This window comes from Miniopterus natalensis, chromosome 3 (assembly GCF_054644295.1).
Source record: "Miniopterus natalensis isolate mMinNat1 chromosome 3, mMinNat1.hap1, whole genome shotgun sequence".
In the NCBI taxonomy this organism is placed as follows: domain Eukaryota; kingdom Metazoa; phylum Chordata; class Mammalia; order Chiroptera; family Miniopteridae; genus Miniopterus; species Miniopterus natalensis.
The window spans coordinates 86,771,581-86,842,697 of NC_142083.1; the positions used below are offsets into that span (position 1 = coordinate 86,771,581).

General features: G+C 50.0%; 1 protein-coding gene across 1 annotated transcript; it reads left to right on the forward strand.

Annotated features, from left to right (window-relative positions):
* Positions 1–680: 680 nt before the first annotated feature.
* On the forward strand, positions 681–33,254 carry TEKT5 (tektin 5). The gene is made up of 7 exons (XM_016197620.2): positions 681–1,259; positions 4,423–4,506; positions 5,117–5,187; positions 9,761–9,904; positions 13,909–14,131; positions 30,218–30,372; positions 33,038–33,254. The coding sequence occupies exons 1-7, from the start codon at positions 681–683 to the stop codon at positions 33,252–33,254; spliced, it is 1,473 nt and encodes a 490-aa protein (XP_016053106.1).
* The last annotated feature ends 37,863 nt before the right edge of the window (positions 33,255–71,117 follow it).

Here is a 71,117-nt window from a genome sequence, read left to right on the forward strand (position 1 = left end):
TTTGTCAAGATATAGAGCAGTACTATCAACATCCCCAAATTTTCGTGTCCTCCTACCCCCAGCTCCTAGTAACAGATCTGTCTTCTGCCCATATGGATCTGCCTTCTCCAGATTGTCATCTAAACGGAGTCACACAGGATGTGACCTTTTGAGTCTAGCTGCTTCCACTTAGCCGAATATATTTGAGATTTACTCGTGTTGTTCCGTGTACCAAGAGTTCATTCCTTTTGGCTGCTGAGTAGTATTCTGTGCAGTGGACATACCACTTTGGTGCCACCTTGGGGGGAAAAGACAGAAGGAAAAAAGTAACCTTGACCAAACTGGCCCTGACTGAGTGGGTTTACTGGCTCAGACTATGTTAAATTTTCTCCCGCAGGCAGTTAGGTCTGAAAAGGCAGATTCCATTGTTATGGAAAACTAGACAAACGCCTTTTTTTGCAACTCTAACTCTACGGATTGAGAAACTCATTCCCTTGTTGGTTTTGTGTGTGTGTTAGTTGGGACAATATGGCCCCAGCAGGCCTGAAAGTGAGCAAGGGCCCCAGTGAAGCCCTGTCCCCAGGCTTTATGACAACAGTGCCGAGTCATAGAGGTCCTGCCGGTCTCTAGAGAAGCTCCTTCCCCTGCTGTGTGCCTTGGCTCCCGGGCAGAGTTTTGCCCTTGTGGGCTGATGGGAAAGGATGGAGTTTCTTGGAACCACGCAGAACGCCAGTTACTGTGGCCCCAAGAAAGGCTGTGACTTCGCGGAGCAGTCCCTGACAGCGCCGGCCCCGGTCATCCAGGAATGCTACCAGCCCTACTACCTGCCTGGGTACCGCTTCCTCAACTCATGGAGACCCAGCCTCTTCTACAGGGTCTCCAACGCCCAGACCTGCCCGGAAGGGGGCGTCACCACATGCCACAAGGGTCTCAAGCCACCCACCATCCTGCCCGCGCTCCGCTCAGGGCTCTTCTGCCGCTACAGCCCCCACGACTGGGACCGGTCCAACGAGCTGCAGATGCGCGGGGCCGAGGCCTCGCAGCTGTGGGCCGGCCGGCTGATGGGGGACTCGGTGAGGCTCATGCAGGACAAGGACCAGCTGACGCACCAGATGCAGGAGGGGACCTGCCGGAACCTGGGCCAGAGGCTGTCGGACATCGGCTTCTGGAAATCTGAGCTGAGCTACGAGCTGGACAGGCTGCTCAATGAGAACCGGAGCATGGACATGGTCAGGAGGCGGCTGGAGTGCGCGGCCGACGAGGTGAACTGTCCCTTGCAAGTGAGTGCGGGGCCAGTGAGTGCGGGGCCGGAGAGGGGCGTGGTGGCCCCACTGCTTCCCTGCAGTGCAGATCACGTGACAGGCACCTTGCAGGCTGGTTTGCACTGCATCATCCTCTGAAGTCCGTTTTTAAGATAAAAAATACAACCTTGGCCAATTTAGGACAACCCCAGTCAAATCAAGGTTCCTCACACCGAATGGAATTTCTTTCTCCTTGGGGTTACATGAAAACTAAAGTGTTTATCAAGATATGACAAGCCTGTGTGCGATGGTCTTTAGAGGACATACTTAAAATAGCTGCTTTGTTTTTCTCCGAAGCCCTTAACACCTTCTAACAAACTCTATAATATTCACATTTATTTATTTACTGTTTTTCTCCCTGCACTAGAATATAGGTGCCATGTGGGAAGGGCTTTTGTCTGCTTTGTCACCAATGTGTTCAAGGCCAGCACTCAGCTGTGATGCGCCTGGGTGTCTACGCTGGTCCTTAATGAGCAATGTCTATGCCGACTGCCTGTTGACTAGGCCAGGGGCTGGAATCCTTCCCAGCCTAGCACAGTGTGTGGCACATAGTAGGCTCTCAGTAAGTATTGTTGGATCAATGAGTGAGCATCCCACTGCGGACATTCTCAACACTTCCCTGGTCTCCCAGTCTCCCGTCATGGCCTGCATCAGTAAGGGTGGCTTTTGGCTGCATGTAAACAGACAGATGACCACAGCGACTCAACCAAATGGGAATTTCTTTTTCTGTCATAGTGAGAATTCTAGAGAGAAACAGCTCAGGCATCTGCAGCCTCCATTTGGCGCCAGAAGGTGGTCAGGCCCCTGTCTTTCTGCTTGGCCATCCTTAGCATGTCCTGCTATCCTACCGCTCGCAAGGAGGTTTCAGAGCTCACATTGCAAGCTCCTGCCCACAAGGAGCACTGTGAAGTTCCCATCGAGGCAGGAAGGTAGGGGTATGGCGATGTGCCAACTGTGTCTATCCCTTTTTATGGGGAATATCGGGTTTTTCAGAAGGCCCATCATGTGATTCCATTTTTAGCCCATTTGCCGGAACTCACCTGGGTTCCCTAGCTTCAGAGGAGCCTGGGCGAATGTTTTTCTCTGGGTCCTGGAGTGGACATTGAGTAAGGAACCAGCATTATCTGTCTCATGCTGGGGGAGCTCATCTTGGCCACGTGGATGGTGCTCTGGGGCTCCCTGGAGCCTGTGGGGACTCAGAACCTCCTGCCTGGAAATCTCCTGCAGCCCCTTCTGCTCCATGTCAGGTGTGGGGACTTCAGTAGGAGAGGTCCTGCCTCCAGATCCTCCCAGAGATGTGGCACAGGGCCCATCCACTCTGGTGGGATGGGGGAGTCCTACTGTTTCCCTACACCCCTACTTTTCTCCCCTGGGAGGAGAGTGGGCAAGAATGCTGCTCAGAGGCCCAGGATAGCATCCCAAAGCTGTGCTCAACTCTCCCACTCTCTCCTCACTCCCCAGCCTGTCTGGAAAACCCAGTTGTGCCCAACACATGTGGCCTCTTCAGACAGCCACACAGTGGCACAGGGACCAGAGACATCTCAGTTCTATCCACTTCGTCCATCTCCAGGGTTACCGCCTCATTCCAGGGGCCTCTCACTGGACAGTGGTGACTGCCTCCCTCCTGGCCTCCCCACTCCTGCTCCCTCCAACCCATTTTCCAGACAGCAGCCACGGATGATTTTCAGTATTGAACTGAATCTCCCTACTCCCCCAATAAAACCTCCTGAATGGCTTCCTAATGCACCCTTATTAACATCTAAATTCCTGGTCACAGCTGCCAGCGCTGCACAACCCAGCTTCTGCCCAACGCTCCAGCCTCAGTTTCTCCACTCCAGTCCCAGTGGCTTCCTGTCTGCCCCCCCCCCCCGCCCCTTGGCCTTTGCATCTGCTGCTCCCTCTTCCTGGCACAGTATTCCCATTCGTCTCCGTTGCTTCTCATGACTTAGGTCACGGGTTGTCGCCTCGGAGAAGTCCCCCTGACCGCCCTGACACCCTTACTGCACACCCGCCCCACAGCTGTACCGCAGTCAGAAAGGATTGCGTTTCTTTATGTGTTTACTCGAGTGTGCTCTCACCCCTCTGTGAGAGCCCCATTACAGCTGGGCCGCCTCTTTGGTTTACTGCGGTATCCCCAGTGCCCTGACTGAGGGTGACACAGAGAAGGGGCTCAGGGAATTCTGCGGAATCAATGAGCCCCCCTCCTTCCCGAGTTCCCAGGTGCATTGGCAGCCCAACACCAAGATGTCAGGCTCCCCACTCCCTGCCTCCCCCACTGCTCTTTGTGACATCACAGGCTGCTGGCCCATCTCCATTCTTTCTCAGCCTCATTGCAGGGGCTCCCTCCCTTGAGCTGTTGCCTTCCTGTCTTCTATTCCGCTCTGCTTATGTCTCCATGACAGTTGTAAGATCCATTGCTATGTGGCAGGGCTGACTGGGTCTTGGCCCTGGTCACTTTCCAAAGCTCTCCACCCCATCCCCCCACTTAGAGATCTCCAAAAATCACTTTTCATATTCAATCCAATTGACCCCTGGACCATGATGGGTGAGGGACACCGACTGCCCCGGCAGCCAAAAATCCACATATAACTTTTCACTTCCCCAAAACTTAACTGCTGCTAGGGTACTGTTGACTGGAGGCCTTACTGATAACATAAACCATCAATTAACACATATATTGTATATTCTATGTATAATATACTGTATTCTCACAGTAAAGTAAGCTAGAGAAGATAAAATGTTATTAAAATTATAAGGGAGAGAAAATACATTTGCAGTATTTATTTTTAAAATCTGCATATAAGTGGACCCATGTAGCTGAAACCCGTGTTGTTCCAGAGCCAGCTGTATATTCATAGCGATATTGACGGTATTCTGAGTGCCTTACTCTTGTCGAGCTGACTTAACCTGCACAGCAAACCTGTGAGATAAGCACAAATATTGCACCCATCTGCTGTCGTGGCATCTCACAGCCGTGGCGGGGGAGGCAGAAAGCCACTCAGACGCACAATGTGAGGCTATGTGAAGCAGTAGGTTTCCCTTGGGATAAAACAGATCACTGCCAAGATAGATGGGAGTCCCTCCACTCCAGGTCTGCGTAAGACTGCAGGGAGAACACACCATTTCCCACTGCTTCCTACAGGTGGCACTGGAGTGTCTGTACCATCGAGAGAAAAGGATCGGGATTGATTTGGTCCATGACAACGTGGAGAAAAACCTTATCCAGGTAAGGTGCCTCCTGGGTGTGCCCAGGCCCCAAGGGAGGAGGGAGGGACAGCTGGTCAGAGAACTTTCTGAGTTGCCTGCCAGGAGCAGAAGCCATCTGTGCCAGCCCATGCAGAGTTAGAGCTAAGAAAGCCAGGGTGGGGACCTAGGTTGTGGCTTAGGAACAGAGAGAAAGGTCATTTGGCCCTCAGTCTTTTCATCTCTAAAATGGGCACCATCATCATCATACCAGTAAATAATAATAATAAAAGCCAGCATTTATTGAGCACCTACTATATGTCAAGCACTGTACCACTTTGTATGCATTATTTAATTTAATGATAAAGCAATCTACAATTGAGTAGTTGGCACAGAGTAGGTACTAGATTTTTCGTTTAATCTGGAAGTATATAAAAGAAGAAAGCGGGCAAAGAATGTAGAACCTCCTCAATCAACCCTTATCTGTCTGGCAGGGAATCATGTGGATTGAGGCAGGACGTGGGCTCCACCTTGATGTTTCAGTTTGTGGGGTCAAGGGTGGGCAACGAGAGGTGCGGGATGAGACACTGGCCTGGGAGACAGGATGCTGTGAGTTTCCAAGGGCACGGCTCTTTCTGACATTTTCATTGCAGGAGGTAGATTTGCTGAAATGCTGCCAAGAACAAATGAGAAAATTAGCTCAAAGGATTGATACCCAGATGCGGTAAGGGCTGCTTTCTCTCCCTCTTGGAGTTTGTTTGGGTTCCCCAGGTTTTGGGGGGCAAGCCAGATGGACCTCTAGCTCTCGGTGGTTCTTTTGGTCAGGGTTGTACTAGTAAGTGTTTAACAACCAGCTCCTTAGGAAAGAAAGAAAAAAAAATCCTGATTTGGAGCCCTTGCCAATGTCAGGGTGTAGATGCCACCATGACAGGTGATTTCATCCTACCAATAGGGAGCTATGGAGTGTGCACACTGATTTCCATGAGTCAGCACATCGCTGATTATTCCTGTTTGCAATGAGGGCTCAGCAAAGAAATTGCCCTCATGGTGGCCCCTCTTTACCTGTGGCTTCCCCATGGGAGCTCTGAACCTGGAGAAATGGCAGAGAGTGGGCGGCATTAGGCATCAAGGCAAAGGGCTGGGGAATCTCCAGAGGGGAGCTGGTGGACGCCTGAGCCAAGAGTCTTCAAAAGGAATCAGCTTTTAGTTCTTGGAAGATTATGTAATTGGTGTCATGACAAGCCAGGAGGCTCCCCCATAATTAAAGGGAGGCTTGAGTTTTACGGGGCTTGGGGTCCGTAGCTAAGCTCTTGGCACCCAACTCCTCCAGAGGCGGCCTTCCTGCCTGGTTTTGACCCGGGCACTTGCCTTTAACTCACTCAGGGCATGCTGCTCTGCTAGCTTCCCCTCTCCATTTGCTCAAATATAGATAGGAAGAGGCGGCTGGCAACCTTTCCAGGGCACCCTTCCTGCTGTGTGGGGCACATGGGAGGCCAGATGGGATGCTAAAGGGTCAGGCAGTTTGCAAATAGGCTCTGGGGCTTGGTGCCCTGGCTTGCTGTACCCCCGAAACAGCAGTCACCTCCTTACCCCACACCCCACCAGCAGCCCCTCAGTTCCACTGAGGCACTGAGAACTGGGTGGCAGGGATTAGAGAGAAACAGCCAGGACCAAACACATTCAAGGCAGTGTTGAGAGCTACCAGCAGAACTGAGGACTTGGTCAGGGCAGATCCAGGAGGGTGTCATAGGTGGGGTGTCCGAAATGAGGTGCAAGCACAGCAGTGGCTGAAGGGGAGTTGAATGGGTGAAAACAGGGTTAAATTCTGTCATTTGTGTGCCTCTGTTCTGATTTCTGACAATTCCACCAACTTGGACTACTGCTTGCCTAATGTCTAAAATTAATTCACTTTTTAAAAAACTTTAAATCCTTGGATTTAAACAGGAAAGTTTGGGCAGGTAAATGACTTTGTTGTATTTTTATTGCTCTTATTCTTACAATTACATATTTTGGGCAAGAGAGAATGATTTTCCATTTTTTGTTGACAAAGTTGAGATAGCACTCAATATTGGGGTGACAGGAGGGCTGAAGTTTGGGGAACAGGACCTTTTGAGTTGGCAGAGTAAATGAAAGCCCAGACTTGAAATTGGGAATCTGGACCCTGGAAGAGAAATTCTGAGGCTAGGGTGGGGTGCAAGGGCTTCTTGTGCAACCTCAGGCAATGAAGGGCGAGCTGGGAGAGTTGGGAGAACCAGAGAGACAGAGATAAACCAAGGCAGTCCCATCACCTGGGAGACACAGAATGAGGACTGACATGAGAGACAGAGAGAGACAGAAAAAGAAAGACATGAAGTGATAAACAGTGGTGGTGGTGACACAGATGTGTGCAGACAAAGAGAGAAGTCAGGAGGTGAGTTAGAGACAGAGAAAACAGATGGAGAGGGACAGACACAGAGAAAGAGGGGAAAAGCAGGAGATGTTGGAATAGCCGCTGAGAGATGAAGCAGCTGAGGCGGGGCTGGGGCGGGGGGAACGAGAGCAGGTGCGGGAGACATTCCCTCCTGCAGGACCAGAGGCCAGGCCTCCCTGGACAGAGACTGTTGGATCTCGAGGAGCCGCCCAGTTGTCAGAGGATGCCTGGCATCTTGCAGGGAGGCAGCGCGTGTTGTCAGGCAGCCCGATTGACTTAGTATCGGCCAGAGCTTTATTGTCAGTGTGTGCTGGTCGCCTGTGGGGAAGCTCTGCCGCTGACCCACTCAGGTGGCCAACCTGGCACAGGCAGGCCTGGGCTGGCTGTTGACTTGTGGTTTTCTGGGTGAGGCCTGAGGCGCCCATCTGGGCAGGATCACGATCTCAGCTCACCAGGCTCTTCCTGATGGGGCAGGAGCCAAGTTCCTGCTCTTCCTGGTGGACCAACAGCCACGTGAGCCTTGACACGGGCTGGGCGCTCTATCATGGACCAAGGAAGGGAGATAGGGACTGTCCCATCCTTCCCCAGGCCTCATTAGCAAGGGCCAGCCGTCTGGACCAGCTGACCAGGGATTCTGAGGCCCCAGGTGCCCCTCTAATGCTCTGGCAGGTTTCTTTTCTACATTCTGGTCTTTCTTCACATGCCAGCCAGTTCATTAGACTTGATGGAGCTCTATTTCTCCACTGCTCTGCCCATTCAGAAGGCCCCCAGGGCCCCAGGATGGTTCCTTCTACCCAACATCGCCCCTGAGTATCCTGATAGGTGGGAGCCCACCATCAAGATTTAACTTCCTTTTTCTTTTTTTTAAACATGTTAACAATTTTATTTATTTATTTTAAATTGATTTTTAAAGAGAGAGGAAGGGTGAGGGGGAGAGAGAGAGAGAGACATCAATGCGAGAGGGATACGTCGATCAGCTGCCTCCTGCACACCCCCTACCGGGGATCGAGCCAGCAACCTGGGCACAAGCCTTGACAGGGAATCAAACTGGCAATCTTTCAGTGCACGGTATAGCACCCAACCAACTGAGCCACCCTGACCAGAGCCAGGATTTAATTTTCTTGCTCCTGGCCTGTTTGAAACCCTCACCGGCTCCTAGTATCCACAGCAGAAAAAGAAATTTGCAAAAAGATAGACAGAGACAGACAGGGGAGAAGGAGAGAAAGGGAAGAGAGGGGGAGAGAGACCCCTTAAGACAGAGAGAGGCCAAGAAAGGTGAGGCAGAAACAGATAAAGATGTGAGAAGGGGATAGACAGAGGAAGGGAGAGAAAGAGAGAGAGGGCGAGAGGATGCGGAAGGCGAAAGAGAGAGACAATGTCAGATGCACACCAGTCACTTTAGTTGGCGTCTGGACATGAACTCGCTTGGACAGAGTTATTCCTTAATTCTCTTTGTTTTCCTAAGCACTTCAAGGCGAAAGTCGCAGTCGATGCTTAGGTGCTTTTAACACTGATCTCTTTTTTCAATCAAGAAGGAAACAGGAAAAGCCTCAGGCTTGGGGCCTTCCAGAGACAATGGAGTCTAGCTAGGATTCTGCTAGTGCTTGCTTAGTATTTATGTTTGAGGTGACCCATTACAGAAAGAATTATTGGTTTTCCTTTAAAGACAGTGATTGAGGTTTTCCTTTTAGAATACATTTATTGATACTTTAAAAGTTTCTTAGCAAAAAAACAAGTAGCAAGTAAATGATAATATGTACTTTGGGACTATGACAAGAATCATGAAAGTGATTCTCCAGTGTCTAGAGTTTGGCAAACAGTGGCCTTTATGTCTAAACTTCTCAGCCAAGATAGCAGCCCTCGAGGTTCAAGGCCTGGACCCTCCCTATTGTCTTCTCCTTACCTCTGCTCAGTCCCCGACTCTGCCCGGTCCCTGAGTGCCCAGTCGCTGCCTCCTATTAGTCCCTGACTCAGTCCTGGACTGCCCGGTCCCTGATTCTGACAACCTTTCTGAGCCGCTTATAGGTCCCCAAACACCTGGAGGTCTCTAGCTCCTCTGCTTCTGTACACGTGGTGTCCTCAGCTTGGAATTCTCATCCCCCCACCCAACTTTGTCCATAATGCCGACTCCTACAGCCCAGGTACCTCTCTGGGGAGCCTTCCCTGATCACTCCCTCACCCTGAGTTAATGGCTCCCTCCTGTATGTTACTGCTTATCCTTTACAAACCTGCACGGTTGCCCTTACGATGCTGTGCGGTACGTGGTTTTACTGTATTTATTTACACAAATCGGTGAGCAACGTGAAGGTAAGTGACCGGGCCTTATCCATGTCGTTTCCCTCTGCGCTGGGCATAGGGTGAGACACATGATTTAGAGCGATACCAGGCTTTGTCCAAAGTGTAAATTCCTATCTTCTCAATCAGGTCAGCAAACTACAGCTGAAGGGCCTGATCTGGCCCACCACCCAGTTTTGTGAATAAAATTTTATTGCAATGCAGCCATACCCATCGTTTATATATTATCTATGACTGTTTCTACATAGCTGAGTAGTTGCCACAGGGACCATCTGACACACAAAGCCTAAACGGTATTTGACCCTTTACAGTAAATGTTTGCTCACCCCTGTTCTAATGACAATAGGTCTGCTTGGATTGGGGGGAGGTTGGGGGAGCAGGGGGAGGCCCTGGGTATGTGGTGGGGGCATCAAGGTGGGAAGAGGGCTGAGAAGCTGCTGGGGGTGGACAGAACACCCTCCTGGGAGTCCACAGACTTGACTTTCCACCGTGGTTCTGCACTGACCTCCCGTGTGACCTTGGTGAGGGACTCTGGATGAATGCACGGTCCAGGGATAAATCCTTGACCATCTGTCCTCTCCCCCCCTTCCAGGGATAACCGAGATGCTCAGCACGCTCTGGAGAGGGACCTTGAGGACAAAAGCTCAGCCCAGTTTATTGATGAAAAGTGTTTTAACCTGAGGAACACATCAGACTGCATCAGCTTCTTCCACGGCGTGGAGAAGATTGATGGCACGTGAGTACCGGGCTCTTGGTCCCCATCTGGCCCTGCCCATGGGAGTGGGTCTGCTCCTGCCAGGCAGCCTTAAAGGCTCAGCATGCACCAGTCAAGCGAGAAGTGGTGTGGTTGATGGGGATCCTGGGTTGCAACCCGCAGTATCCAATTCTGGCTAAAAACTTAAGACAAGAGAGAATTTACTGGAAGGTTGTGGAGAGCCGCTGACTCACAGGGAAGGCTGGAGGGGAAGGTTCTGGGGGCTTGAATGGGCCAGGACATGCTGGGGCGCCTCGATTGGCAGCCACCAAACAAACCCCGCAGCATAATGGTTGTAGCCAGAGGGAGGAGGAATTCAAGCTCGGCTGGGAGGGCTGATGAACGTCCACCAGCGCTGGTAGTGGTGAAGCGTGGATTCTGCAGCCAGGCTCCCCGGCCTCAGGTCCAGCCTCTACACTAGCATGCGGGGTAAATTACTTCATCCGCTGGGCCCGTTGCTCATCTATAGCACTGGATTAATAATAGTGCCCACCTCCCAGAGTTGCTATGAGCATAAAAGTGTCCGCGTGGGAAGTGCTGAGCACACAGCCTCGTGTAGGGGAATGACAACAGCCAATATTTATTGAGTGCTTGCTGTATGTCTTCACTGACTCAGCACAGCAGCTATGAGGCTGTGCCTTCTGTATGCCAGGCACTGGTGTGGGCATGTCACAGCATCGGGGCACTTCATGCGGGACGAAAGCATGCTTTCCCAATCCCAATTGGTAGCTTGAAGTCTGGGGAGAGAGACACAGTTTGGTACAGGCAAAGGGGGGTGTCTATCTTGGGCCCTTTAAAAAATCTCTAGCACATAGACTTGTGCTTGTCACATAGTAGGTGTGCAATAAATATTTGTTGAGAAAGAATGAATGAAAGGAGGAAAGGAGGGAAAGAACCAAAGGAAGGGAGGGAAGGGAAAAAGAAGGAAGGAGGGAGAGGAGTTTGTTGGCAGTCTTCTGGACCACGCCCAGGGTCACTTTCTGGATCTTGGTAAATATGGAAGGGTTGAGAGGACCCTTTGGAGTTCCTAGCAATGACAACTCCTGGGGACCTTTCTTTTCCTGACAAAGTTGACTACCCCATGGCACTGCCAAGGCCAGCAGGACTTAGGGGTTCAGTGCCCTCATCCACAACTGTCCATAAGGACAGGGAGTCTGGATGCCTCCCTGAAACCTGGGCAGCCAGGCCAGCTGGCGGAGACTCCGACTTCCATGCCCCAGAGGGGCTGCTGTTTAAAGTCTCTCACCCATGCCTGGCTGGCATAGCTCAGTGGTTGAGCATAGACCTAGGATCTAGGACATTGCAGTTTGCTTCCCGGTTGGGGCACATGCCCACGTTTCGGGCTCAAACCCCAGCAGGGGGCTTGCAGGAGGCAGCCAATTGATGACTCTCTCATCATTGATGTTTCTCTCGCTCTCCCTCTCCCTTCCTCTCTCTGAAATCAATAAAGATATATTTAAAGTCTTTCACCCAGCCCCTCCACTGCTGTTTGTGGTGACTAATTGCTCCTCAGGGCTTTTATTTGGGGTTTCTTTTTTTCAATCTCTATTGTTGAGAGTATTACAGATGTCCCCCTTTTTCCCCCATTGCCCCCCTCCACTCAGTTCTTGCCCCGCCCCAGTGCTTCACCAGTCTATTGTCTGTGTCCATGGGCAATGCATATATGCATGTAAGTCCTTTGGTTAAAGCAGGGCCACATCTGGGCAGCCTAAAGGACATTTGGAGACACTGAATTGCAGTTGTCTCTGTTCACCTAAGTCCTCTTTGCTATGAATTAACTGATGATGCTGATGGTGATGATGGTGATGATGATAGTGTGTGCCTTTTACCTGACATTTGCTGTGTCCCAGGCCCCCTGCTGAGATCTTTACACACAGCATCTCATGCATCATAAATATTTATCTAGTGTTGACTATTGTCAGGTGCTGTGATCGGGGCTTCACATTTAGTCACTCGGCAACCATGGGGTTAGGCACCATTATTACCCCCATTTACAATGAGGAAACTAAGGCTCAGAGAGGTGAAGTGACTGGTCCACACTCACACAATAAGGGGCAGAGCCGCGATCTGGGCCCACATTGGATGGACACTGTGCCTGTGTGTGTTATCCAGACGCCTTTCTGCCTCCCCAGCAAAGCCTGCCATCTCTGCTGTCTTTAGTCTTTAGAGGACACAGGCTACAGAAAGCCCGTCCCACCCCTACCGAGGCGCACCACCTGGGAGGAGACAGGCTGCCTCTGGCAAATTCTCCCCAGGGAGAAGTGAATTAGCCAGTTATTTTCTCTGGAGCTCAGCTGCCTGCTCCAGAGGAGGGCGAAGGCTCAGAGGTTGCTACGGGTGACATTGAGGTGCCCCACTCAGCAGCAGGGTAAATCTGCTGGTCTCTCTCTGCTGTCCTCAGAGCCGCCTCCTCATCTCATGGTGAGTAGCTGTGTCACCTTGGAAAAGACACTTCACTTCTCTGAGCCTTGGGTCTTTGTTGGACAAAAGCTCTGGATGAGACACAGTGCCTTCTCCCATCTCCAGAAGCCCGAGACCCCTGTTTATTGATTGTTTTTTTTTAACTTCTTCGAAAGCCAGGCAAAACCACCATGTATTATATACGTTTGAAATTTCTATTCACCACACAGTCTAAGTGCTGTAAAACATCTGAAATGAGACCTCCATTTCAGAAAATTCAGTCTCTTTTTCCCTACTGCCTGAGTATAAAAATCGACTTTACTTGGCAACTGGAGAGACTTCCTGGCTAGAAAAGACCTTGAAAAGAACCTAGTCTGCTTTCCCAGGAACTGAAGCCCCCAAAGAAAAGGCTTCCCAGAGGACAACACCCTCGCTTGTCGGTTGCTTGTCGTGGGGTTTCTATACCTGCAGGAAGAACTTTCTGGTGCCTAAGCTGAATCCCTCATGAGTCATGCCTCTGAAACCCTCCCCCCTTGCCCTTTCTAACGTAGCCTGCGTCTCCATTCAGCCCCTAGATTCGTTCCTGGGCCGCCCACTGTGGAGGGGGCTGCCCTTGGCCGGCTGCCTTTCTGGCTCTTTGCCACCTGGTTTCCAGTTGAGTTCAGCCAATAGGAGGGACACCAGCAGAGGAGAAAGGTGTTGGGGACTTATCTTCCCTGGCTCCCTCTCTCCCTCCTCCCCAGTGATCCCCCAGGTCTCCTCCTCTCTTACCTGTCCCTCTCCTCTTGCCCTTCTCAGCCGGGGTGGCGACAGCCTCGTGCCCTTGCTGATCCACGAGCACTCTCAGAGTGTCAACCCGGCCTTCCCCTTCTCCCTCCCTGGCCCATAACGGCCACACTCCATTTGTGTCTCTTTCATCATCCGGCCCCTAAATTCCTTCATAGCACATAGCACCCTGTGTAAGCATCTTCATTTATTGTCTGCCTCCCTCCGTTACCAATGTACCGCCACGAGGTCAGGGCTGTTGCTGTTCTTGTTTACGGCTCTACCCCAAGTGCCTAGGACAAGGCTTGGCGTGTGCTAGGTACTCAAAGAACATTCGCTGAACAAATAAGTTGGTGCAAGTAGCATGGCCACATGCACACCCCTGAGTGAGAGGGACCCGCAGCCAGCACTGTGCCCCTGTCTCTTGTTTTTGGCGGGGGTGGGGGTGGGGGTGGAGGAAGTGTCCCGGAGAAGAGCCTTTCTGGGGAATCTCTCCTCACCAAGGCTGCAGCTGCCCCCTCTAGGCTGCAGTGACTCCCCTGTAAAATGAGGGCGTTGGATTAGCCTGGGGGGCACGTCTAGAGGCATTTTTGGTTTTCACGTTAGAGAGGCAATGCTATTGGCTCCTGATGGGCAGAGGCCAGGGACACTGCTGGTAAGCATCTTACAGTGCAGGGGACAGCTCTGCCATCGCAGGGTCCCATCCCTGACCACATGTCAAGAGCGCCAAGGCCAAGCAACCCTGGATTCAGAGGTCCCCAAGGCCTGCCCCACCCCCCTGATCCTAACCTGTGTTGAATTCACCCTCGTGCCTCTTGCAGGATCTCGGTGCCTGAGACCTGGGCCAAGTTCAGTAATGACAACATCAGGCACTCCCAGAACATGCGGGCCAACTCCATCCGGCTGCAGGAGGAGGCCAAGAACCTCTTTGAGACCCTGTCAGATCAGATGTGGCAGCAGTTCACCAGCACCAACCTGGCTTTCACCGCCCGCATCTCCGAGGTGATGGACGTGAAGAATAAACTGCAGGTGCAGCTGGCCAAGGTCAGTGAGCGAGTGCGCCTGACGACCGCCGTCCGCTCCGCCACGGCCTCGCCGTCCTCCCGTGCTCAGGGCAGCTTTCGGCCTCTGAAATGGTCCCACCTGATCCACAGTCTGTGAGCGCGTCCGGCCCAAAGGCGGGCAGGGGCTGTGAGCTTGCTAGGATTCCAGCCTCCAGGGGTAAGTCTTCCTTTCTCCTGGATGTTGGAGCTTGGAGCTTGGCCTGGCTGTCACCACAGCACCCAAAGGCTGCCGGTGGCCCCCAGGGCCGAGGGTAGGTGTGGATATGGGAGCCCCAGGAACTGGGTCTGAGCAGATCTACTCTGCTCACATCAGCATCTTTGAAAATGTGTCCTTTTGACCTTCAAAGGCTTTCACAGCATCGGGACCCCGTGCTGAGGAGTGGGGTGTTTTTTGAATTTGGGGAGTAGGTAGGACTGTCTAATTCTGTCACTATCTCCAGTGACTCCCACACTGACATGCCCCTTTCACGACTCCCTTACTCCGGTGCCTCATGCTGTTTCACACCTCTGGGAAGTTATTCTCTCTGCTCCATATAAACTGAGAGTCTGTTGGACGCCAGAGCATCCTCCTGGTTCAACCTTGTACCCCCCACTGCTTAGGGTACTGCCTGGCTTAGTGTCCTACACAGTAGACATGCATTACGTCTGTGCCATGAATGAAAGGAATTACATTTTTTAAAAAATGATGCATCTTTCGTTCTCTTTTTAGTAGGGGAAATTATTTTTATATTATGGTAAAATATACATAAAAATTACCATTGTCTTAATCCATTGGACTAGTATCAGGAAAATACCATCGACTGGGTGGCTTATGAACAACAGAAATTTATTTCTCGCAGTTCTGAAGACTGGGAAGTTCAGGATCACGGCTCCGGCAGACTCAGTGACTGATTCATAGACTTGTCTTGTCTTCTCCTTGTGCCCCTACAGGAAGGGCGCTCTGAGAGGTTTCTTTTATAAGGTCACTTACAAACCTGCCAATGACCTAATCACCCCTCAACAGCCCCATCCTTAGTACTATCACAATGGGGGTTAGGTTTCAACCTGTGAATTTGGGGAGATGCAAACTTTTAGTCCACAGCAGCCACTATTAAGAGTGCAATTCAGTAGTGTGAGGTACCTTCACGTTACTGTGCCACCATCACCACCATCCATCTCCACAAGTTTTTTTCACCTTCCCCAACTAAAAGAACAATAGTCCCCATTCCTCCTTTCCCAGCCCCTGGCAATCAACATCCTACTCTCTGTCTCTATGAACTTGATTACTTTAGGTACTTCATTTAGGTGGAGTCATGCAGTATTTGTCCTTCTGTGGCTGACTTTTTCGATTAGTACAATGTCTTCAAGTGTCACCCATGTTGTGATCTGTGTCAGAATTTTCTCTTTGTAAGGCTGAATAATATTGTCCATTGAATGTAGAGACTATATTTTGTTATTTATTCATCTGTCGATGGATGCTGGGATTGCTTCCACCCTTTGGCTGTCCTGTAAGCATTTTCTTTTAATGAGCATTTCATTGGGTGGGTCAGATACATTTCGTTGTCATGTTTAATGGCACAAAGTCTGAGGCCTGGTGATGACTTGGGAAAGCTCCTTTGGTGGGTCTTGGTGGCCCACCTGTGAAACAGGGAGTAAGAATTCCTATTTGCCCTGCCCGGGTGGCTCAGTTGGTTGGAGAGTCATCCCATAGACCAAAACGTTGTGGGTTCAGTTCCCAGTAAGGGCACAGACCCAGGCTGCAGGTTTGATTTCCGATCAGGGCACAGACGGGAGGCAACCAATCAATGTTTCTCTCTCACTTCAATGTTTCTCTCCTTCTCCCTTCCTCTCTAAAAAATAAATTTAAAAAAACATATCCTTAAGTGAGGGTTAAAAAAAAGATTCCTACTTGATGACATTATTGTGGGGATTAATGAGTGGATCTCTGTGGAGCTTGTAGCACAGTACTTGGCACATGGTAAACACTCAATAAAAAGGTAACAAGTATTATTATTACTATCAGTGGAAAGGAAAAGGGTCCTTTGGGTAGAGGTGGGGAGCAAAACCTTTTCCCTTTTGAAATTTCTCTGGAGCAGTTTTGAATGATTACAAACAGCCTCATCGCTGCTGATCAGAGAGTTTTTGCAATCACATGGATTTTTATTAATAGTTGTTATATAAGCACCAGCTGCTTTGCAAATAAGCCTGCACCCATTTGAGATATACCGAACCCCAACAGGATGCTACTGCCAACACTGCCTGACCAAGGACTTGTCTTTGGCTTTTCTAAGATGGTAAAAGAAGGAGTTGATGTGATGAAGATAAATACATGGCAACCATTTCACCTTTCAGCAGTCGGCTTCTGCTGGAGGACTTGACATGCTCCCTTTAAAATTTTAACTGTTAATTGTTGGGCTTGGCCTGGTTCCCCTTGGCAAGAGGCATTTCTGGAAATTCTAGGCCCCCACCCTCACCTGTGCTGAAGCAATTAAATCATTGCCCGAGTGGTCATGGGAATCCACTTTGAAAGGCCTGGTCTACATAGCATCCCATGCAGACATGGAATCCCCCAGTGGCTTGGGAATGCGCAGACAGCCTTAGCTGTTCACCCTGATCCCGGGGTTCCATCCCCAAGGCCACACCCCAAACCTCACAACTTGTCTTGGGTCCCTGTCCTTTGTCCTTGTGCTTTGGGGTATCTCTTGGTCATATTGACCACCGTTAGAAGAGAGGCTGGTGACTTCTCTGGGCTGAAGCAGTTGACCACTGAGTGGGAGGCTGCCTTTGAGAACCGATCCCTGCTGACAGCCAGGGTCCTGGGGGATCTCCAGATAAGCATAAGTCCCCACCTGCATCCAGTTACCCAGCTGAGTGTGCCTTTTAGGGGGAGGACTCTAAATGTGGGGAAAAGATGCCAGGAGTTATGGGGAGGAGGTCTGGGGACAGGGACACTGCAATAGTGCAGCACTTATTCTAAAGTTGGAGGAACTCGACCCTGGCAGGGGAAATGATAGCAGGCGCATTACGTGGACACAGCGTTAATATCATTGAGTCACACAGTGAGGAAATCGTCCCTTCTTCAGTCCTTCTTCAGTCCTTGTGATGATCGCAAGAGGAAGGTCTTGATCGGAGGCTAGAGTGCCTCCCTCACCGCTTTAACACCCGCTGGCCTCCCTTTTACAGAGGGTGGACCTCAGGCCGGGACTCTGGGCAATCAGCAGTGTCCAGCCGGAGCTGAAACAACATGGTTTTACTTTCCTCTTGTTTCATGCATTTTTATGGTGATTCCCACTTACGGCAAATGTTGCTGATTTCCCACTGAGGATAGTGATATAGAGTGTTATTTTTAAATAAACACATTTAAGACTTTTTAAAATGAATTTATTTGAAGAAAAGATTGTTAACCATGTTACAAGTGGTGTGAAGGGATATGGCAAACATGGTAAGGACGGTCGGTGACACTTAGAAAACAGCAAGGTAGGCCTGTGTGTCTCAAGTATTACCGCATGAGCAGTGATCACCAGTATCACCTGGGGACTGCATCAAAATGCAGATTCTGATTGAGCGGGTCTGGGGTCGGGCCTGAGAACCTGCATTTGAACTGGGTGGTAGGAGGTAGCTGGAGGGTAGGTTGTACAGTGCTTTGGCTTTGACAAACATCTGGGTAAGCAGCCGTCTCCTTCCCTCTCCCTCTATCTCCTTCCTCTTTTCTTTTCCTTCTCCCCTTCCAGACTCAGAATATTAGGAGAACCAAATCCTTCCAAAAGACAAACCTGGTCATCTAATTCTCATCAGATTTTCTCTAATTGCATTTTGCTTCCCAGCTTCCCAGCCAAGTCCAGTCATTCCTCCTGCACGGGATCAGACCAGCTTACCCCATCACACAGATGGTGCCTGATTTGTGCAGATGCAAACGCCCCTCTGGGGTTCCTGCCACCCCTCTGCAGTGTGTGCCTTTGAGTCAAATCTCATTTTCCCAGCTTGGTTGTTAATGTGATTGGAGCAAATGACAGTATTAGCTGTGAAATCAGGATAAGCCAGGAGCACAGCCTTGATCACGTTGTCAGAGTATCAGATAAACTGGATTTCTCTGCGTCTTCTCTGCAGCTCACCCCACGTGCTGCGGGCTCCCTTGTAGTCAGGGGCGGCCAACAGGAGGAGACAGCTTCACCCTCAGACTCTCACCCTCCCACCTGCTCCACTGGGAGCCCTCTCATCTCAGTCCATGGCTCTGACTTCCAGGTGCTTCCAGGTGCTTCCGGGGGCTTCAACTTCCAGGTGCTCAATCCCAAACCTTGGAGTCCACTTAGATGCCTCTCTGTCTCCCAGCCCACATCCACTCCATCAACAGATATAATTGGTTCTACTCTCCGAATGCCATCACTTCTCACTCCCTCCTCTGCCTCCCCCTGGCCTGGGCCTCCACCACCTCTTGCCTGGATTACTGCTGTTGTCTCTTAACTGCTCTGTTTGCTTTTGATGTTGGCAACTGATTAGCTGGCTGCTAGTTACAGGGCATTTGATCCTTGAGTAGGCCAACTAGATTTACAGAGGAAAAAAATTCAATTACTTTAGATTCTTCAGAAAACCTCGAGAGTTTAGCCAGAGAGTGTAAGGCAGCAGGCTCTCTCCGGGCGATGCCCACTGTGTCTGCGGGTGACCATCTTCACCACAGCCAGGCCGCTCTGCACCCCCGTTGTCATGAGAATTTCTCAGCACCGCTCACCTTGGCAACCGCAGGGGCTCTCGAAACACATGGGGCAAGGTGTGTTCCAAGTGAATGTTGACGGAGCGGTTTAAATCAGAGGATAAGCACAAGAAGTCCACATGTTATTTGGTTCCTCACATTTTTCTCTTAACAGCTTTATTTCTACTTGACACATAATTAGATGCATGTATTTCAAGCGTACAATTTGAGGGGTTATGACTTTTTTTGTCATGAGGTCACTACCTCAATCAAGGTAGTGAACAAATGAAATCCTTGTGCCCCTTTGTCACCTTTCCCTCCTGTCCTCCTCCTGATTCCCACACAGCCCCTGATCTGCTGTCACTATAGGTTAGTTTGCGTTTTCTATGAAGGGAGAAACATCCTATGCACTCTTTTTTTATTTGGCATCTTTCACTCAGCATAACTGAGATTCCTAGTTTATTCCTTCTTCTTGCTGAGGAGCATGTATTGTATGGATATTGTATTGTATGGATATACCCTAGTATGTGTGGTGCCCATATTCCACCGTTTGTCTATCCATTTACCTGCTGATGGGCAGTAGGTTGTTTCCAGTTTTGGGCTGCTATGAACATTTGTGTACAGATTTCCAGAATCTCTTGAAAAATTGGTAGCTTTAGCAACTCTTTTTAAAAAAAAATGATTTTAGAGAGAGGAAGGGAAGGAAGGAGAGAGAGAGAGAAACATCAATGTGAGAGAGAAACATTGATTGGTTGCCCCCTGCATGTGCCTTGACCGGCAATCGAACCCGCTACCTTTTGCTGTGCGGGACAATGCTCCAACCAGCTGAGCTACACCAGCCAGGGCTCTAGCAACTCTGAGCCTGCTGTTCTGCAGGGGAACAGCAGGAAACAGTTGAGTAACCACTGCATCTCTTGGGACAGGGCCTGGTCTCTCAGTCTGCCTTAGTCTCCACCACCTCCATCCCGGCCCACTTCACTCACTCGCATCACTTGCCTGGGCCCCGCAGGCTTGTGCATTGGCGTGGTCTGCTCCACGCATCAGAGGAAATGCAGGAAAGCTGATGTATAATAGCGGCCAGGCATGGAAAGAATTGAACAGAACACAGAGGGGCTAGGAGTTTTAACCTTGAAAGGCTTTGCTCTTATGCTGAAGGTTCTTTGGGGTTTGACTTCCAACGGGACATTTACACCAGCAGAACCCTGGGAGGCAATGCCAGGGCAGAAAGGCAATGCCAGGGCAGGAAGGCGTGGGGTCTGAGGGGTGAGGGTCAGCGATCAGAGAGCCCCAGTGCCTGCCGCCAGCCCCTCTGTTTGCCCAAGGATGCCTGGAACCCATTGTGGAGTGGGAAATGCTTTTGTGCTTTGCAAGCAGCCGGATCCTTTCCAGCACCGGTGCCGCAGCCAAGCTACTGACTGGCTCATTTCTAAAGCTGGCTCAGCCCAGGGGAAGTGGAGCCCCTGTGCCCCAGGGGCAGTCTGGTGAGGAAGGGCAGGGGCCACAGTAAACACCATTGCATCTCGGTGAGAAAGTTCTCTTCAGAAGTTTTCCTTCTGAGTGTCCAGGAGCAAGGCTGATGGATCCAATCTGTCAGTTCCTCTCTCTTTCATTTGCCATCTCTGTTTCTAACAGCAAAGCATCAAGCCTCAGGCAGGCTCTGAGACTTTGAAATTCAACAGAATCTAGCGAAAACTAACTTCTTTTTTCCCATTTTCTCTATTGTTATGGGACTTTATTAATGGCAAGGGATACTAGCTCTCCACTTCCATATAAACATTCCATTTCAAATACATTTGTCAAAAGCTGAAAAGGGAGCTGATTTGAAGGAAAACATTAAATAAGTGTACAGATAGCATGTGAGTTTAGCAAGTTAACTCTCAGGGAGAGCGTCAGGGCCACGTGTGGTCGGTCTCTTAGCCTGAGGCTCACTGAGTGCCAAGAGGAATTAAAGGCTCTCCAGTGTCACATGAGCTCAGGTCTCATCACTGTACCAGGGCGACATGTACGTGGGGACGCCCAGCATGAGGGGGTCCACGGGAGCTCAGAGGGGTGTGGTGCATCACCAGAATCTGCCCACAGTGGCACTGTGCCAAACGGGAGAGGACCTGCTGGACTCAGGGAAACAGCCAAGGTCCAGGGGTGGGAAAATAGCCAAAAGATGCAGGAAGTTGGAGGGACTAGACAGGATGGGGCGAGGAAGAGCAAGGGTCAGCACGGCCGGGTGGGAGTGGGGCAGCGCAAACGAGGCTGCAATGAGCGCATTTTGTGTACCCCACTGATACTCAAGCAGGCTCTTCCTGCCCCCTTCCCACTGTGCTCGACAGTTGGGATAGCCCATCATATGCTTTGACTGGATGCCCTGGGTGGGCCGGTCATTGGAATTGGTTCCTGCTGAGACAGGAATATAAGAGGCAGCCTGGAAGAAGCAGAAGGTTGCCTGGGCATCTCCTGGGCATAGGTATGTCCCAGCAGTGTCCTGACTTCTTCCAAGCTGTGACTTGTCCACCTTCGGGGCCTCGGCTGCGTGCCTGCTGGGGACCTGCTGCCCAGCCTTGCCTGCATTCCTGGCCTTTGCGTGTGCTTGCCCCAGCCTGGTCCCAGTTCCCTTCCATCTCGACATTCTTCATGCCCCAGGCTGCAGTGCAGACGGCTGGGTTCAGGTTTGGCTCTAGCGCTTCCTGGCTATGGGACTCAGGTCAGGTTGCCCCACCTCTGTGCCTCAGTTTCCCCTTCTTTCAAATGGGAGTAATGATCATAGGCAAATATTTGTTGTCAGAATAAGGGCAGCAGCCGCAGTCACCTCATAAGTGCTCAGTGAATATTAGCTCTAAAGATGGTAAAAAGCCATGGTCTGATTTATGACCTGCTGAAGGGGAGGGACAAGCAAAGTGATTGAAAAAACATGGCATCTGGAATCAAAAGACCAGGGTTGAATTTTGGTACAGCAAAGGGATCTTGGGAAAGATCTGAATCTCAGTTTCTTAATCTATAAGAAAGAAATATTCCCTACCGGCTGTGAGGTTTGCAAGAGAAGGTAGAGCTGAGCAGGTCTGATGTTCGGCTGCACACTGGAATCACCCAGATGCTGGTGTCCCATCTCTACCGATTCTGATTTCATTGGTTGGGGTGTGGCCTGGGCATCCAACCTTTCAGCTCTCCCCAGCCAAGAGTTGAGAGCCAGAGGTTCAGAGTTCAGACCAGTGGTTCTCAAGCTATGCTGTCCTTGGACCAGCAGCAGTGGTGTCACCTGAGAACTTCTTAGAAAGGCAAATTCTCAGGCTCCATCCCAGACCTGCTGAATCAGAAACTCTGGGGCCCAGCCACCTGAGTTTTAACCAGTCCTCCAAGTGTGTCTCCCAGGTGTAGACATGCAACAGATGCTTGTGAATGTCTTCCCTCCCTCCCTGAAGCAGATATTTACTTAATAAATCTAGTGTACCAGACTCTGAGTTAGGTGCTGGGGATACAGCATGAATAGGACAAGAGCCTCTGCCCTCAGGAGGCTTATGTCTAGTGACAAAGACTGGCTTTTAAAAATTAGTAGATGCACAATTAAAAATTGTGATGTGTAACAAGGAGACCCTCCAAGGCCCAATAGTGGATTACCATGAATTTTCAAAGACTCATACACATGTCATCTCTTATCCAGCATAGAGCCCCCACCCGTTTCTAACCCCCTCCAGGATTTTCAGGACCCCTGACCCGAGATGGCCTCTAAGCAGCTGAGATTTGTATTGGCCTGGCATTGTCTAGAGGCAGCTGGCCACCTGGATAGAAACAGCTGTGAGCAGGGCTTGCCAAACATCTGTCCTCCAGAGTAGTAGTTCTCACCGAGGGTGAATTTACTCCTCAGTGGCATTTGTCAGTGTCTGAGACATTTTGGTTGTCACAACTCAGTGTGTGTGTGTGTGGGGGGGGGGGCAATGTGCTACAGATAGTGGGTAGAGGCCAGGGATGCTGCTAAACACCAGAAGACACAGGACAGCCCCCAAAGAGGGTGTGGCCCAAAAGATCAAGAGTGCCGAGTTTGGGACACCCTGCAGCCTTCCAGTCCTGAACCTTAGGTGAAGTCTCTCCGGAGCACTCCTCTCCCCCTCACTCTCCTTGCTCCTGGGCTTGATTGCACTCGAAAACCTTCCACCATGTGACCAGAAAAGGGACTCCAAGCTGCCTTCCCACTTCCTGAGTTGGGGAAGCTGCGCTGAGCCAGGCATCTCCTTGGAAACTCCTTGGCTCTGTGCAATTTGGAAAACAATAAATTTGCAAGGTTGCACAAAGCATCTAGAAACCGAGACCCGGCTAGAGCTGCTAAATTCACTTTTCCCTCCACATCAAAAATAATTTCCTGGCTTAGAGACTTTCTCTGCTGTCACAAGACAAGACTCAGGCAGATAGTTTTACATGGCAAACAACCCAGCCAAACACCCCCTCCCCCCCCAAAGGCTTTTTGGGTTGGATTTCTATTCTGGCCAGGAACATCGGCACTTTTCTGCTGAGCCGAGCTTGGTTTCATCCGAGGCAGACCTGGCAGTTGCCTTTCACACCCCAGACGTGGCCAGAGTCCATTTCCAGGGCAGATCTCACTCTTTCTCCACACCAGGGCTGGGGTGTACCTTCAGCTGGTCCCCAACAAGGCCTGAGGGTGGAAGGTCATGGTCTAGTTTACCACCTTCTGCAAGTGGAAGGAGAAAGAAGGGAAACATTCCCCATAACCACAGAAGACATATTAACCTTCCTATGTGTAGCCAGAGTTCCAAGTACTTTTGTTAACTCATCTTGCCCTCCTGCAACGCTATGAAGAAGGCGCCATTATTAGCCCCATTTTACAGATGAGGAAACAGAGGACAAGTGACTTGCCTCCAGCATACCCTCTCCCTGCCCCAGCTAGTAAATAGCAAAGCCAGGATTTGAATTGGGTGTCTTGCTTTAGAGTTCATGCTGTAAGTTAATGTGAACACTTCCCCACTCCCACCAGCACAGCCTAATGACAACATACAGGTAACTTCCAGATGGGTGGTTCTCGAATGGGACAATTTTGCACCCCAAGGGACATTTGACAATGTCTAGAGATGTTATAGCTGGGGTATTACTAGCATCTACTGTATAGAGTTCAGGGGTGTACAGGACAGCCCCAGGATAGAGAATTATCAGCCCAAAATGTCAACAGTGCCAAGGTTGAGAAGACCTGGTCTCCTGGCATTAAGGTTTGATTTTTTTTAAATGGAAGAAGAAAGAAAGGAGAAAAGGTAGAAAATAGAAAGATTGATGGGTATGAGGATGAGTGGATGGATGGATGGATGGATGGATGGATGGATGGATGGATGGATGGATGGATGGAAAGTGCTGAGGTTGAGAAACCCAGACCTATGTGTGCTGGCCACAGTGCTAAGCATGGGCACCTAAATCAATCCTCACAGTCACCCTGTGAGGTTGAGACTGTCATTATCTTCATTACACAGGTGGGGAAACTGAGACTCGAGGAGGTGTGGTGGCTCCCAAGCCTGCCTTCTAGGAGCCCCCCCGTTCCAGGGGCTGGGCTGGCTGAAGTCTGTGAAATCTGTCCTCTCCTAACTGAGCTCACTCCTTCGATGACTGGTGCTCCCCATTTTGCCTGTCGTATCTCCTGTGACCTTAATTCCTTGGCATCTCTCTACCCGCCTTGGTGTGAGCCCTTCTGCCTCTCAGTTCTCACTGGCTCCTGCCCTCCGCCTCTGTCCCCTCTGCTTATTCTCCAAACAACGGCCAGAGAGATCTGCCTCAAAGGACAAATCCAACCATGCCCTTCTCCACCCTAAAACTTTAGTGTGTATAAGATCATCATTTAAAATCTTTTAAAATGCAGATTTTGTTGGCAGGTCCAGCTGCGGTGGGGCCTGAGATTCTGCATTTCCGACAAGGGCTCAGAGCCCCATGATGTTGGTCCACGGGCCACAGTTCGAGTAGCAAGGTGCAGCCTTGGGCTGCTTAAAGGGAGCAGGACTTCCTTTGTGATGGGCTATAGCAGGGCTCTCAAACTACTGGCCCCAGGACCAAATGGCCCCCACTTGTTTTTATAAAATTTCATTGGAACACAGACACTCCCTCCAAACATTTATTTATTGTCTGTGGCTCCTTTTGTACTACAGTGGCCGAGTTGAGTAGTTGGGAGACCATATGGCTCATAAAGCCTAAAGTATCTGCCATTCAGACCTTTACAGAAAATCTTGTCCACTGTGTAGCAGGTCTTCACAGGGCTCTGCAAGGCTGTGTATTGGGACTGCAGCCATTGAAGAGGGTTAACTTGCAGACACACACACACACACACACGCACCCTTGTGCGTGCACAGCCTTACCTGCAGCTGACGGGTCTCAGGCTGATCTCTGAGGATACGGCTCCAGAGGGTGGGGGGACTGATGATTGATCAGAGCAGGTACAGGGCACTTAACCCGATCCAGGAGCACTTGCAACACCCCAGCCAGAGAGGAAGCCCAGGCCTTGAGCCCCCATTTTCTGGATAAGGAAATCGGGGCCGCGCAGCCTAGGACTCTGAGTGGGGCTGAGTTGCACAGCTGGTTTGTGTTAGGGCTTGGATGGGAACCCTGGTCTCCTGACTCCCTGCCCATGGCTTCTACCTCCCAGGCACCCTGTGTGGAGGCCCCTGCGGCTGGGAGTCTGCCTGGAGGGCGATTGGTTAGCAAAGAAAACTTTGGTTGGGGGAAGGGGATGGCCCGCCATAAGGAGGATGTTCCTCCCCCCTTACACGGGCGGCCCCTGCCTTGACCCCTTACCCCCAAATAAGTGGGTTGATGGAGGTTAAGCCGGAGCCCTGGATGGAGGGCTGAGGGACTTCAAGTCTCCTGCAAAGACAAATTCCACCAAATTCATCTGAGTTTCCTATTGTCTTACATTAAAGAAAGAAAATAAGACCAGTGATCCCAAAGGAAAAATCTCCTAACAGACTAAACATTACAGGCTGGGGTTGGCATAGGATGCAGGGCAGCCCCATGGCACTTGCAGGCCCTGGACCCAGCACTTCACACACATCATCTCATTTAACCCCCCAGCAGCCCTGTGGGCGAGCTGTTATTATTATGCCGCTTTACCCGCAAGGGAACAAGTCCCCACACAATGTCTGGCTCCGTGGAAGGGGCTGCTGGTTCACAATTGCGGAGGCACAGAGAAGTCAAGGGACCAGTTCAAGGTCAGCCCGCAGGGAAGAGGGGGAGCTGGAATTGGAACCTAGAGCTGTGTGACTATAGAGAGGCTCAGTCAGCTGAAGTGACCTGCTTCACCCCCACCCCCTCCATAGGCTGCAAGTGGGAGGCTTAGGACCCCCCCTCCCCAGCCTCCCAGCCTTGGCTGGCGGGCAGCCTGCGGCAGACAGGGCGCAGAGAGCTGGCCCGGGAGCCAAGTGAGGTGGGAACTCCACTCCCAAAGGAGTTGCTGCTCCGCCAAGGCTGCGAGACTCCTCCCATGGGGTGACCCCCTGGGCCAATCCCCCAGCGCCCCGCCCTGCAGCCCGGGTGAGCCAGGCTGAGCCCTGCCCCAAGGAGCCTTTCCCCCTAGTTCTTCAGCTTTGTGAGAACAGAAAGGTTCCCTGGGGACCAAGGAGAGGGGGCAGCTTCTGGGGCTCAGGGCAGCCATTCAGAACTCAGGGACTAGGGGGCAGGGGGAGAGAGGGAGGAAGGATGCAAGGGTCACTCTATCTGGGCAAGTGAAGGTAAGGAAAGGGGCATATGACTTTCTTGTGGCATTTTCCAGGGTGTGTTTGTGGGTGAAACATGCACACACAGCATACACACACTTGCTTTTTGTTTTTTAATATGTCTTTATTGTTTTCAGAGAGAGGAAGAGAGAGAGAGATAGAAACATCAATGATGAGAGAGTCATTGATCGGCTGCCTCCTGCACGCCCCCAACTGGGGATTGAGCCTGCAAACCAGGTACGTACCCTGACCAAGAATCGAACCGGGGTCACACTTGCTTTTTAAAGAGCGGACTCCACAGCATTGCTCTGTGTGTGACTACAAAGGATGCTTGCGTCTCTCCAGCCAAGTCCCAGCCCCTAGGGGGTTTATACGCTCGCTGAGGTTTCCTAGAGCTCCTCTCAGGCCCAGCGCTAATCGCCTCCTCTCCACCCTATGGACGGGAGTGATGATTATGATCTCTATTTTACTGTTTGCTGGAAAGGCTCAGAGAGCTTCAGACACTTGCCTAAGGTCACCTGGTGTGGACGTGCTGGGTCTGGGATTTGGATAGATCCAGGTAGTCAGATGCCAGCATCTGTATTCTTGTCTTAACCAAACACCCAGAAACAAGTGTTCATTGAACACCTACTGGTTGGTCAGTTATAAATTATAGTCCCCAGGGACCCTGGGTGAAGACACCCTCCAGTGTGTACCGAGGAGTGGATGTGCTGGAATATGCGGGTCACCCTTTTAGACTTGGGGCTCTTCTCCCAGGGAACATCATGGAATTTGAGGTCCAGGGGCCAGGCTGACTTGGAGCTTAGAGCTTGGTGGGCCTGGCTGGCACTTGGAGCCTGTGTTGGCACCAAGAAAATCCTTAGCTTCCTCCTGAGCATGAAGGTCAAGGCTGCTCTGTCTCCAACCCCTGTCCCTGCTCAGCCCACTCTGTCTCTGCCTTCTGGCCCTCGGGGGTTGAATTCCTCAAATTCTGGAGGCCGAGTCACCACACCTGGGGCTTCTGGAAGGACATGCTGGCAGGACTGGGGGGTACACGGCTGCAGGCTGGCAGGACTGGTTGGGGGGCAGGGGCTGCCCCAGGACAGAGTATGTGTGTGGCTTTTTTTCTTCCTTCTAATGAAGAGGACCCTAGCTGTGAGTGACAGAGGCTGGACAAGAGGTTACAGGGAACATTTTTGGCAGAGTACACACCCCGCCTGGGCAGATTTGCTTTGGATGTGAGTCACTGATTGGTTCTAGAGCAGCCAATTGTGGAAAATCCCTAATGTTCTAGAAAACCCACAGGCAGGCCTACTCAAGAAATGCCAGGGGGCCAGGGGTGGTAGCATGGAGAAACAGGCAGCAGTCGGTTCTAGTCCCCCTACCCCTGACACACAGGGACACGCACACACACATACGCACACACACCACCAGGTGCTGCCCTAAGAAGGAGATGGGAGGCCAGGGACTTCACAGTGGCCCCCCCTCGATGCTCTCACCTGCTGTATCTAAGGACCTAAAGTACCTGGGAGACAGTATGATATGGGGTTTCACAAATTCAGTCACTCCCAGGTCGCATTCCTAATTTTGCCATATCCATGTGCCACCTGGGCTGTTATATTTCTGTTTAAATTGAGTCACTTAAAAATACATTCATTGAAACTGTGTTTATATCGCTTCTATAAATGGAAAACTAACAGCACGTGCCCTAAGTAGAAAGATGCATACAATGCAAACAGCAAACAAGTTAGCACGCAGCTGGAACCTGTTGTCTGCAGAAGCCTCTTGATTCCATAGCATCTCTCTCTGCCGATCGAGGGACATGAGCATGTGTTGGAGAGGTGGTGCTCACTGAAGTTCCATCTGGAAGTGTTCAGCAGGTTTAAAATAATTGCTAAGTTCAGATCTCTGGGGCCTCCCATTCATTGTACCACTGCGTCCCTGTCTGTTCCCTGTGCTCCCGCAGGAGTTCCTGGAGAAGTGAAATGAACTTGGATGTGCCTCACACATGGCCACGTCCCCCAACAATGCCCTGCACACTAAAGGCACCTAAAATGTGTTTTTAACAGAGGGGTTGGAAGGAACTTGAGCTTCTGTAATGCTAAAGAAAGCACTGTCGAAATTGTGGTTAGCGCTTTTCTGAATAATAAATGTTTGTTGCCTAAAGGTGCAAATGAATGCACTTACGCTAGAATGTAAGCTCCACGTGGAAAGGGTTTCCTGTCCTGTCCACTGCTATGTCCACAGATTAGTGCTTGGCACTTAATAGTTGCTCATTTTTTGAGCCAATGAATTAATGAGTCCATAAATTAATGAATGAGTGGATGAAGAAATGACTGAGCACATGAATAACTGTCAGTTTTTTCCCCATGGACTCCAGAGACAGGCCTTTTGTAAAGTTGAAGACCCTGGTGAGGCTGGCCAAGCCTTGAGTTGGGAGCCAGGAGGTGGAGAGAGCAAATAAATAAACCAAGATAAAGGCAGACTCAGGGTTCCTCTAGAAGTATCTGAAGGTTCCCCTAGAAGCATCTGAAGGTTCCCCTGGAAGCAGCGCTTACTGGCAGCTGCTTTTGATGGGCTGGGGCAGGGCTGATGGTAGGACCAGCAGCTAAACTCTCAGAAATGTCCTCCCCCCACCATCTCAGCAATAGCCCTGCCCTACCCCAACTAGGGACATCTAGATGGCAGAGTGAGGGGCTGTTTCCCACACTGGGCAATGTGGTACCAAGGAGCATTTTTCATCTGGAGAAGGCTGGTTTGTCTTCTGTGCTAGGCCGGGTGGTGCTTTCTGAGCTTCGCTTATCTTCAACCTGCTTGCTCCCCTTCCAATGGGCAGGTTTCTGGAGAAACTCTCCCGGTCTTCTAGAGAGGTCCTCCCCACTGGAGTGTTTGCCCAGCAGCTCAGGTGCTGGACCAGAACATTTTTATGGGTAATGTTTAACCAGCGTGTGGTTGCATCGTTCTGGTTCTACGTGGCTCACAGGGGACCCATGGGGGGGTGGCCTTCCTCCTCGTGGTGGCTGTGGTGGCTGAAGGAAGCAGAGCAAGCCCCCTGCCCTCCCATAACTGCCACCCTCGTCTCAGTCCAATAGGAAGGAGGCACCCTTTTGTCCTCATGAAGTAGAGAAATGCTCTCTTTCCAGGCTTTTTTCTTTAATAGGAAAGCCAGGACTTCAATTCTTCGGAAAAAATTCTTTTAAGCAATTTCTTGGTGCCCATAGAATATGAGCCCAACCCAACTGAAATAGTCATCCAGTACCTATTATGACTCGTGAATATTTCATAGCTCACGAGAAAGGGGAAAACAACTGAGATTAATTCAGATTAAAGTGGATTTACAAATCGATTATTATTTGGGGGTTATCCATATTAATCTTAAAAGCCTCCCCCCTCCCTCCCTACCTCCCTCCCTCCCTCTTTCCTTCCCTCCTTCCCCCCCATTACTTTAATTGAACATTAATTAAATGTTCAATTAACATTTGAACATTGAACATTAATGGGCTAACTCCAGTGGATATTGGAGATAGAAAACAAACCCAACCGTGGCATCTGCCTCTCCCCACTGTTCACAGTGGGCTGGGTAATGAGAGGTGCTGAAGCTACTTTCCCAAGACCGTGTTAGGAAGAGAGTGGTCCCTGCCCCCCAAGGTTGGAGAAGGAGTCATTTAAGCACCCGAATGGATGCTGAACTATTAGCCCCACACTCTCCCCATGACACCCGCCATGTCCCCCGCAGACGCTGCAGCAGATCTTTCAGGCAGAGAACACCATCACGCTGCTGGAAAGGTCCATCATGGCCAAGGAGTGCCCGCTGAAGGTGGCGCAGACGAGGCTGGAGTACAGGAGCCGGCGCCCCAACGTGGAGCTGTGCAGGGACAACCCACAGTTCAAGTGAGCAGGGGAGGCTGGACGGGGTGAGGGGAGTCCCAGAAAATCTGGGTCTGAAAAGGGACCGTCCACCAATCAGGGCATCTGGTCTCACAACTCAACAGGGCACTGGGTTGGGGTCTGGAGTTCTGGGGTCCCCTTGAAAACCTCCCATCATGGGGAAGGCCCGACCCTGTGCACTGAAGCCATCCTAACGGCCTAAACCAGGGACGGCTTTATATCCCCACTGTGTTTTGGGAACCCCCTGATTTCCTCTGAAAGCTAAGGAGAGGTGCCCTCCCAGGCAGGGATGTGGCCTTTGGCCCATGGTTGCTTTGCCCTTTCTGCATCCAGGCTCCCATGCAAGAGGCGCCCAGCTCGCATATCATTCATTCTCCATCTCTGTCTTGGTGCAGACCTCACCCGTGAACATTGGGCCAGCTTCCTGCTTAGAGAAGGAAGGGCTGCTTCTGTTGATAAGGGGCCTCCTCATAGTGGGGGGGGTGTGTGTGTGAAAAGCTCACGCAGGCCCAGGAGCAGGGGTTGTGAGCGTGGAGTCGGAGCTTGGAGTATGATGCTGGCCAGGCGAGGAAGGACCATCACGCACCGGGGGCCTTTCCCACGATGCGCTGTGGAGCTGGGGCAGGCCACCTGGCTGCTCTGTTCCCTGGGGACACTGTCTTAGTTCTCCATCGCCATGTAACAAATTCCCCCACAGCTCAGCGGCTTGTCCTCCTGAGCCTCGATGTGGAGAAGAGAGGTGAACTAAAGGGAGGGAGGGAAAATGCTCTGGGAAAGCACTGGTGGCTCCATGTGATGGTGTCTGCACAGCCCCAGTTACTGCCCAGATACACAGGAAACAAAAGCTGGGCGTGTGTGTTGTGGGTGTGGGTGTGGGTGTGGGAAAGCGACCCCTGGCTTTGAACTTGTGGCCTGCTCCTCAGCCTGCTGCTGACTTGGAAGGGTTACACCCCCGGAAATGGGTGCAGTGTGGCCAGGGCCGCACCCTGCTGGGCCAGAAGGGGTCCAGGTCCTCGGGGAGGGGTTGGGGGAGGCTCTCCTGATCCTTCCTCCACCTGGTTCATGCTTCTTAGTCGCTTAGGTTGGGCTCTGGCCCCTCCTGGGACAGAGGGCTCTGAGAATCCACTTGTCCACCCCAAGGGGCTTCCACAGAACAGGTCTTTAGGAGAGTGGCCAGATGTTGTCCTGGAGGACCTACTGCTCTTAGACAAGCTCCCTGCCTCCCCATCCACCACCGGTGTCACCGAGAGGGGTAGATAGGCTGCATGAATGGGATATGTTTGGCTCAGGAGCCCCAGGCAGTGTGCTTGTGTGTGTTTGTATGTATGGTGTGTTTGTGTGTCTGTCTCTGTATATCTCTGTGTTTGTGTGTGTAGTATATATATGTGTATGTGTATATGTGTGTGTGTATGCTATGTGTGTATGTGTATAGGTGGCATGTATACGAATGTGTGTACACGGCGCGTTGGCAGCTGAGCAGATAATGGGACTCGAGCTGTCTGTCTTCTCCAGCAGCTGAGTTGCCCATCTCAGCGTTACCTTCCTTGCCCCACATTCCCCCCCCCACCACCTCTGGGACTTCTTTTTCCTGGTCTTCCTACAGGTGGCCCCTCTGCTGGACTGGAAGGCCCATCCATGCCCAATCCCCAGAATGAATGCCCATTTAAATTTGAATTTAAATTAATTAAAATGAAATAAAATTTAAAATCCAGTTACTTATTCACATGAACAACATGTAAGTAAGTGTGGTTCAAGTGATCAGTGGTCAGTGGCTGAGGGCTGTCTGGGGGATAGCACAGAACAGAACATTTCTGTCCCGTTAGAAATTCTGATGGACAGCACTGATCTAGAGATCCCCAAGGAGAGAAGTGTGTCCAGGTAGCTTCTGCCACCTCTCTAGCTCCGGTCATGGGACAGCTTGCCCTGATACCAGCTCAAGTCCTCCCAGTAGCATGTCCTCCAGTTTCATTGTCCCTTCTGCCCCACAGATGGGGCCATTGGTAGTCACTCCCTATCATCCTCCTTCCAGCCCTTGGTAACCACTAATTTACTTTCTGTCTCTATGGATTTGCCTATGCTGGATATTTCATATAAATGGAATCATACAATATATAACATTTTATGACTGTTTTTTTTCACTGAGCATAATGTCTTCACAGTCCATCCACGTGGTCACATGTATCTTGCTTCACTCCTTTTTATGGCTGAATAATAATATCCCATTGTATGGACAGGAGAGATCACCTTTTGTTTATCCGCTCATCTGTTCATGGACATTTGGGTTGTTTCCACCTTTTGACTCCTGTGATTAGTGCTGCTATGAGCATTAATGTACAAGTGTTTGAGTGTTTGTTTTCAATTCTCCTGGGGAGATGCTCAGGAGCGGAATTGCTGGGTCATGGTAAGTCCACATGTAACTTACTATGCAGCAGCCAGATTGTTTTCCTAAAATCCTGACTATTTCTCCCTCTCTGCTTATTACTCTTGGTAGCTCTCTTGTGCATTCACTTCCCTGCCTGTTCCACCTCTGTCTTCCCTGCCAGCTGACCCTTGCTTGTCTAGCTTACCACAGTCTCCCAGAACCTGGCACAGTTCCTGGCGGCACATAGTAAGTGCGCCTGTGTGGAACAACTGAGTGACCTGTGCCTTCTCCTCTGTCTCACCCCAGGCTCGTGAATGAGGTGTTCACCATCGATGACACGCTGCAGACCCTCAAGCTGAGGTTGCGGGAGACACAGGACACGCTGCAGCTGCTGGTGATGACCAAGTGCCGGCTGGAGCATGAGCTGGCCATCAAGGCCAACACCCTCTGCATTGACAAGGAGAGGTGCTTGGCCATGCGCAAGACCTTCCCCAGCACCCCGCGCTTGGTGGGCTACACGTGAGCTGGCGCCGCTGGATCCTCGGTGCCCTGCTCTGCGCCAGTTCCTCACATGGCATAAAATTTGAAAGGCAAACAAATGAAATAAAAGTGTTGTTTTTCTCCCTTTCCTCTTATCATGAAAAAAATATATATATAGATATATGTCAAAAATAAACGTGCCCAAACCAAAGATCCTGGCATTCATTCCTTGCTGTAGAACCCGCCTCATGGCAGATCCAGGAAGGAGACATTGTGACCCCTGGGATGGAGCAATGTGAGGTTGTCAGCATCCCCAGGAACAGAAGAGGCCATATTTCATAAAACCTGTTTGCCCATTTAGGAGCACAGTATAGACAGACTGTGGTGTCCAGAGACTGGACACTAGAGATGAGAGTCCACAGCCCACCTCTCAGGAGCTGTGGGCCTTGAACAGGCTTCCAACCTGAGTATTCTCATTTATATGAGATCAGTCTACGGTGGAGGTGATTGTCAGCTGTGAAGAGTGCAAAAAGTAGGATTCGGAGTCAGAAGTCCTGGGTTTGAAACTCGGCTTTGCTGGATTGGGTGTTTTAGAGATTGATATGGGGAAAGGAGGCAAAATCAATTTTGTGGATGGGGCAGGAGGTGGCAGGAAAGGGTTAAAAGAAAGCTCTATGAAGAAGTGACATTACTTGAAAAAGTTAAATTAGAATTACTGTAAGACCTAGAAATTCTACTCCTGGGTATATAAGCAAGAGCACTGAAAACAAAGACAAAAAAACTAGCACACGAATGTTCATAGCAGACTAATCACAATAGTCAAAAGGTGGAAACAACCCAAATGTCCATCACTGGATAAATGGGAAAACAAGATGTGGTCTAGCATGCAATGGAATATTATTCAGCCATAAAAAAGGAATGAATGGCTTTGGGTGGTGGGCACACAACGCAATATACAGAACATGTATCACAGAAACACATGTATCACTTCAAACCTACATAATCTTATTAACCAGTCACCCCTCCCCCGAAACAAAAGAAAGAAACAAACAAAAAATAAAGAGAAAAGAAAGGAATGAAGCGCTGATCCATGCTACAACACAGATGAACCTTGAAGATGATGCTAAGTAAAAGAAGCCATACGCAAAAGGTCACATATTGTATGATTCTGTTTATATGAAATGTCCATAATAGGCAAATCCGTAGAAATAGCAGATTGAAGGTTGCCGGGGAGAGAGGCATGGGAAGTAACTGCTTAGTGGGTACAAGGTTTTATTTTGGAGTAGTGAAAATGTTTTGGGACTAGATAGAGGTGGTTGCACAACATTGTAAATGTGCTAAATGCCATTAAGTTCATTTTGTATTATGTGAAATTCACCTCAATTAAACAAGAGGAGAAAGAAGTCCTGTTGCAGCTGAGTTTTGAGTGATGAGGTTGAGGCAGAAGAAGGCGGAGTTTCTGGAGAGGGGAATAGTCTGGAAAAAGGCAGGGAGCTGGATGGAGGAGCTTTTGGAGAGGCCTGTGAACCATCTAGAAGGGTCATGAGGCCAGATCTAGTTTTGACTTTTTTCCTGAGGTCAGTGTTTCCCAAATTTTGTTATTCACATCAGTGCTTACCGGTGTTTAATGTGCATGTGAGAATCACCTGGAGACCTTGTTAAAATTCAGATTCTGAGTCATTAGGTCTGAGGCGGGGCCTGAGATTCTGAATCAAGCTCCCAGATGATGCTGACAGCACATGGACCACACTTTGAGTAGCAAATAACACCTCCTCAATTTTTGCCACAAACAAGAACCACCTTAACAATTATTCACTCCATCTTTTAGATTGTTGCACTTAAAAAAAAGTCCATTTATTTTATTTTTTAAAATATGTTTTTAAATTGATTTTAGAGAAGAAGGGAGGGGGAGAAAAACATGGATGTGAGAGAGAAACATCGATCGGCTGCCCCCCACATGCACCCCTGACCTGAGGACACTCCCTGACCAGGAATCAAACAGTGACCCTTAGGTGCTAGGGGTGACCCTCAACCAACTAAGCCACACCGGCCAGGGCAAAAGTCAATTTATTTAAAAGCAAATTTATAGCATGACTGTAGCAGGAAACCTGCCTTGCCCAATGTTGAACAAAACAAAATATTGTTAATGATGTCTGGTTAGGGAATATTGTCTGTCCAAGGTAACATTACCTAAAATCTTTTCTTTTGTTCAAAAGGGAGAACAGCCAGCAGGTCCTAAAGAAGAGGTAAAGACCGCTTAGCGTTCAGGGGAGACTCTCCTTGAGGCAAATCTGCTTGAAAGAGGAGAGAAAAGTCAATTTTCCTACAAACTAGTAGGGATCCCTAAAGTGGGGATGCAAAATGGACAGATTGGTGTTTTAGCAATAATTCCTTCATGAGGAGCAGAAGAAATTTGGAGGGAGGTGGGGACAAGCTGTTAGAATTGCAGGCACAGGGCAAAGAGGGCCTGGGTTAGCACCGGTGTGTGAGGAATATTCATGGGGTGGGAGCCAGAATCCTCTGAGTGTGGGTTGTCAGGGGCAAGTGGGAGACCAGATGGGGCAAAGATGCCAGGCTAGGGCAGCCGGTGCTTGGGACTGCACCCTAGAGGAGGGGAGGGAGTGGGCAGTAGATAGAGGCAGAGGGAAGTCGATTGACTCTTGCACACGTGGAGTTTGACTCATGGTCCTGAGGAGCGTCCTGGTGTGTCTGAAGGGCAAGTGGCAGTGTGGTCTTAGAGCTCAGGCCAGGGGCTGTGCCTGGGGATGTGGGAGAGATCCAAAGCCTCGGGCACAGGTGGCCTGGAGCACGGAGAGCCTCGAGAGTAAAAGAGAGGTTCACGGGTGGAATGTGATGCTGGGGCGGGCGGGGCCCGAGCGGGGAACAGAGAGAGCACAGCAAGAGGCCAACTGCCCGAAGAAGCCAAGTCAAGGGGCCTCAGGAAGAGCTGCAAGGATGGGGCTGTTCGCAGGAGGAATAGAGAAAGCCCTTTGGAAGCAGACATTCTAAATAGACCAGTGACCTGGACATCCACGGGTGTATACATTTTTGAAAAGCAAATTGGCCTGGCCAGGCTTGGCTCAGTGGCTGAGCTTCGACCTAGGATTCCAGGCGATCGGGGTTTGATTCCCGGTCAGGGCACATGCCTGGGTTGCGGGCTCGATCCCCAGTTGGGGGCGTGTAGGAGGCAGCCGATCAATGACTCTCTCATCATTGATGTTTCTATCTCTGTCTCTCCCTCTCCTTTCCTCTCTCTGAAATCAATAAAGATATATTAAAAAAAAGGAAAAAGAAAAGCAAATTGGAAATACGTGTCAAGAGCCTTAAAAAGATCCATACCATTTGGCTTATGAATGCCTTTCTTAAGACTCTGTCATTAGAAAATTGTCCCAAATGCGTTAAAGATTTATCACAGGCAAGCTTTGAAAGTTATTCAACAGCAGGGAGCAGTTAAGTAAATTATAGCACAACCAAGTCATGAGTATTAAGTAGCCACAGAAGGGATGCGCACCAAATGCTCAAATGCTGGAAGGATAGGCTCGTGAGGCTGAGAGTGCGCAGGAAAAAAGATTGCACTGGAATGTTAACAGAGCCCATGATAAGCAACTGCTGGGCTCTTATTTGTTGATATTGTGAATTATCTAGGGTAAACATGTGTTCCCATACTAATCAGGAGGAAATGCATTTTTAAATAGACTTTTTATTTGGCATTCATTTTTTGATTTATGGAAAAGTTGGGGAGATGACACAGAGAGTTCTCATTTACCCTTCAGCGCCTTCCCCCGACGCTGGCATCTTATATAACTGTTTGCTATGGTGCATTTGTCCAAGCTAAGAAATGAATTAGTGCATTTCAAACTCCAGGATTTGTTTTTCCACCATGTATCCTCCTTCTGTTCCAAGATACAGTTCCAGGTACTGTGCTGCTGTGAGTTCTGAGTCTCCTCTGTCTGGGGCCTGGCCTCAGTCTTTCCTTGCTTTTCATGACCTTGACGGTTTGAAGAGTGCTTGTATTTGTAGGTGTTGGTCAGATGCCCCTGGATTTGTGTTTATCTGATGGTTTTCTCATTAGTCTGGGTTTAGAGGCTTGGAGGGAAGTGCCCTTGTCGTCCCTCGTATCAGGGCGTTCATGTTGTCCGCATGATGTTCCTGGGTCACTTGGTTAAGGTGGTGTCTGCCAGGTGTCTCCACTGTGAAGGGACTACTTTTCCTTTCTATACTCTATTCTTTGGAACTGAGTCATCAAGTTCAGTCCACACTCGAGAGCAGCTGGATTGAGCTTCACCTCTTGGAGGGGGAGCATTTACGTATATTACTTGTAACTTTTCTCTAATAAAAGTACGTCCCTTCACCCTATTTATTCTATCACTTATTTGTATCAATATGCACCCATGGACATGGAGTTAATACTTTGGGTTATAATCCAATACTAATTTAGACAGAGTGGGGCAAAAGTAGGTTTACAATTGCTTGTATGGAAAATAAAACAATAACTAATAAACAATAATATAAAAATAAACTGTGCTTCACGTACTCACAACTGTAAACTTACTTTGGCCCCACCTTGTATGTACTATTTATCGTGTTGTTCAAATTGTTTCATCTCTGGCCATTGAGAACTCTTTCAGGTGGTTCCTGTGTCCTTTGACATGCCCCCATCCTTTCATTTGTTTTTCTGAGCACTTCCTTATTTTCTGGTACGATAAGATGCTCCAGGCTCATCTTGAATTTTTTTTCTGCTTCAGCCTAGAATCAGCCATTTCTCCAAGGAGCTCTGGTTTCTTTTATTGGAAAAATAGTATTTAGAAATCAAGATCTGGGTGCTGGATGTGCTTGTTGTTAAGAAGTTTAAAAAAAAATATTTCTTATTGTGGTAAAAATCCACATAACATAAACTTTATCATCTTAACCATTTTTTTTTTCTTTTTTTTTGTTGTTTAAAATATTACAGATGTCCCTTTTTCTCCCCAATGACCCATTCCACCCTGTTCCTTCCCCCTCCCCAGTCCCTCTCCCCACCATTGTCCATGTCCTTGAGTTGTGCATATATGCATATAAATTCTTTGGTTACTCTCTCCCCCTCCACCCACCAGCCCTTCTCCATCCCTCTGACATTCGTCAGTCTTGGTATTAAATGCATCCACAATGTTGTGCAGCCATTACCACCATCAGTCTCCAAAAGTCTTTTCATCTTGTGAAACTGAGAGTCTATACTCGCTAAACAATAATTCCCCATTCCCTCCTCCCTCCAGCCCCTGATGACCACCATCTACGTTCTGTCTCTACAAGTTTGACTGCTCTCAGTACCTTATATCCACAGAATCATACAGTGTTGTTTTTGTGTTTGGCTTATTTCACTTAGCATAATGTCCTCAAGGTTCATCCATGTTGTGGCATATGTCACAATTTCCTTCTTTTTATAGCTGAATAATATTTCATTGTGTGCATCGGTCACACTTGCTCACCCATTCATCTGTCGATGGACACTGGGGCTGCTTCCACACCATTTTAGCTCTTGCGAATAATGCTCTATGAACGTGGTGTACCAATATCTCTTCGAGGCCCTGCTTTCAATTTCTTGAAGGTATAGGCCCAGAAGGACATTGCTAGATCACATGATAATTCTATTTCTAAGTTTCTGAGGAACCACCATGCTATTCTCACTAACAAAGTTTCCATTTTCTCTACCTCCTCGAAAACACTTGTGATTTTCTAGTCTTTGTTTATTTGTTTTTGATAATAGCCATCTTAATGGGCCTGTGGCGGTATCTCATTGTAGTTTTGACTTACATTTTCCTAATGATTAGTGATGTTGGGTGTGCTCATTGTTAAGAAATTTTTTTAATAAGAAAAGAAGAAAGGCCACCAGGTTTGGTCCCAGGCGGCTTTGTATGAGCTGTAAGAAGTGGTTTTGGCTGAGCAATGGGGGAAGAAGACAAAGTAGAGAAAAAGAGAATGCCCTGAGATCTCAGTCACCTCTGTGCCCTCAGTCCTGGCGCACAGTGGGTGTCCCATAAATACTTCATTAAGAGACTAGTAAATGGCGAAACAAGTATATACAAGGCGTGTGTATCTATCTTGGACCTGTGGGTTATTTCTGAATTTTAGGAGAAAAAGGGTGCGGCTGCCTTTGGATGTGGGAAGGTAAGCCTCCCAACCCATCTGCTGTTTACAAGCGAGGGACCAGTGATGTGGGATCCCACCGTGGCTCTCAGAAGCTGGCGTGCTGACCACAGCCTCCCACGGTGTCTCCCCCACTGTAGCCCAGGCAGGAAATCCTAGAGACAGCTCCAAGTACTGGCTCCCTCCCAAGCCTTAGAGCAAATTGGGAGAACTTGGAGGATCTCCCAGCTGACTTGCTTTCCCTGTTGGCTCAGGAGGGATGCTGTCCAGCTGGCTTCAGGGAACACACCAGTCCCTAAGCAGGGGTGTGTGTGTGTGTGCGTGTGCATGTGTGCATGCATGTAGGCGCTCATACTTCTAGCCTTTTTTGCCTCCATGGCCTAACCCAGCATTTGAGCTTTTTTCAGGAGACCAAATTTGTGCTAGAAATCCAGAGGCTTTGGAGACAAAATGAGAAGCCACAGAAAGGAGATGGAGTTGAAGATGCAGATACTGACAAGGCTGATGGGCACAGACCTGAGTTTCAATTTGCAGGAAGCCTTTTAAAATATATTGAGCCCGGCTGGCTTCGCTCCGTGGTTGAGCGTCGACCTAGGATCCAGGAGATCGAGGTTTGATTCCTGATCAGGGCACATACTCAGGTTGCAGGCTCGGTCCCCAGTAGGGGGCATGCGGGAAGCAGCAGATCAATGGCTCTCTTATCACTGATGTTTCTCTCTCTCCCTCTCCCTTCCTCTCTCTGAGATCAATAAAGATATGTGTGTGTGTTTTTAAAAAAATGTATTGAATTAATGGCCAACATTTAAATAATAAATTCTGTGTCAAGTATATTTTTGGCTTCTCTTAAACATGGGATTATCAGGCTACCCTGTGCCCACATTCCCGTGTAGCTGATATACCGAGCTTGCAGTATTCATTTTGCTACAGTCCCCACCACTCCCTACTGAACGCACTGGTCCTGCTTCACTCACATATGTTACCCGCTGACTCTTTAGGCAGCTGATTTTGTCCCTCCACCTTGTTGAGGCCCCCTGAAAGACCCTGTGATCCAGCCTAGAAAATTGAGGCCCAGGGAGTGGAAACCAGAAGGAATTTCAAGTGGCGCCACACAACTACAGAGGAGGCAGATGCAGAGTAGGCATCCAGTCACCTGGACCCTGTTCTGTTGACTTCTTGTGATACCATGCTTCTGCCTGTTTGAATGGTTCAGAATTTATTATTGTGCCAGATTTTTCTTGACAAGTACTGAAAGCAAGACTCTTCTGTGTGGGGAAATCAGTGTTTAAAAGGGGTGGTGATATAACGTCATGGTTAAAAGCAGGACTTTCAGATTTGACCTGAGTTCTAAATTTCTACTCCCTACCAACCATGTTGCTCTCAGGAGAGCCACTTAACCATTCTGAGCCTCGATTTTCTCATCCTTAAAATGGGGCCAATAATACTAGTTGTTGTTAACCAAACACACCTGTAAAGGGTGATTGTTAAGACTAGTATAACCTTCATATAAAGGATATACATTGTTTTTTAAAAAATAATACCTCACATTTATTGAATACTTACTGTTTGCCAGGCAATTTTCAAAGAGCACTCTCTTTTAATCATCACTCAGCCCCGGCGGACCATGGGTTCTGTTTATCATGCCATTTTTATGGAAGTGGCAATTGAGGCACAGAGAGGTTGAGGAACTTGCCCATTGTCACACAGTGAATAAATGACTGAGGCAGGACTAAAGTCCAGCTGTGTGACTTCAGGGTCTAAATGCTCACCACAGCCTCCCAGATAAAGGAGAAGTTATTGTTTAAGGTGGATCTAGAGTTCAAGAGGGATCTGGCAAGGCCATTGGCAAAGGCCAGCCCCCAGGGTGGTCTAAAGAAACAGAGGAGCCCACATCCTTACAAGTGGCTGATCTGGGGGAACAGCATCTCTCCCTTCTCTGCTAACAAACAGCATTAATAATCATGATAATTGGACTTAACATTTCGAATGCTTGTCAGATGCCAAGTGCTTGACCCTCTATCCCAGGGTCCTTTGAAGTAGCTGCTATGCCCGTCCCCACTTTACAGATGAGGAAACTAAGGCACAGAGAGGCTAGGCCACTTGCCCACAGTGACACAGTATGATGAGCTGGCACTGGCCCCCAGGTGGCTCCCCACTGGTGCTCCCACCCCCACACCCACACACACCAGCCAGCGTCAGATGGCAAGGCACTTAGAGAGAGGCGGCTGCATTTTTTGCCTTGCCCAGAAATGTCAGTGCGTCACCATCACACAAAGTCCTGGCTGTTTGCTCCTGTGGTTCCTGGGGTGCTCTTGACAAGTGTCCCCTCACGCAAGCTGAGGGGGAGGGGGAGGAATGGAGAGCAGGTTCAAAGGACACAATTAAAATTCCTCAAGAACTATGTGGGGTCCTTCTATCCCTCCCCTAAAACACACAGAACATTCTTGGTCTCTATATCAGGCTGGGGGCTGGGCGTTAAGCCTCTCGCTGCACCTTCTCTGGTCCCATGTGACCGCAGAAGGGCTCCCAGCTGGAATTCTCTGTGTCCCAGAAACAGCCGGTCCTTCCCTCCTCCCCACCCAACTATGCTGCTTGGGATTCCTGGCGCTCCTCTGGGGGCAGGCACGGGTGTGGGCACCCACGGGGAGCGGAGCCCAGGATACCCTGAGTGGGGCGCCTCTGAGGGGCTGCCGGCCTGGCCCCTCCCCTGCCACATGCCTGTCGGGTTTGGGCCTGGTAGTGTGTGTGTGCATGTGTGTGTGCGTGTGTGTGTCCTGGGAGGAGGTATCCACAGCTGCCCACAGGGCAGCCCCAGGCTGTTGGTGGTCCCAGATGAGGGAGACCCATCAGCTGAGGATGTGAGTCAGAGAACTGGCCTTCCCAAGGGGTGTGTGGCCTCCTGTCTTGATAAGGGGTCATCCTGATGGGGAGCTGAGAAGCAGGTGGGTGAACCCCCACTTCCTAGCAGGGAAGGACTATAAGGAGGTGCTCCCTCGGAGGTTCCCCTCACTTTTAAGGGTCTGGGGGCAGTTAAGGGATGGGGAGTGATCGCTTAACTGTCTCCTTCAGGGGTGATTAAAATGGTTCAGAACTAGATAAAGGTGATGGTTACACAACATTGCGAATGTACTAAACACCACTGAATTGTACACTTTAAGTGGTTAATTTGTGGATTTCACATGTGAATTTTATTTCAATTTGTAAAAAGGAGAAGAGAATCAGCTATGGCTGGTGTAGCCCAACACATTCTCTCCGTCCTCCAGCCTGTTCTCCTACCTAAGTAAACATCTGTGTGGCCTCTGAAACATTTCCATTGGATACTAGAAAACATATTGATCGAACAATTAGAAAGTATCTTGAAATTTTATGTAATAGATCAAAACACACATGCAAATGTAGGGAGGCCCTTGGGCTTGGGGACCTGTGAGTACAGGGGCCACACAATCACAGGGTCCATGCAGCAGGAACCTGAGGGCGGCATTACATTTTGCTCCCCACTTGCCTTGCCTAGTCCCAGTTCTGCTCCCAGTCACCTGCTGAGGTGCTCTGGGCTTCTGTCTACTGTCACCTTCTGGTCAGGTGACGTGGAGGACTTTCACCTTTGTGGGTCAGCATGAGGGTTGAAACTGCCCACTGCAAGGGGTCTGAAGCTCCTCTGCCTGGGCTTAATCCAGGCACTGCAGCTCACTCTCTGGTGGCTGTGGGGAGCCTCAGTTTCCTCATCTATAAAATGGGAACAATGATAATAGCTTGTGCTCACAGAGGTTTAGCCAGTTTTTGAGATAATGTCTATGAAGAACATGCCACAGAGACTGGCAACAGCAGCGGTTTGCCAGATGGCCGTGATTGTTAGGCTGGGCCTGCTTGCCCGGTATCTCTTAGCGACCCCCACTGCCTAGCGCAGAGCTCCAGGCCAGGGGGACCCTTCAGAGGCCTTGCCAGCTCAGGACTTGCTGAGACACACAGAGTTAGCAAAAAGGCCAAAGGAACTTGGTGACAGAGGTCCTTCCTCCTTGCGTCCCTAGAACCAGAGGAGGGGGAGAGAGTTTGAGGTTCCCAGGAAGGAAATGAAGGAAGCAGGGAGCGAGCCACCCTTGAAACAGAAGGGTGCAGAAACGCTGGTGGGATATGGCACTCTCCCCACCCAGGCCCCCTTCCTCATTTCTCATAAACCCAGAATATTTGGCTTTTCCCAGAAAAGGTTCCAGGGGCGGTTTTCCATCAGTTCACAGGATAGGAGTCTTTCGCCTCTCCCCTCGACTTCCCTGGACCTCAGAAACTGGTCCAGGAGCTTTAAATTTATTCAAAAAAGTGTTAAAAGATGTTGGGGGGTTGTGGGATGGGTGAAGACGCCCCTGGGTTATAGGGGCGTGGGCCTGGCTACTGTGGAAGTGGAGAGATGGCAGATCAAGAATTATGCAGGGCCCGGCCGGGTGTGGCTCAGCGGTTGAGTGTCGGCCTAGGATCCAGAAGATCGGGGTTCAATTCCCGGTCAGGGTACATGCCCGGGTTGCTGGTTTGATCCCGTCAGGGGCATGCAGGAAGCAGCCGATCAATGACTCTCTCATCATTGATGTTTCTATCTCTGTCTCTCCCTCTCCTTTCCTCTCTCTGAAATCAATAAAGAAATATTAAAAAATAATAATTATGCAGGTAGCCCGGCCCCGCCCCTCTTGCCCCGCCCATCATGGTAGGATGCAAATAAGGCACTATTGGAGCCCCGCCCCCATGAGCCCCGCCCCTCTTCCCACTCCCCTGAGTGCAGTTGGGGCACCTGGCCAGCTCCCTGCCAACTGGCTCTTGGCAGTAATGCCCACCTTCCCCCACTGCCTTCTACCCACCAGCCCCTGCGGGACTACGAAGGGGCTGAGGATCCCTCTGCTCTCCATCCGTCAGCCAGGCCGCAGTGCAGCTGGCTGGTGGTGGTGGGAGAAAGGTCTCAGTCAGGTAGAGAGATGAGGGAGTCCCCTGAGGGGCTAAATGTCTGCTCTTCTGCATTCCCCTTGCCCAGTCTGTTGGCATCTTGGCAGGTGACTCCAGAGGGCAGAGGAGGTGGGTGGAATGTGTGTGGGGGGGCGTCCTGGCACTGCTATCTGGGTGCAAGGGAAACAGGATTGGATTTTGGCAAATGGGACTAGAAAACAAGATTGTCTCTGGAGCTGCCCATTGGCTGCTGAGCCTGAGGGGATGGGTGGGGGGACACAGCCAATGGGAGCAGAAACCAAGTCCAGAGCCTCCTGTCTGTCAAGGTGGGCCTCCAGGCTACCTGGGCTCTTGCTCTTCCTCTGCCAAGGCCCCACAGAAGGAGGCAGTTGGGAAAGAAGCCCGATTCTGCCAAAGTCTGGCTCAGGGCTTGTTAGGCTCACTGTGTGTTTCTGCTAATGAAAAATCTTTTCAAAGCACTAATCATGTCAACCTCTCTCCCATAAAAAAAACTTCTAGGGCTCCCCAGTGCTCATAGGGTACCCCCAGCCCCAACTCTAATTCTGATCCACCTCTCCAGGTCCTCCTTCCCCCTGAGCTCCAGCAGCACTGGTCTTCCACCTTCCCACCCCAGGGCCTTTGCATGTACTGATCCTGCTCCAAGAACACAAGTCCCTCCCTCTTCACCCAGTTAACAGGCTTGCGCTTTAGCTCAAAGCTCTGTTTCCCAGGAAAGCCTTGCCTGATCTCTGACAGGTCCTCACAGCTTCCTTTTCATTCCCAGTAAGTAGCTCTTTTTATACATTCCTGTTCCTTGGGGATATGTTTCCAAACTCCCTTGATAATAAGAACTATGAGCCCTGGACAGTGTGCCTCAGTGGTTGGAGCATTGTCCTGTACACAGAAAGGTTTGATTCCTAGTCAGGGCACATATCCAGGTTTCGGGATTGATCCCTGGTCAGGGTGTGTGCAGGAGGCAACCGATCGATGTTTCTCTCTCTCTAACAACAACAACAACAACAAAATTATGTGAAACACTTTTTAAAAATGCAGATTCTTGGGCCCTTTACCAGCCCTAGAATCAGAAACTCCAGGAGAGTGGGCTGGGCACTGTTTAAGAAGCCCCTCGGGTGATTCTCTCCATCGCATGAGTGGTGGCTGATAGATGTTTGTACCCAGCCCCACAACTTGACTCTGAGTGCCAGGGGGCAGGCCCATCTTTTTCATTTTCCTTGCCACCCTATCTCCAACACAGTGCCTGGCACATAACAAGGCTTAAGAAATATTTGTTAAACAAATGCTTGGCTATAGAATAAATAGAATTAGTTCCAGTGACTAACTTTAATTCTATTCTGAGTGTATTTATTACCCTGACTACACAAGGCCAGCAGAATCCAAGATGGATTGCCATGTCCCCGGAACGGAGCTGGGAGAGAGTGAACATGGTACTAATAAAACCCAAGCTGGGATCTGACATAGAGGTGAGTTTGAGAAGGGGACCCTGCCTGCGCTGTGAGCCCAGAGCAGAGGATGAGAGAGTCCTGGAGACCATGCTGAGGTCAATAAGCCCACGTCCTTCTCTGGAGGCGCCTGCCCCCCAAAACAGGTGGAGGCAGAGGAACTGTTTACACTTGTGGGGAACTGAGGACCCAGAGAGAGGGCAGGGAACCAACAACAACAATGGGAATAATAACAATAGTAATTAAGATACTCATTTTTGGCATTCCTGTAGTGCTGGGCCCTGCTCTGAGCTTACACAAGTTAGCTCATGCAATCTACTAGCTCTTTGGGCAGAGACAGTACCTTGATTTCTTGCCCTGCACCCCCTTCCTCTCCCTCCCAGCCCCCTCCACTACCACCAAGTTGTTAAGCAATGAACTGGAACAGCTCTAGCCCTCCTTCCACCCTGCTGTGTCCGGGATTTCAAACAGCCCCATCTTCCTGCCCATCTCTCCATGTGAGCACTGCGTGCCTGCCTGCCTCTCACGCCATGTTCTGGATTTGGCGTTCTGCAAACATTGCCACTGCCCTGGAGTGGGATTGTGGGGTGGTGGGGCCCCCCCTGTTTCGTGCAAGAGTGTAGGGGTGAGGGGAGAAGAGATTGGGGTGCAGCAGAGGGAGCCAGCCCCACCTCAGCTCTCCTCCTCCCTGGCTTCCCACCCTGCTGTGGGCACCCACAAGGCTGCAGCTTGCATTTCAGGATTTTGAACTTGGCCTGTTGCCTGTGAGGTTCATGTCTGAGGAGGCAGAGAATGGAAGAGAGGGTAGGAGGAGCCGGAGGCTTTCCCCAGGCCCTGCCCAGGCTGGGATGGATAGTATCTTTGAGATCAAAACCCAGCAGGCCCACACCCAGGTCCCTCCCCTTTGATGAGGGAGCGGAGGGGTGAAGGTGCAAAATAGGGGTGGGTGGGAGGCGGCAGGAGTTGGGGGTGGGTTGCCCTGCAGTCACTGGGCCCCCAGGGCTTCCTATCAGGCCCCACCCACCAGGAGACAGAAGGGACGTGTTTCAGGGCTGGGTGGGCTGCGCTGACACTGATGGCTTGTTCGCCTGCTGCCCACACTCACTAGGAATCGCCGTGCGGCTGGGCACCCCCGGGCTGCCGCTTACGCCGGCCTCTGCCAGCTGGCTCCCCTCCCCTTCCCTACCAGCACCCGCGTGTCTCTGGGGCAGCCCTGAGAGTGCCCCAAAGGGCAAGGGCTTCCTGGTGAGCCGGAGCCCCTGGACTCTGCCAGGCCCAAGAGGTAAAAAGCTCTGAAGTCTCTCCAGACTCTGCAGGGCCGACTGGGTGACGCAAGGGCGGGGAGTGCAGGACAGGCCGGGACTCGCTCCCGCCCAGAGCTCCCTGGAGCAGGCGTCCCCCTGACACCAGGAGCTCTCAGCCTGCTCTTGAGTGAGGCTCCCAGAAACAGTCTTAGCTCTACCCTGCCCCTTTCCAAACCCGGCCCCCAGCTCCGGTGGGTCCAGAAAGGAAGCCTCCCCGGGAAATTCTGGGTCGGAGATTACAAAAGGAAGGAGGCAGTAAAACATTTCTTTGGCAAGGGGTGTATCGGTGCTGGGGTTCCATGGGTCCAGAAGGGTGAGGTGTGTTCACATCCAGGAGGTCAGGGTGTTTCGGACCCAGGGGGTGTAGAGCAGGCTGGGCAGGGGAGGGGAAGGTGGATTGGCATCCTGGATTCTGGTTTTGCCCTTGTGGTCCATTTATTGCGTTACTCATTTCCTGAATCCTCACGAAGACCTTATGAGGTGGGGCTGTCCTCACCTCATTTTACAGGGGTCTATAAAGGCACAAATGTTTAACGAGCTGCCCAGGTCACAGCCAGCAAGTGGCAGAGCTGAGCTTTGAACACTGCACGGCAAGCAGCCTGCTTTTTTCAGTTGGTCTAGTCTATGTCATCCAATGGAGCAAAGTGTTTTTTTTTTTTTAAAAGACTTTTATTCTTATTTTATATGGTGTTTTCACTTACTAGTGTTCTGGTCAATGCATTATTAAGGGAGGGTGAGATTTGGAGGGACCAACAGGGATGGGGAACCGGCAAAAGAATTTGGGTTCTAGTCTGATCTGTGGACTCCTCTCAAATCACGCCCTGCTCCCCCACAGACTTAGGGTGAGAGGGAGGAGCTTGCAGTGCCTGCCCTGTGGCCTCAAGTACTCAGGGCCGGGGCATCCTATGTAGTAAAACAGACATCTGCTTCCCAAGGTCAACACTCTGGCCTGTATTGCAAAACCTCTCAGCAGAACCTGAAGTCTGGATTCTCAGGCTGGTCCCTGGTGGCCCAAGGGTAGCCCCTTGGTCCTTGGAGAGAGGCCAGAAGAGGCATTCTGGGGACTTTCCCTGCGGGAGCCTGACTTCCTGAGCCAGCTGGGCAGCACCGTCCTCTGTGGTGGACAGGAAGGAGCCACTTTCTGTTTGTAAACAGTGGCCATGCCCTGCTGGTATCGTTTCTTCCTCCCGCCTTCCCTGAGCCCTGCCCTCTTGGCAGGGAGAAGAAACTTGGCCAAGGGTCCTGGGACAAGAGTGGGCAGGACAGCCTTCCTCGAGCTTGTTGGGCTGATTTTCCAGGCAGAGGGGAATCCCCCTAAAAGGGCATCTGGAGTTAGATCTGAATTCCTGGGGCAGACACAACCTTAGCTGATCTTTGAGGGGAAAGCCAGGCTAAAACAGGAAATCTGAGGACCCTCTCACCCCCAAAATGCCTGTGCAGCGGGGCCATGGGGTACCCAGTAACAGGCCAGGAGGGTACACACTATGGTAGGCATCTTTTTGTCTGAACAGCGTCTGTTCTTCCTTCTGTTTCCAGCATCTCAATTTCCCTTTGAGGAACCACCCTTCCCCCCTTTCAGGTGATCTCTCCCCTCTGGTAGATCAAACCTGGCCAGTCCCAGCCACCATGTTAAAGTAGTCCATTGAGTCAGCCCTGATGAGGCTTTTGTTGGGACTACTCAAGAGAGGACCTCTGTTTGCTGAGCTTGCTGAGCTGGTCGGATGCAGACTTGGACCTGCTGGTAGCCGACTTGCCTACCAACAGAAGGAAAACTGAGCTTAAAGATGATGTTTCTGATGGCATTTCAAATTAGTGGAGAAAGAATGAATTATTCACTATGTGGGACAATTGGCTACACATGTGGGGAAAATTAAGTCAGTCCCTCCCTCCTATCACATACAGAAATAGATTCCAGTTGGATGAAAGAAAGGAAGATTAAAAAGTGAATGTAGTGGAAGGAAATGCAGGAAAATACTTTTTGATAAGTTTGGGAGTCGGCACAATAATATCTTCCTTGTCATGACACAAAATACAGAAGCCACAGAAGGAATCTGTTCACAGACTGGCTGCATAAAACAGAACCGTGCAGATTATTGCAATTGACAGATGTAAATACCCCTAATTACAAAGAGGTCTGACAATCAATAGGACAAAAGGAAAACCACTTAAACCCAAATTGGGCAAAGGACAGAATTAGCAAATGACAGAAGAGTCAGCCAGACCTTTGTTCACTCCTTGGAGCGCCCATCAAAAGGTGCGCCTGAGGGAAGGGATTAGGGATGAGGTGATGTAGGAACTGTGGAAGGAATGGAGACTACTTAGCCCAGAAGGAAATAGACCAGAGCAGCACTGTCCCATAAAATACATGCCAGCCACATGCAACTTTATATCTTCTAATAGCCACTTAAAAAAAAAAAGCAAGAAGAAACCGGTGAGATGAATTCTAATAATATATTTTCTTTAACTAAAATGCTGCCATTTCAACATGTAATCAGCATAGAAGTTATTTGTTGGTTTTGGTCTTACCTCTTGGAAATCTGGTGCGGATCTTATACTTAAGGTGCACCTCAGTTTAGCCCAACCCCATTTCAAGGGCTGGATAGTCATACAATTAATTGTTAGTGGCTGTATTGGGCAGCTTGGTGTTAAAGGCCAAGAGAATGGATCGCAGAGCTGGGGCCATGTCCTGGCTTTCCCATTTCTCAATAGTTAAATGACTTTCCCATTTGCTAGCTGTGACCTTTTTAATTTTCCAGGCCTGCATTTGAAGAATGGCACTTTAGGGCTGTGTAGGTTTTCAGCGGAATCCACATAAGGCATTCAGCTTACTGGCTGGCAGAGTTAAGAGCATAACAGTTGTTTATTTGTAGTCACTAATAAGTACCAGATAGCTGATAAGTCTGTAAGCACAGTGGACAGAACAGAGGCCAACATGTAAAACACGGCAGCACATTAGGTTTTAATTCAGCATAAGAAAAAACTCCACCATTGAGAGCTGCACTGTCTAATATTACAGCCGCCAGCCAGCCTCATGTGGCCCCGGAGCACCAGAGTAGCTACTCTGATTGAGAAATGCTGAAATATAAAATGCATACCAGATCTCCAAGACTCAGTGCAAAAAGCAGAATGTGAAACATCTCATTAGAATTGTTAATGGTAATTACATGCTGAAATGATCACATTTTAGACAGACTGGGTTAAAGAAAGTATTAAAATTCATTTCACTTGTTTCTTTTTACTTTAAATAACATTAACTCACTCACATTAAAGTTCGGTTGGATAGCACTGATTGAGAACTCTGAAACAATGGGATAGAATGCTTGGTTGAGTAGTGAGTTCCCCATCCTGAAGGTGCTTCAAGCTGAGGATGGATGATCAGAAAGCAGGGATGGTTCATGGTGACTAGAGTTGGGGATCTGTGGGTTCCTTCGGTCTGGGTCTACTAGCATGCAGGGGCTTCTGGGTTTGCAGCTAAGTGTGTGGCTGGAAGGCAGCTGACCGTCGGCCTGGAGGTAGCCTAGAAACCAGCGCTCACTCGCAGGCAGCAGGGCTCACTCAGCTGTTCCAAACAGCATTCCAGCATGAGGGACCATTGGCCCAGGGGGCAGTGACCTGCCAGAGGGCGGCCCGGGCCCTGCATGCCTTCTATATCTTTGTCTCCTAGGGTCTAGGGGCAGCTTCATGAGTTTTCCATTCTCTCCTGCTCCCAGACAGTGTCTGGAGGGAGGGCCCCCTATTGCTCTCTGCTCAGCCCAGATCCTGGGCAAAGCTTCAAGGGAAGCTCTTGGCTGCCTAGATGTGAGGAGAATCCCTTAGAGTAAGTATTGCAGCAGATGTGAAGCTGGGAGCAGCTGTTCCCTCCGCCCAGACGGCTTCCCAGTCTGTCTCTCATCCAGGAAGCAATCCCCCCCCCCCCCCAGGCGCATGTGGGATGGCCTGATGCAAGCCAGGCAACCAAGAACCGGTGTTAATTTTGCTTAATAATTGAAACCCACAACCAGCAGGATGCTGTGGCTGAGGCTCCAAGTCTGTGTTTCAGCCCTTGTCTCCTCCGCTACCATGGGACCTCAGGCAAGTCCCTTCCCTTCTCCTGGCCTCAGCTTCCTCATTCATCAAACAAGGGAAGATGACACCAAATGGTCCTCCCAGTCTTAAATTCAGGGATCATTTGATTCACCAGTGTCAGCTCCTCACAACTCCTGCCTGTGGCACCCTCTTACTTTTCATTGCTGAGTCTTACTGTGCCAACTCGATGACAACGGCAATGGCAATAATAATAAACCACAGTAGCATTTGTCGGTTTCTGTTTTACATGCATTAAACTCATTCACTCCTCCCAACCACCTTAGGAGGTAGGGACCAGTATTATGTCCATTCTACGAAGGCAGAAACTGGTGGACTGTGAGCCCCTTGTATCAGTCTGCTCAGGCTGCCGTAACAAAGTGCCCCAGATAGGTAACTTAACAGAAATCGATTTTCTCACAGTTCTGGAGGCTAGAAGTCCAAAATCAAGGTGTCAACAGGGTTGGCTCCTTCTGAGGCCTCTCTCCTTGGCTTGCAGATGGCCACCTTCTCCCCGTGTCTTCCCTCTGTGTGTGTCTGTGCCCTAACCTCTCCTCTTCTTACTGGATTAGGGTCCACCCTAAGGATCTCATTTTAAGTTAGTTATCTCTTTAAAGACCCTATCTCCAAATACAGTCACATTCTGAAGTACTGGGGACCTCAACATATGAATTTGGGGGGACACAATTCAGTTCATAACACTCCAAAAGGCAGGAAGAGACTCTTCCCCTGTACCCCTCACAGGCCTGGCCCACAACAGAGATCCTCAGATGGGAAGGAAGAGCTTTCTAGGCAGAGGGAACAGCAGGTGCAAGCTGAGAGTGAGAGTCCGAGAGAGGGTGCTGCGAAGGGGGCTCCAGCAGCATCAAGTTCAAAGCTGGGGGACAAAAAGACAGGAGGGGGCAGCCCAGGAAGGACTTAAGTGCCGAGGAATGTGGACCACCAGGAGTGCTCCAGGAGTTATTAAGTGATGTCAGGGAAGAGAGTGGAGGGATGGTTTCACCACGTTCCCTGCAGCGGCGAGTGGGCTCCTGGCTGAGTCCTCCCTCCCCCCACGACCTCTCTAGCTCCCCAGTCCCTGCCATGCCTCCAACTCACTCACAGCCCTTTCTTCCCCTTCCTCTGGGAAGCCAGGGACCCCCTCTCATCTGTTGTTCAGCAAGGACCCTGTACCATTCATCGTCCCAACATTAGTCTCGAACAATCGCTTTGCAGACTCAGCTTTTGGGCACAGTTTGGGGACAGTGTGCCCTGACCATGCTGAAAGCAGGATGTAACCTCCGTCTTTACAAGGACTGCACGTGCCTTGCTGAGCTCCCCAACTACTGGGTCAGGAGGCAGTGTCTCCAATTGAGCCTCCAGAGGAAGGGAGAGATGCAGGGACTCAGAGTGGCCTAAATTGGGCACATCCTGTGACACAGAGCATCCCCCCTTCAAGCTGCTTTGGCTAATAACAACAATAACAACAATAATAAAAACAGAGCAAATATTTAGCAGGCACTTACTCCATGCACACTTTACAAAATTAATTCATTTAATCTTCACAGCTGCCCTATGAGGTAGAAACACTTTTTATCTCTGTTTTACAGATGAGGAAACTGAGGCACAAAGTGACTAAGTCATTTGCCCAAGGTCACTGGCTCAACTGCTCAAGTAAAGGAGAAAGGGAGTTTTTGCTGAGTATAGATGAGGAAGGCTACCTATGACTTGGAAAGAGTTACAGTCAATTTTTTGCCAAATGCTTCATAAAAATGAGAGGACCCAGCCCAGCTGGCGTGGCTCAGAGGTTGAGCGTCGACCTAGGATCCAGGAGATGGAGGTTTGATTCCTGGTCAGGGCACATGTCCAAGTTGTGGGATCAATCCCCAGTGGGGGGGCATGCAGGAGGCAGCCCACCAATGATTCTCTTATCGTTGATGTTTTTATCTCTCTCTCTCCCTCTCCTTCCTCTCTCTGAAATCAATAAAGACATATTTAAAAAATAATAATAATAATTAGAGGACCCAACCTGGCATCTGCAGTTTTTCCACACAAAGCTGAAACATTTAGAAATTAGATACAATATTTAAATGGAGAGATTTATAGAAACATCTTGCTCTTGGCTCCCTCTTGAGAAATTACAGGTGTTGGCGCCTTAGGCTCCCATGCCCAGCAGTCGTCCAGAGCAGACCTGCTGGCAGGGTGCATCTACGCCACTGGCTGCCCTACCTGGGTTCTGCACTCATGGTGGCTGCCTGCCCCGTGATGGAGGCCTTGAGTTTGCCCTCCACTGGGCAAGTGTAACCATAGAAAATAGTGTAAGAAAGTCCTTTAGAAATTGACTTTGACGCCTTTATTTTACATACATAGAAACTAAGGCCCAGGAAGGCAACTGCAGATTATACAAAGTCTATGTATTTTCGTATGTGAAATGTCATTGTCTCTAAAAATCACTTGGGGGAAGTAGTTAAAATGCAGATTCCTTGGCCCTGGCCCCACAGGTTCCAATTCAATAAGTCTTCTCTGAGGTCCAGCAACTATGTTCGAGGGAACATTCTCCCCCCTGCCCCCAGGGGATTCCCTCACTGGTGGTCCTTGGATTACACATAGAGAAATGTTGTTTTAGACCCTGGAAACTCAATAACTGGATGGCACACTAACAACCAGCCGTGGACCAGAGTCCAAAGGCCCAGGTTGTATCCTTGGTCCTGAATGGCCATGATTAATGCATATTCAGCTGACTCAATGTTAATGTCTTCCAACACCAAGATCATGCATGAGGCTTTTCTTCCTAGAGCATCTAGTCAAGGATCACACACCTGCATTTTGGGCCCTTGAAGCTTTAAGGACTTGTCAGTCCCCGCCAGTCCTCACCCTCTCTGCCTGCCCCACCTCCCACCTACAGCTGAAGGTGCCAGGTCTGGGTGGAACCCGTTTCCCTGCTCGCTGTGCAGGTTTGGGTGAAACAGAACTTGAGGTGGGATGGGTTTTAGAGGAAGGAACCTGGGTCTTACCACTCCAATCCCTTACGACACAGAGGGCTGGTTTATGATCACATATAAAGGCTTTCAGATAAGCAGTTTGACTTACCAGCCTGCTCCACTGGCAGCTGGCTTGTGGCCGCGTAGACAAGCATGGAAAGGGAATTGTTCCATTCACACTGCGTTTACAACGCGGAATCAAATTGGATATGTGAGTGGAGGGATCCCAAATTGCAAGCTCCCTGAGAGGCAGGGCCAGGCTCTCACACATGCTGTGCTCCCTGAAGGTCCAAATCAGCCCTCGATGTCAAATCTCCCACATGTGATCAGCACTGTCACCAGTAGAGAAGACTCTGTTAATGAAGACTGTTCACCTGGGGACAGGCCTTGGCCACCAGCTGGGGAGATATCACAGGGCTGCTCTCTTTAACCTTGCTCTTATTCTGGCTGTGGTTTGTGCTCAGGCATAAGTCCCACTACAAATAAATTGCATTTGTTCTGCTCTCCCAGGCTCACATACCCAAGTCATGGCTAATCCTGATCTTCACAAAAACATCCTGAGAGAGGTACCACAATTAGCCCTATCTCATAGATGAGGAAACGGAGGCTCATTGCTCATGAAGGGCCCTGCAGAGGGTGGCTGCTGGATTTTTAATTAAAAGAATAAAGATTCATAATTTTATGTCTCAGTGAGTTTTTGTTGTTGTTTTGTGTGTGTGTGTGTGTGTGTTTGTTTTTTAAAGACTCATGCTCCTCTTCTGATACCTAGCCTTGGTTAAACCATCCTATATGTCCCAGCAGGTCTGGGATAGCATTGAACCTTAGAGAAAAAGACTTACCTGTCCACGGTGATAGCTGCACTGCCCAATGTGGGGGCCACAAGCCACACAGGTGGCCACCGAGCAGCTGAAATGTGGCTATTGCCAACTGAGACTTGCTCTAAGTGTTAAATACACACTGGGTTTTGAAGACTTAATACAAAAAAAGGGAAGTAAAATATCTTATCGACATTTTTATTTTGATAACATGCTGAAATAATATTTGAGATTAAAGAAAATATATTATTAAAATTAATTTCACCTGTTTCTCCATTTTTAAGTGTACCTACTAGAAAACATAAAATTCTATGTGACTCCCATTTTATTTTTACTTAACAGCATCTCAATCACTTCCTTCCCAGAGGCTCTAAGCTCTTTATACAAAATTTCCTAACATATCCTAGCCGCCTTTAAATTACAAATATCACAGGAAGGAAGAGATAGGAAACTTCATTTGCCTACAGAGCCCACGTTAGAAATATATCATTGGCACTTTCTCCTTTCCCTTGGTTCCTCTTTGTTGTGCATGCCCATATTAATTAAGAAAACAAAACAGAACTGTCTGAGTCTCTTAGAATTGCTGTAACGAGTAGCCACAGTCTAGGTGGCTTAAAACAACAGCAATTGATTCTCCACAGCTCTGGAGGCTACAACGAAATCAAGGTTGGTTCCTTTGGAGGCTCTGAGGGAGAACATGTTCCTCGTTTCTGTGGTGGCCAGCAAGTCTCTGCTTTCCTTGGCTTGCAGCCGCCTCACTCCCATCCCTGCTTTTGTCATCACATGGCCTTCCCCCGTGTGTGTCCAAATTTCTCTTATAAGGACACCAGTTGTTGGATTAGGGCTCACCTTAATCCAGTGAGACCTTGTCTTAATTACTAACTAATTACACTGGCAAAGACCTTATTTCTAAATAAGGTTACATTCTGAGGTTTCAGGTGGACCTGAATGGGGGGGCCACTGTTCATCCCAGTATAGTGGGGCAAAAGAGCTCTTCTTATAGTGACCTGTTTTCATGAATCAAATAGGCAAATGGGGTGAAGCAGCACCAGGGGCCGTGCCCTGATGACCAATCTTGGAATGCCCGGGAGGCCAGAGTAGCTGTGTGGGGGCAGCTCCCCATGAATGGAAAGTTGGGAGACTAAAGGGAGACTTTGGGCTGCGGTGGTAAGGCTGTGGAGTCTAAGGCCAGTCCCCAAAAGCCCCCGCATGGCTTGACCATGGCTGCGGGAACCACGTGTAGGGCTGGCTGAGTCACTGACTAACTGGGACTCGGGACTCCAGACCTACTCTAGTACCGCTAGTCAGCCATCTCGGGGGCCTCTGTCTCCACCATGCTCCCCATTGGGACAGGGGCTGCTTCCAGCTGCAGGAGCTCCTGCAGCAAACGGGTCTTATTTCAATGCCAGACTCAGCAAATGGGCACCCTGGTTTTATCTCTGGGGGATGGGTATAACTAAGGCTGACCCTGGGACCTGATGTGCCCTGGGAGTTTTGGGTCTTCTTAAGGAAGAGGGAAGGCTCAGCCAAAGGCACAGGACACTGTCTTCAAACCATGAAGCTGGATATCCCAGATAAAAGGAGATCTTCAAAAGCTGAACTGGCTTCCCCTTGATTTCCCACCGTGACTGTTGGCAAAGAGAGAGCGCTGGGAGCCTGGGCAGAGCTGCAAGGACCCTTGGAACTCTCGCTGCATGACACCCACCTGGTTACTCAATTCCAGTGCCCAGAATGGCCATGTGCCTGGGTTGAGGTCTCCAACATAGCGAATTGTGAAGGGGGCTGGGGGCTGGGGCTCCGTGGATGGCCTGCTCCCATCACTCAGCTCTGGAAGCTGGAGGTTCCCTGGTCAGGTTGACATTGATGGGAAACAGAGACATTCCAAACCTGCAGGAATTGGAACAATGCAGCCACCTCCGACTGAGGGCTGGGGAGGCGATGGCTGGCAGGGCGGGGCAGGGCGGGGCAGGGTTCCATCCAAGCCCAGCTGCAGACCAGGCACGGCCTCAGCAAATACTCGGAGTGCCTACTGTGTGCAAGACGCGGAGGGAGAGGCATTCCTGAGCTCCCTGCCCAGAAACTGTGGCAGCCAGCCCATGGGGTGCAGGGTCAACCCCCTCTTGAAGGAGTGGGAGAGTTTCGATCTTGCCTCTCTTCTGTATCTCAGGCTCCTTGAGAGCTCAGGGTGGGGCAGGGCGGGGCAATCTGAGCTGCCATCTCGGAGAACACTGGGCAGGGACAGTATCATCAGGGCCTGCCACCCAGAGGACTGAAGCCAGCTGTCCCCAGGCTGGGCCTGGAGCCTCGAGGTCCTGTGACCCTGCCTCCATATCATTAGTACAAAAATTCCTCTTGGACTGGAACCTGAGCCAGAAGATATAAGACAAACATCTCGAGAGAAGTTTAGGATCTCCAAGCCAGAGTGGCGTGGGTGGTGACAAGCACAGAGTAGGGCAAAACTGCTTCCTAAGGGGGTTTCCTCTGAATTGTGGGAGGGTCCAGGAGATAGATTCTGGGCTAGAGGAGTCCACCCCCAGGCCCGCCCCACCTGCCTGACTCTTACTGTTTTCTCCCGACCCCCCCCTTCCCTCCCTTATCTCTCCTGTTTGCCGGGGGGCACACGACCTGAGTACATCAAGCTCTTACCCCATCTCTCTAGCACCCAGCCTCTGGGTGGGTATCTGGGGCCTGGTGGCAGCCAGTACCCACCCACCCTCCCATCAGGTGTATCGCTCGAAGTGTGGTTCACAAACGGCGCACCAGCTGCCGCCAGCCCATGAAGAGCTGAGCAGGGCACAGGAGGTAGGGCTGGAAATCTTTGTGGCAGCTAGTCATTGCTGCAGTGTGCAGGCACACGACGCTTTCTGCCGTTCCTTATGGAAGTGTGGGCTCCTGATGAACCGGCAGCCCAAACAGGCAAACAGACGGGTCCTTTACCACGAACGCTTTGACGAGCACTGAGCTCTGCGGATTGCAGAGCAGGATGCTGCCAGGATCACGCCTTCCCTTTGTCTCTCTGAGCTCAGATCCCTGGGAGCATCTGGGACCCTTCAGAGCTCCCCAGGGCAGGGAGTGGGCATGGCCTGGCTGAACTCTGGGGGATCCTGTCAGAGGAGTCCCCTGGGCCCTGGGGTGCCACTCAGAGGGGACATCCAGAAAGTCAGCCCCTCTTTACCAGTAGCCACTGCCGCTCCCTCTGGAGCCTTCTGGGTGCTCTCCCTGTGACTTTCATTCCTTCCCATGGGTTTGCCTCAGTTGGTGCTTTAGGCATCAGATTAACACGGCTTCTGACCTCCCGGAGCTTATGTTCTGAAGGCTGGGGGAGGTGTTGATCCTGCAGAAGACGAACAAATGAGTCAGGTGATTTCAGGTGGTGAGCAGATGGGGGGGGGGCTCGGAAGTAAGGTATATTAAGTGGGGACAATATGCCACCCAGTGGAAATGGTGGTGGGATCTTAGGCAGTTTAACAAGGCACAGGGGGGCTTTCCAGAAACCCTCAGGAGAAGAAAGGACAAATAGGAGAGAAAGGAGAAGAAACTGTGCAGGGGACTCAGCCCTGCCCAAGTTCAAGATCGGCCGAGCCTCTGCTTGCTCACACCCTGGAGGGGCCCAGCCACCTCTGTGAGGGAGCAACAGGCAGGGGGAAGATGTCCCCCTCTGACCAGATCCTGCCTTCAGAGGGCTTCCATCCCAGGGGCCCCCAAACCTCACCCCAGTATTGGTTGAGGTCTATGGAATGGTATTGGTCTGTGTCAAGTGTCCCAAACTCCTGCCCTTGACATCCTCTTCTGCCTGCAGACCACGGCATTCGTGACGTCCTCTCCATGTCCCCTGCCCATGTGAGTCCTGAGAAGCCCTGAGAAGGGGGTGCTGGCTCCCTGCTCACCAGCTTGCACCCACCCCCTTGGCTGGTCTGTCTGCCTGGCCTCTTTGGCAACACCAACCTCACTTCATTCCCTCTTCTTGGAATGTCCCTCCATTCCTCGGTGCTTTGGGAAAAGCCTGGTTCTGTGGACTGAGGGTCAGGAATCCACAGCTCCGTCTTCAGCTAAAGCAAGTATATTGATTGGTTTTCTATGGTGCAAAACAAATTCCCACAAACTTCGCCGCATAAAAGAACACGCATCTATAGCTCCCAGATGCTGTGGGCTGGGTTCTCTGCTCTGGGCCTCATGAGGCTGAAATCAGGTGTCTGCTTTTAACTGGAGGCTCTGGGGAGAATCTATTTCTGGGCTCACTTGGTTTGGTGGCAGAATTCAGTTCCTTTTGGCTGCTGTTTGAGGTCCCCATTCCTAGTGGCCGCTGCATTCCTTCTCACATGGCTCCTCCGTGTTCAAAGCCAGCAACAGCGCACTGAGTCCTCAATGTCACCAGCCGGAGAAAACTCCCTCCATTTAGTGGCTTGGGTTAGACTAGGCCCACCTGGATAATTGCTCTTTAGAGGGACTCAAGGACAAATGATAAGTTAAATTCCTTTTGCAGTGTAAGGTGCAGAACCCTAGGAGTGACAGCTCATACATTCACAGGCTCCCCCATACCTAAGGGGGGATCATACAAGGGCGAGGGTTAGCAGGAGCTATTCTTTCAATCCTGCCTCCCTCGCAAGTAGGTGGTCTCAGATGGGGCCCCATCTGAGACCTCCCCCATCAGGTGTGCAGAGCTTGCCTGGGAATCTGGAGGCTTGGTTTATAAGCTCTACTTTTGCCACTAGCTGGCTATGTAACCTTGAGCCAGTCACCTTTCTCTGGGCTCCCATCTCCCTACCTGTACACCGAGGAGATTGGACTATCAGAGGTTCTCCACATGGCTGCCTTTTGGACTCACCTGGGGGAGCTTTTAAAAACTATGGTGCCTGCACCCCACCCTCAGCGATCCTGGCTTACTGGTTCCAGATATGGATTTATTAAAAACCTGCCCAGGAGAGTCAGACAATGAGTCAGGGCTGAGAAACACAGAATAGGAAAATTCCTAAAGCTGAGATTCTCAGCCTGGCCGACATTCGGATCCCCTGGGGAGATTTTTTAAAAAGACCAGTTCCTGGCTCCACCCTAGAGCCTGACTGAATTGGGTGGAGGTGAGGTCCTGGCAGCAGCAACTTTTTAAAGCTCACCAGGGGTTGCCGGTGTCCAGTCAGGTGTTGCAGTTCTGACATCTTGTCCTTCCCATGACACTGGGTGGGATGGGAACCAAGAAAATGCTAGATTGAAGGAGGCAGCCGGGACTGGGTCAGCCCTGAAGACCCTTTTGTGGCATCGTGACCTTCCTCCCGAGCCCACCTCACAGGACTGGGGATGGAAAGCCATAATGTCCCCGACAGCTTAGCGCAGGGCTTAGCACAGCTTAGCAAAATGCCATTAAACCCAGGCTCTTGGAAGTTCCCCGGGGCAAGGTGGAGGTGGTGCAAACTGAACCAGGCCTCCACAGCCCCGAAAAGGCCTCTGATTCCGCAGCCACTGGGATCTCAGCCCTGGACACAGGTCCTATTTTCAGCATGGGCACTGCTTCCTTCTGCACATTTCCTTCCAAACAAGTGGCTTCCCCTTTGGGGAGGTTATCAGTGCACAGCCCAGGGCAGGCAGGGCTGGATTTCTGCCCTGGGCCGCCCAGGAGGTGAGAAGGACCAGAGGACGAGGCTCTGGCAGGGCTGACCGACCCCAGGCTGATTTTGGACAGAGTTCCAGGCGGGGATGCTCAGCTCTAGCAGTCTGCCCAGGGCATCGGCTACAGGGAGTCCGCTTCTTTCCCTCCTGGAATAATGCAGCTTTGCAAACAAGGACCGGCCTGCTGGCCAGTGAGCCACGCTGGGTGACTGGGGTTGCCCAGGCACCCCCTACATGCTCTGTAGGGACCTAAGGACGGGGCTCTCCATTCTCATCATTTCTCAAGAGCCTCACAACTGACCTCTCGCCTTCCATCTTTGTCCCGTTCAACTTGTTTTCCTCAGAGTAGCGGGTGACTTTCGGGGAAACAGGAGTTAAGTCAATTACTCTCCCTGCTTAAACTGTTCAAAGGCTTCCTGTTGCCCTGAAGATCAAATTCAAAATCCTGCCACTGCCTGTGAGAGCTGCTTAATGCGGCCTCTGCCTGCCTCTCAGATTTCTCCCCTCCTGCTTGCTCATTCCAGTCACAACGGCTTCCTCCTTTTCCTCAAGCACACTGAGGTCCCTTCTACCCCAGGGCCTTTGCATTTCCTATTAATTCCCCTACATGAAATACTCTTCCCATGGTCGATAATTCTCCTAGTCTACCTGCCACCCTTCATAGAGACCTTCCTAGATCTGCCTAAAATAGTTCCCCATCTATTTCTGTCACCCTGTTATTTCTTCCCAATACTTATCACTATTAAGAGTGTCTTGTTTTTTATTTTATTTTATTTTTAATTTAATTTAATTATTTTATTTTATTTTTGAGAGAAAGGAAAGAAGAGGGAGAGAGAAACATCGATCGGTTGCCTCCAGTACACCCCTTGACTAAGGATCTAACCAGCAACCTGGGTATGTGCCCTGACTGGGAATGGAACCCTTGACTTTTCAGTGCCCGGAACAAGGCTCAACCAACTGAGCCACATTGGCCAGAGCAAAAGTGTTTTGTTCATTGATTTTTTTTTTCCCTTCCCGGTCTATCTCTATCCCAAGCAAGTAAACTCCTCAAGGGCAGGGACCTTGTCTGGCCTGTTCGCTGTGAGTTTCTGGGCCTGAGAAATGCTCAGTAAGAGTTGGCTGAATAAATGAACAAGAGAAATCAACACAGTGTTTCAAAGCATCTAGTGTGTGCGAGGCACCGTAGGGCGTTAGGAATGCGAACATCACCATCTCAAACGGAATGCGTGCCAGTGATTGTTCTAAGGGCTCCAAGTATATGAACTGGATCTTCAACAACCCTGTGAGGGGAGCAGTAGTGGTATTGTTCACATTTTAGAGATGAGAACATGGAGGCACAGAGAGGTTTAAGTGACCTGGCCAAGGCCACACAGCTGGTCCAACCTACGCACAGGAGGCTCCCTATGCTATGCTGTCTATGGGGAAAACACGAGGTGTGATGCAGACTGCTTAGCTGGATTGCACAAGCAGAGGAAATCCACTCCATTACACTGCCATATGGGTGTGATGGGCTGCAGAGGGCAGGGGGCAGGGAGCCGGGGGACAAGGTATATCCCTAAAAACCCTAAAAGACGCAGCAGAATCCCACAGTGGGGTAAATTAGGAGCCCCAATGCTGCTTACTACCCCAGTCTCAGTTTCCCCATTTTCAAAGCGCAAAGGGGATGGGATGGTCTTGGGCATCTCTCCCTAATTTATGATTCTCTTAAGTGACAAATGAGTGTCACCAACAAATGTGACACAAACTCCAGGTGGGGGGCAGGGGAGATGACAGTGAGTGGGGCTCAGACAGCAGGGAAAGGCATGTGGATCTAAGTCAGCAGGTGGGAGATGGAGTGGAGTGGCGTGGCGTGGCGTGGCGTGGAGTGGAGTGGCGTGGCGTGGCGTGGAGTGGAGTGGCGTGGAGTGGAGTGGCGTTGCGTGGAGTGGAGTGGCGTGGCGTGGCGTGGAGTGGCGTGGCGTGGCGTGGCGTGGCGTGGAGTGGAGTGGCGTGGCGTGGCGTGGAATGGAGTGGAGGAGTGGAATGGCGTGCACAGACAGCCATAGTTTCTGCTTGCAGCACCCAGGCCCTGTCCTCTGACAGCAGCAACCCATTCTGCTGTGGCAACTACCCCATGGTCATCTCATGTAGAACTGGGGGTTGGGAGGGAGGGGACTATTCAACAAGGTGCTCTGCATCCCCCGGCCCCAGGGGTACCTGACCCAACCCAAACCAATCAATCCCCTCTCCAAATCTGAGTCCCAGCTCCGGGAAGCAAGAAGGAAGGTGACAGGCGATGCCCACTTCCAGACTTCTCCCAAGGCTTGTAATGTCCAATGGCTCCCATGGCTGGGAGGGAGTGGGGCCACCGCACTCACAATCCTCAGAAATCCTTGCCTTTCCCTCTGACTTCATTTCCTACCACCTTCCCAGTCACCATGTTCCGGCAACACTGTCCCTTTTTCATTGCTTACACCAGGCCAACTCCTCCTCACCCCAGGGCATTTGAACTTGCTGTTCCCTCTGCTCGCAAGCTTTGGCCCCAGTCCTTATTTCACAAGATCGGCTTCTTCTCATCCTTCCAGCCTTCTGTCAAGAGAGGCCTCCCCAAATCGCCTGGTGACCCCCGACCCATCCTTAGGCCAGTGTCCGTCACATCCTTCAGCTGTGTTTTCTGCACGGCACACATCCACAGCTCGGTTATTTTGCAGACATGCTTGTTAGCGTGTTTCTGTCGCCTCCCTGGCCCTTCTCTGAGGCCTGGCAGAGTCCCGGCACTGGCCGGTGTCAGTAAATAATATTTGAATAAATGGATGAGTGAGTGGCATAGTGGACCAAGTCTAGGCCCAGAGGATTCTCACAGGGGATACTTCAAAGGGACAGGATTCCTTGTTGTATTTCACATGGGAAAACTGAGGCCCAGTGAGAGGACAGGAGGCCATAACAGAACCCACTCAACCTGGTCTTCCTTCCCGTGGGAGCAGAGCTTTTCCAACTCCCACTTCCCACGACTGTGAGCCAAGCCACCCCAAAGCCAAGGAATCCCACCCAGGGCCTCCCGTCCTCCTCTCCCGGGCTTCCAGGAAGGAGCGTCTGCAGCTCTTCTTTGTCAGATGCAAAGCTCTCTCACGCGGGGATGGAGGAGCCTTTGAACACCTGGACCTAAGGCACCTGGGAGGTGGGAGGCAGACGAGCTGGGTCCTGCTGTGCCTGTCCAAACGGATCCGGCTGGCATGTGGGTGGTGTGGTCCAACTGGTTGGGTGAGTATAGGGTGTTGGCTGGCAAGGGTGCCAGCCAGCAAGCTGTGACACCCCCACCCTGGAGACTGGGAGGCACTCTAAGGAGACAGCTGGTCTTTCAATGTCAGCACTGACTCTGGGTTTGGGACCCTCAACTCAAGAGACCCAAAGATTCCCTGGCACCCTTCCAGGGCTTCCCAAGAGCATCTCACCTCATGGTGCAGGGCAAGGAGGAAGAATTCTGGGGCTAGCATGGAGTGGCTGGGAGCACAGAGAAGGGACAAAGGAAGAGGCCAGTGAGGAGAGAAGCCTTAATGGGGACAGCAAGAGAGTTGAGTGTGGTTCAAAGTTTCGAGCCACAAAGGCCTGTGAGTCTTGGCTCTTCTACCTACTTAATTAGCCTGTCTGAGCCTCAGTTTCTTCATCTGTAAAGTGGGGGTCGTAGTACCTACTTCCTCATGTTGTGAGGATTAAATGAGCTAGGGCATGTAAGGTGCTTAGCACTTAGTACATGCTCGATAAAATCAGCATAAGGAGGAGGAGCTTAGAGGGGAAATACTAAGCACAGTCTTGCTTTTTGTCCTAGCTAAATTTCACTTTCCTTGCCTAGGGAATGCAGAGATGAGCCCCACCCCTCTGGGCCCTTTCCATTTTATAATCTATCCTGTCACTTTCTAAAGCTGGTTGACAATGGCTCTAGCTAAAGGGTTAATGGCTGATTGTAGCTAATGACTAATAATGGCTTATTGAGATTGCCCAAATAAGAATATTTACATTTTAATCAATGACAACTTGAGAAGCCAAAAAAACATTCTCTGCAGAGCCCAGGGTGGGATTGGATGTAGAAGAGGGGTATTTTGGCTCAAGGGGGCTTCCTGGGTTCTCCTATGTCTCCTGGGGGCATTTGTATCCAACCCTGAGGGCATTAGATGGGTGGGCACTGGACAGACTGGAAAGATGAAAGACAGGAGACATTAAAGCTGCCTTGGGGACACTGTGGCTTCCTCTGCGGGGGCTGCAAAGGGGCAAGATCAGCAGATGCACCAGGAAAAAATCTCGGGGCCACACTTGGGAAGAGGTTCCAAGATTCACTCTCTTCCTCTGTGTAGTTGCTCTTGATCACCTAGATTTGTTCTAGAACAAGGCTTCCTGAATTTGGACATCTCAGTACCGCCTTCAGCAGACCTCAGCACCATCTACTCAGACCCATATATGGCAGGACAGACTTTTATTTACTAAACATCTGCTTTTATCGTTCTGCAGTGACCCTTTGAAGCGCCCAAGGCACCTCACCTCCTCCCTAGCTCAGGATGGCTTACATACCCCAATCCCCCTTGCAGCCTCTGAACCCCTCCTGCAGGTGGGGTCTCTGACTCTCTCATATATGTAGGGTTCCAATACATATGTTTGTATTAAATTTGGTTATTTACCCTTGCCATCTGTCTCCTTTCTGTCTGATTGTTAGACCAGCCAGAACAACCTTGAGGGTACAGGAAACTTTGTTCCTTCCACACAAAAGCAAAGCAATGTTTTTCAATTCTACCCCAATGCTCTTGCCCAACCAGACTTATGAAGTGAGGCCTGAACACTCTTTTTTTAAAATGGATATTATTCTTTTATTCATGCAACAGATCACTGAGCACCTACTATGTGCCACACATTATAATGACTGTTGCCCTGATGGAGCCTACTGGGTGCCAAGTACTGTTCTAAGCATTTCATGTGTGCTAACTTATTAAACCCTATAGCTCTATGAGGTGGATGCCCTCATCCGCTTTTATCAGAGGGGCAAACTGAGACACAAAGAGGTTGGCAAATGTATGAATGTTTGCACAACTAGGGAGATTGTTATGGACTAAATTGTATTCCACTCCCCAAATTCATATTTTGGAGCCCTAACCCCTAGTATCTCAGAATGTGACTGAATTTGGAGATGGGGGGGTCTTTTTGTTTTGTTTTGTTAATCCTGAGGATATCTCTTTCATTGATTTTTAGAGAGAGTGGAAGGGAGGGAGGAAGGTAGAGAGAGAGAGAGAGAGAGAGACATTGATGTGAGAGAGACACATTGATTGGTTGCCTTCCGCACCCGTCCCATCTGGGGCCAGGGTCGAACCTGCAACCAAAGTATGTGCCCTGGTCTGGGTGGGAATTGAACCCTCAACCTTTCCGTGTGCAGGCCGACGCTCCAACCACTGAGCCACACAGGCCAGGGCTGGAGAGGGGGGGCGTCTTTAGAAAGGAAATTAAAGTTAAAATGAAGCCATTAGGGTGGGCTCTAATCCAATATGACTGTGTCCTAATAAGAAGAGATTAGGGCACAGTCATGTACAGAGGGAAGATGCTGTGCAGACACAGGGAGGAGGTGGCCATCTACAAGCCAAGAAAAGATGCCTCAGAAGAACCTAACCCTGCCAACATCTTGATCTTGGACTTCTAGCTCCAGAATTGTGAGAAATTACCTTTCTGTTGTTTAAGGCTTCAGTCTGTGTTCCTTTGTTGTGGAAGCCCGAGCAGACTAGCACCAAGGTGCAGAGCCTGGAGTCCCTGTCATAACCACCAAGCTTCATCTGCAGGTGCTGAAGGCATCTTAAAGCACCCAACAGAGACTTTCTCCTTATGGTCATCAGCGAATAGCATTATTACTCCATAATTCAATATAATTAGTTCCACAGCCTGTATTTAGTTCCAAGAAGTAATCTCTAGGACTGCCAGGGTGTAGGTCCCTCACTTTGGGAAATATAAACCTGACTGCTTAGAACCAGCCTAAGTCCATGACAACCTTCCAAGCTTAAAAGACACCTCTTCGGAGAAACCTTCCCCCTTTGGTCCCTGTGACCATTCTGTCTACAACAACTCCCTCTCCAAGTCTTGCCTTATAACTTTTAAAAATTAAATTCATGACCACTGATATTTTTCACTTGTAATTATATGTTTGTTTGTTTCTTTACTTATTTATCTCATGACTAATTGTACCCTCCCCTGGGTGGGGGACCATGTCATTTTCATTCATCTCCCAGCACCTAGTATGGAGCCTGGCCCTTGGGGGCCCTTGATAAATAGTCGTTGGAAGAAGAAATAGGGACAGCAGCCCTTCTAAACTCTAACACGCATGTGATCCATCTGACAATTTTGTTAAAATGCAGATTATGATTCAATAAATCTGGCCTGAGAGCAAGGAAGGGTGCTACTGAAACCCAAGACAGGATGAATAAAGAAGTAGGACAGCCCAGCTGGGCGTGGCTCAGCGGTTGAGCATTGACCCAGGATCCAGGAGATCGCGGTTCGATTCCCGGTCAGGGCACATGCCCGGGTTGCAGGCTCAGTCCCCAGTTGGGGGAGTGCAGGAGGTAGCCAATCAATGACAACTCTCTGATCATTGATGTTTCTCTCTCTCTCTCTGAAATCAATAAAGATGTATTTAAAAAAAAGAAATAGGACAATTGCAAGGAGCGCAGAACTAATGAAGCTCCAGAAACTGAGCTGAGCTGAGCTGAGCTGAGCTGAGCACACTGGGCTTTCAGAGGTCCCACAGACTACATGACCTGGCTTCTCTAGACCTCAGGGGGCTGAACAAAGATGATCCCACCATGCCTGCCCGGGATCTCTCCCAGCAAGAAGATGGGCTCTCCCAGGAAGAGTTAACCCTTGCCTCACAAGCTTGTCTCCATTCTCAATGGGAAGTTCGCCACACACATCCCAGCAGTTTAACACACCTGGACTGGCTCTCCCAATGACGGGTGCTCTACATTGCCTAGGTGACAACATCTGTCCCTAAGCCCACCCAAGGAGTCTCACAAAGCCCTCTCTAACAGCAGAAAGCTGCAACTGCAGGACAAGGTAGTTTAGCTGAGCTGATGGTTCTCTCCATGGGCCCACCTCTGTGGGAAAGTAAGGTGGCCTTCCATCAGCCAAGGTGTCAACTCACCATGTGCTGACGGTGTCAGGAAATGAAATGTTAAATGTGATGCTCAATGACTATGACCACATTTAGTCAAAGGACTAATGCAATATTTTTCAAAGGGTGGTCCACACACCACAGGCATAAGAATCACTTTGCAGTTGGGGATGGCGAAAGAACTTATTAAACATGCAAAGCCCAGGCCTACAGTTCCAACACCTTTGGAAGCAGGCCCCAGAAATTTGCATGATTCTTAGGTTCATTCCCCAGATGATTCATATATGCTTTCACCTTTCAAAATCTCCGGGCTCATATATTTGCTTCCTCCTCAGTCTGCATAGTTTTTATTTCCTTTTGTGTCAGCTCTATTGTGTGAGTGTGTTTGATCATCAGCTGCCTGAAAGCCCTTTGGGAGCCAGATAGCATAGATACAGGAGGCTTCATACATGACCAGGTGCCCCAGGGAACCACTCCTGCCCCTTTGATGCTCTTCTTGCCAACAATACCGCCACAAAGTGCAGCCCACAAAGAAGCTGCCCAATGACCCTTCCTTATGACCTGAATCGAGCCAACTGGTCCCCAAGTCCAGGCTCTTTAGGAAACATCTGCACTTTTGGACCCTCGAATGGACCATTTCTTCTGAGCCCCAGACTCTCCAGACCTCTATGCAACACTATTTTCCTTCTACATATCCCTGAAGGGACTTCTGAGCCACCTTTGGAACTTTTTTCTCCAAGGTCCAGTGTCATTCGAAAGTGTGAGTGGAATCTTGGATCCCAAGTTACTGTCCTTTCGCACCTCCTTTCTCTGCCTGAGCCCATCCCAGCCCTCCTTAATCTTCCCACACAGCAGGAAGTCAGGCCATGTTGCTAGTTTTTTATTCGTTTGTTTATGCAACTTTATTGAAAAAAAATAAATCACTTACTAGCAGAGCTATTAGTTGATCTTCCATCCATTGGCAATGTGCATCATTTATTCAGTGCTATGCTATACAGCGTATTGGAAGATAGATTAACTAATAGCTCCAAGCTTCCTAACAATTTAAATGAAAATGACAAAACATTTGAGACCCTATTTTAGAATGCAAAGGGTGTTTGACTTCCAATTTCCGTTCTCTGTGGAACAAGCACTGGTCATTCCTTCATTGACATGCATAAAATACATCAAATGTTCTGTTCTGCTGATACTTAATGTAATATCAGTTCTACAGCAACATCAGGTCATGAGCATAAGGCATGTCATGTAACCTCAAACCTCTAACAGTGGAAGGCTTAAACAAGAATGGCTGCTGCTAATGCTGCTTTCTTTGATGTGACAAGGGAGCATCCATCTCCCTCTTCCTCAGATGATGTCTTCAGCATGTTACAGCAGAAAGGAATGGTGCTTCTACAGTGCTCCATCGCCTAGAATGAAGCCCCCAACCCTACCCAGCCCAACTGCCTTCCCCAACCTCATCTTGGCTCTCCCCTTTCTAGCCACATTGGCTCCTTTCAGACCCTCCTACCCACAACGTTCCCATCCAGAAGGCCTTTAACCAGGTGCCGCTTCCTCCACCTGAGGCCCCCTCCTTTCCCTCTTGCCAAGCCAATTCCTACTTATCCTTTAGGTCTAAGGCTTAAACTCCAGCACCAGTTCCTCAGGGAAGCCCTCCCTGATGTATCTGCCTGGGTCAAATCCCCTTTATTTTGGGCTCACAGAGCACCGGCTTCCCTTTTCTTCATAGCATGATTGTTACGGTGGCGTGTTCACATTGAATTGAGGGATTACTTAATTCATCAATTCATTCTAGCAAAGGTGATGCCATTGTGCGTCTGTTTCCCTGGGACAGTTCCTACTGATGATTTTTGTCCCGCTGCAATTATGAATAGTATACCTTTCACTCTCAAAAGTGTCGGACTTTGGATGGTAAACTACCATCCCAATGATAGTCCACCCACCAGACTGCAAACTCCATGAGGACACCAGCTGTGTCTGCTTCTGCTAGTCACTGTCTTCAGATCACTGGCTGCAGAGAACCAGGCAGATGCAGCCAGGCTACTTACAGCCCAGCCTTGGAAATCATAAAGCCTCAATTCCACCATATTCTCTTGGTCTACTAGACACCAGTTGAGGAGCCTAAGCTCTCAATAGGCTGAGTGTCAAAGAATTTGCAGGCGTGTTTTAAAACCATCACACATCCCCAAGGAGTTGCATTTCATTCATTCATTCATTCATTCATTCATTCATTCATTCATTCATCAAATAGTATGATCCAGTGCTCCTCTTTCTTGTCACATAGTTTGTAGATGGCACAGAATTCCTGAGAGCCAAGGGGGTGTTACCTACAGACTGTTCACCAGGCCATATGCCGGGCTTGGGATTGTATTTGCCTGGAGGAAGGGACACGTTTTCCCTTTACACGAAGGCTCCATCTTTACGCCAAGCTGTGTGCACTGAGGGGGCACCTATTCCTAAATCATCAGTTCTGAAGGGGCACCTTTTTCTAACCTTCACAAAGGCATTGTGAAGACTAGCAGAAGCCCTGACTGATCACCCACTACGTGCCAGACATAGGTGACAAAGCCAAGGGCAAGACAGGTCTGGCCCCTGCTCTCAGGGAGTGTGAAGACAGGGGGTAAGAAAGCACATGAATCAAACATTTAAAATGTAATTACAGGCTGTGGACAGTGTTATGGGAGAAAATTCCCTCTGCTGGCACCTCTTCTGTGCTGGCTGCTGGAGGCAGAGGCCAGATCCCGGAGGGTGAGGCTGCCTTATCCAGGGCCACTGTCTCTCAAGGGATGTCATGCAGGGGAGCAATAAACAAGGGCAAACAGAAACTGGTTGTGTCCAGAAGGACTTGAATCCCACATAAGGAGGGAATTCCAGACTGTTCAGGTACAAGGACTTCAAGATCAAGAGTCTCATTCGCCCAGAATGCTTCGAATACCTGCCTGCCTGGAAGCGTAGGCACGGATGAGAATTTCTAAGTTTCCCCACCTCCTACCTGCCCTGTCATTCTTTGAATTTTGAACTGTGAGATCATGAGAGAACGAGAGAGAGAGAGCATGTCTTCCAGTGGAAAGGGAAGACGTCCTTCCTTCCCCATCCCCAAAGATCCATGAGGATTTGTGAGTCTGGCCTGAGTCCCGAGGCTGGGTTTGTCTGGCTGGGCCAAGGGTCACTCAGCTTAGGGGATGTTTCCATAGTCTTACAACCTAAGAGACAACTCCCACACACAAAGATACTCAAGAATATCAGAAAAGAAATCAAACCAAACCAAAGCAGTATCAGTGTCAGGCACAATAGTGAGGAGAACTGACCAGTGTTGGGAGCCAGTTCCATGAGATCTAGGGGTTTTTGACAAGTTTTTTCACTGCCCCATCCCTAGTGCCTTGAGCAGTGTCAGGCACATGGGAGAGTCACACTAAGTATATGTCAAATACATAATTGGGGAATTTTATTCCCCTGAGCAATCGTTTGACAGAAAGGATGGAGGAAAGGACTTGAGGTGGGGCATTAAAAAATATATAGAAAAGTAGAGAGGACGTTTTCCGACTGATGG

Excerpts from the sequence above, each read along its gene's own strand:
- TEKT5 (XM_016197620.2), top strand. The coding sequence starts at position 681 with ATGGAGTTTCTTGGAACCACGCAGAACGCCAGTTACTGTGGCCCCAAG. Across the intron at positions 5,188-9,760 it reads AGGATTGATACCCAGATGCG|GGATAACCGAGATGCTCAGC; the intron begins GTAAGGGCTGCT and ends CCCCCCTTCCAG. Across the intron at positions 9,905-13,908 it reads GTGGAGAAGATTGATGGCAC|GATCTCGGTGCCTGAGACCT; the intron begins GTGAGTACCGGG and ends TGCCTCTTGCAG.